General features: G+C 42.0%; 3 protein-coding genes and 2 long non-coding RNA genes across 26 annotated transcripts; 3 read left to right on the forward strand and 2 right to left on the reverse strand.

Annotated features, from left to right (window-relative positions):
* The first annotated feature begins 7,595 nt into the window (after nucleotides 1-7,595).
* On the forward strand, nucleotides 7,596-11,698 carry LOC120663044. 4 transcript variants are annotated; one of them, XR_005670279.1, is made up of 5 exons: nucleotides 7,602-8,238; nucleotides 9,821-9,906; nucleotides 9,982-10,051; nucleotides 10,137-10,484; nucleotides 11,669-11,698. XR_005670279.1 is itself a non-coding variant. In XM_039942077.1 (3 exons), the coding sequence occupies exons 1-3, from the start codon at nucleotides 7,930-7,932 to the stop codon at nucleotides 10,022-10,024; spliced, it is 438 nt and encodes a 145-aa protein (XP_039798011.1). In that variant the 5' UTR covers nucleotides 7,596-7,929; the 3' UTR covers nucleotides 10,025-10,776. The 4 variants fall into 4 exon arrangements, 1 of the variants encoding a protein (XP_039798011.1); XR_005670278.1 differs by lacking the exon at nucleotides 11,669-11,698 and adding an exon at nucleotides 10,855-11,392; XR_005670277.1 differs by lacking the exon at nucleotides 11,669-11,698 and having other exon boundaries at nucleotides 7,605-8,238; nucleotides 10,137-10,776.
* Nucleotides 11,699-11,867: 169 nt separating this feature from the next.
* Nucleotides 11,868-14,759, reverse strand: LOC120663043 (60S ribosomal protein L5, mitochondrial-like). 10 transcript variants are annotated; one of them, XR_005670273.1, is made up of 5 exons: nucleotides 14,578-14,759; nucleotides 14,398-14,502; nucleotides 12,231-12,904; nucleotides 12,057-12,134; nucleotides 11,868-12,019 (listed from the first exon to the last, which is right to left on the reverse strand). XR_005670273.1 is itself a non-coding variant. In XM_039942070.1 (4 exons), exons 1-4 carry the CDS (start codon nucleotides 14,689-14,691, stop codon nucleotides 12,128-12,130), a joined length of 900 nt encoding a protein of 299 aa, XP_039798004.1. In that variant the 5' UTR covers nucleotides 14,692-14,759; the 3' UTR covers nucleotides 11,910-12,127. The 10 variants fall into 10 exon arrangements, 6 of the variants coding, with proteins under 6 accessions (XP_039798004.1, XP_039798007.1, XP_039798006.1 ...); XR_005670276.1 differs by having other exon boundaries at nucleotides 12,057-12,149; XR_005670275.1 differs by having other exon boundaries at nucleotides 12,057-12,149; nucleotides 12,226-12,904; nucleotides 14,578-14,758.
* A 7,834-nt stretch (nucleotides 14,760-22,593) lies between these two features.
* Nucleotides 22,594-23,398, forward strand: LOC120659128. The gene is made up of 3 exons (XM_039937183.1): nucleotides 22,594-22,709; nucleotides 22,800-22,902; nucleotides 22,982-23,398. Exons 1-3 carry the CDS (start codon nucleotides 22,594-22,596, stop codon nucleotides 23,297-23,299), a joined length of 537 nt encoding a protein of 178 aa, XP_039793117.1. The 3' UTR covers nucleotides 23,300-23,398.
* Nucleotides 23,399-43,991: 20,593 nt separating this feature from the next.
* LOC120663045 lies at nucleotides 43,992-49,707 on the forward strand. Of its 10 annotated transcripts, none has more exons than XR_005670281.1 (4): nucleotides 43,992-44,739; nucleotides 45,528-45,694; nucleotides 45,807-49,121; nucleotides 49,276-49,707. It is a non-coding gene; the product is annotated as an uncharacterized LOC120663045 (long non-coding RNA). The 10 variants fall into 10 exon arrangements; XR_005670283.1 differs by having other exon boundaries at nucleotides 49,311-49,707; XR_005670284.1 differs by having other exon boundaries at nucleotides 49,321-49,707.
* Nucleotides 49,708-66,481: 16,774 nt separating this feature from the next.
* Nucleotides 66,482-67,360, reverse strand: LOC120663047. Its single transcript, XR_005670290.1, has 2 exons — nucleotides 66,973-67,360; nucleotides 66,482-66,671 (listed from the first exon to the last, which is right to left on the reverse strand). It is a non-coding gene; the product is annotated as an uncharacterized LOC120663047 (long non-coding RNA).
* Between the last annotated feature and the right edge of the window lie 4,136 nt (nucleotides 67,361-71,496).

Genomic DNA, 71,496 nt, shown 5'->3' on the forward strand with positions numbered 1-71,496 from the left:
TGCTGTCCTTTACAATGATCTTTATTTATTATCTATGCGTGATAAAGTGCATTCTGTATGTAATGTGAATGTGAATGAATCCTTGTCAGAGAAAGAAACAAAGAAAAGAAAGAGAACTCAAGATACTTAATCGAAATTATGGCACTGTCGTTTAGGCCATATTTCGAGGGGGAGAATTGAAAGATTAGTGAAAAGTGAAATTCTTCCACAGCTAGAGTTCTCTGATTTCGAACAATGCGTTGAATGCATTAAAGGAAAATTTGTAAAGCAAATTAAAAAGGGTGCCAAACAAAGTGCAGGAACGTTAGAAATAATTCACACTGATATATGTGGACCGTTTCCTGTGAAAAGTGTGGATGGCTATGATTCGTTCATAACATTCACAGACGATTACTCCCGCTATGGTTACATTTATCCAATTAAAGAAAGATCTGAAGCATTGGATAAATTTAAAATATTCAAAGCTGAGGTTGAAAATCAGCTTGACAAAAGGATTAAAATAGTAAGATCAGACCGTGGAGGGGAGTACTACGGTTGACATACCCCTTATGGACAAGTTCCTGGACCTTTTGCGAGGTTTTTACAGGAAAATGGTATAGTTGCCCAATACTCTACACCGGGGGAGCCTCAGCAAAATGGAGTAGCTGAAAGGCGCAACCGTACACTAATGGATATGGTGCGCAGTATGATGAGTTATTCCTCATTGCCATTGAGTCTGTGGATGGAGGCGTTGAAAACCGCCATCCATATTCTCAACAGAGTGCCAAGCAAATCAGTGCCCAAAACACCGTATGAGCTATGGACAGGAAGAGAACCCTCACTGACTCACCTACGGGTCTGGGGGAGCCCAGCTGAGGCTAAAGTGTTTAATCCAAATATTGGAAAACTGGATTCCAAAACTGTAAGCTGCTATTTTATAGGCTATCCTGAAAAGTCGAAAGGTTTTCGTTTCTACTGCCCAGACAGACATACAAAGTTTGTAGAAACGAGACATGCTGTCTTTCTAGAAAGTGAAATGATGAGGGGGAGCATGGTACCTAGAGAAATTGACCTTGAGGAGAAGCGGGTGTATGTGCCTACTCCTATGATTCAAGAGCCATTTTTCTCACTACCTGTTGATGCTGCACCAAAAGTTCCTGAAATAGTGACGTCAGTACCTTCTTCGGTTGTTGCTGAGCCAACTATTCCAGTTATTACGGTGTCAACACCTGTCGCAACTCCACCCATACCAACAGTGAGCGAAGGTTTGGAATCTGTCATCCAGGAACCGCCTGAACCCGCGGTTGAACATGAGGAGGAGGTGCTACAGCCCCCTATGGAAAATGTGCCAGAAGTTGAGGCACAAAATGTGCCACAAGCAGTGGCCCTTAGAAGGTCACAAAGAGAAAGAAGGTCGGCTATTTCTAGCGACTATGAAGTTTATAATACAGAAGAGGTTCATATGGAGGGTGATCCCACTTCATATGAAGAAGCCATGAGAAGTATTCACTCATCTAAATGGCTGGAAGCTATGAAGGATGAGATGAAATCAATGAGTTCCAATGGTGTTTGGGACTTAGAGGAAATTCCTAAAGGAGCCAAAACAGTAGGCTGTAAATGAGTTTACAAGATAAAGCATGACTCCAAAGGGAATGTAGAAAGGTTCAAAGCACGACTCGTGGCAAAAGGCTTCACGCAAAGAGAAGGGATAGACTATAACGAAACTTTTTCTCCGGTTTCGTGTAAAGATTCCTTCAGAATTATAATGGCATTGGTGGCACATTATGACTTAGAGTTACATCAGATGGATGTAAAGACGGCATTCCTTAACGGGGATTTGTATGAAAATGTTTATATGGCACAACCAAAAGGTTTTATCATGAAAGGAAAAGAACATATGGGGTGTCGCTTAAAGAAATCCATTTATGGATTAAAGCAAGCCTCTAGACAGTGGTATTTAAAGTTTGATGAAACCATAAGAAAATTTGGTTTTAAAGAAAATGAGGAGGACAATTGCATTTATGCAAAGTTCAGAAGTGGAAAATTTATTTTTCTGATCCTATATGTGGATGACATTCTACTTGCTAGTAGTGATGTTGGTCTGCTACTGGAGACAAAGAAATTCTTGTCCTCAAATTTTGATATGAAAGATCTCGGTGAAGCTTCATTTGTTTTGGGAATTGAAATTCACCGAGATAGAACAAAGGGGGTATTAGGTCTGTCACAAAAGGCATACTTAGAAAAAGTTCTAAAGAAATACAGTATGCATATGTGCAAGCCTTCACCTGCTCCAATAGACAAGGGCGATAGATTTGGAAAATTTCAATGTCCCAGGAACCAGTATGAGATCGATCAAATGAAAGCGGTTCCATATGCTTCAGCTGTAGGAAGCATACAGTATGCTCAAGTTTGTACACGCCCTGACTTAGCTTTTGTTACCGGGATACTTGGCAGATATCAGAGTAATCCAGGACAGGCACACTGGATTATGGTAAAGAAAGCATTACGTTATGTGCAAGGCACAAAAGGCCTCATGCTAACATACAGAAAATCCGATTCCCTAGAGATAGAAGGGTACTCAGATGCGGATTTTGCGGGGGACATCGATGACCGAAAGTCCACGTCCGGTTATGTGTTCACACTCGCAGGGGGAGCTATATCGTGGAAAAGCTCCAAACAAAGCGTCACTGCGTCATCGACGATGTACGCTGAATTTGTGGCATGTTATGAGGCCTCGGGGCAGGTTGAATGGTTAAAGAAATTTATACCCGGTTTAAGAGTGGTAGACAGCATTCAAAGACCACTCAGAATGTACTGCGACAATGAACCAGCAGTGTTTTATGCTCACAACAATAAGTCAAATGGCGCTGCCAAACACATTGACATAAAGTTTTATGTTGTGAAGGAGAAAATCCAGAATCACTCTATTACACTCGAGCATATAAGTACAAAGAAAATGCTTGCGGATCCACTCACTAAAGGCTTACCACCCAATGTGTTCATGGAACACATAGCCGGCATGGGTTTAAGGGAAAGCCTGTGATTTCTGGAGAATAAAAAGGGCCCAAAAGATAAAGAATTTGTTTCAAAACAGTGATGTGTGTGGTAGCTGTTGAGTCTATCGGCCTTGGACCGTGATGATAAAGCATGCTCTATTCATTAATCTGTGATGGAACAATTAAAGGAAAAGTTTCAAGTAAAAGTATAAAGTTAAAAGAACAAAGTGAGATCAAGGGGGAGAATGTTGGAATGATCTCTTTCCTAATAGACCCAACGGTCTATTAGGCCCCTAATCCGCGCCCTGATCGGGGGCGCCCAACCCTTAATGGTTGGTGGGCCCCCGCTGCACAGCGCTAGAATAAAAGGGGTGAAGGGGCCGGGGCACGCACAACGAAGTTCGTCGCGCCGCCAGTACCTTTTCCCACATCCTAAACCCTAGCCGATCTAGGGAGAGTGCTGGAGCAGCGGGAAGCCCCACCTCCGCCGCTTTCACCGCCGCCAGCTCTGTCACGTCGTCGCCGCCATCGTTCACGACGCCGTCGCTCCGGCATCGACTACACTGCTCCAATCGTCGCCGCCTTTGAGCGGATCTGCATCAACGAACCCGTGATGGCCGGATCTAACTCTACTGCAGGCTCTGAAGGTCCTCTACCCCGCTCCTCTATCTCTTTTCTCTATGCTATTGTTGTAGTTCTAGGTTTATCTTGGACTCAGATCAAGAAAAGCAAAGGAAGTCCCTCTTGATCGTGCACTGTGTGATCCTAGCAATCTTAACAAGATGCAGTAAGTTATGCTCAGGAGTGAGATACTGACACTCACGATGGGCAGCCAATGCTTCGAATAGGAGACCGGAAGCGATGAGAAGTAGTAATCTTGGATGAACGAAAGTTCATCTGCAATCACCCCAAATACCCTTGCATGATGGTTGCCTTCTCTACTCTGCAGCAGAAAGTGCTTCCAAAAAAAGTTGGGGGTCCACGCAGACGTAGACGCTGTAACATTGGCGTTCTTGTACCCTGCAAATCGGCATCTCAACAATTTGAACAATGCAAATGACAAGCAAAGATCAGCGCGCTCGTTATCCAGGTTCCAAACCTTGTCAAAGGTCACTAAGCCACTGTCATTATTAACAAATCCTGCATACCCATGAGGGTGATTCTCCACATGTATGCCATCTTCTCCCATAACCAAGAGTGGAGGTGGAGGCACGTTGTCACCTACCCATGGTTCAGCTTCAGCAGCAGGTTGTCTCCTTACTTGTTCTTGCTCCATGTACCCAGAAACAAGACGAGGATTACGCCCAAATGCCAAGGATCGCCGGGCCTTCTCAAATGCATAGTATTTCAGCACAATCTTGGCACAAATGATAGCAAAAAGCATGAGTTCAAGGTAAAAGGGCCAGATATTGGCTGTAATCGGGCCCATGGCGCTGACACCTAGGTAAAGGGTCCTGAAAGTGATCGGGTGCTCTAGCCTAAGAGGGGGAGGGGGTGAATTAGGCACTAATAAAAAACTTAGACCTATGGCTCCCACTAGTTTGCACAAAACTTAAACTAAAACAAGCTATCTAGATGTGCAACTAGGTTGTTCTATTGTGAAACACCTATCCCAAAAGAGTTATGCACCCTATAACCTTTCCTAACAAGAAACTACTCTATGAAAGTAAAGGCACAAAGGTTGCAAGTAATAAATGCGGAAGCTTAAAAAGCGGGATATGAGATAGCAAACTCTTGACGCGGGTGTTTATCCCGTGGTTCGGTTAGCCACAAAGGCACACCTACATCCACGTTGTTGTAGCACTCACTAAGAGTATTGCTACTCGGCCACCAAGTCTCTTCCGTGAACACAATCACGGTCACCTTGGCCCCGGGTTCCACTAAGGAGCTTCTCCACAAAGGATGGGGGTCTCCACGTCCCCCGCACAAAGTGTCGTCGCCGCTCCACACCAAGTCGGAGGGTCGATGACGTTGCCGGTGAGCTTCACGCTCCAAGGTGCCGGCGCACCAAGCTCTTGTTTTAGTTCACTAGAGAACCACAGCACAAAGGCTCAAGGCCTTGCAATCACACTCACTAAGAGCTAATCTAGCACTCATACTTTACAAAACTAGTGCTATAAGCTAAGGATATGATCTATGAGCTCTTGTATGGATTGGAGATGTTCTTGGATGTGTATAAGGTGTCTTGGGACTCCAGCAAACTTCAAATGGCCGGGGTGAGGCGTATATATAGGCCACCAAGTCTTGTAGCCGTTGCTCCAACGGTCAGCTGAAAATCTGCGTATCACCGGAAGAACCGATGCCTCTGGCAGGGGTAGCGTCGGCTCTTCCGGTCACTCATAAACCGAAGTAGCCGTTGAAGTCCTGACAGCTGACGCAGTGACCACTAGTTGAACCGATGCTTTGTTCCGATGCATCACCGATGGTATACTCCGATGCTCCGTCGGTTGAACCGGTGCTGAAGAAACTTCTCCTGGGCTCTTGACATAGTCTCTGGAACATAGGACGCCCAATGCACCGATGCCCCTTTTTGACCCGACGGTTCAACTGGTGTCTATAGGCTGACTTGGCTTCGATTCCCTTCTGCACCAAACTTCATAGCACCGGTTCTTCCGACAAGCGTCGGATGCACCGATGCCCGTAGGGGCGGCCCTTCGGGCCTCACTTTGCCTATCTTTTCTTTCTCTTTGTCATCACTTGAACCTAAAAGCCTGAGAATGATCATCTTAATAATCATATTAGTCCAAGTGTTGTGTTGTCATTCGATCACCAAAATCACTCGAAATGGCATAAATGGTGCCATGTTCATTACAGGTCCAGAGACCTTGTACAAGCAGCTGAACTGGAGGCCCCCTGTTCCGACCTTCTCTTTCGTCGACAGCCACTATCACGCTGGTGTTGATCATTGTGATCTGAACAAGGAACGCCCATGATACGGCTGTGAAATAGTGAAAGCCTCCACGGCATGAGGCTGCCATGGTTGCAGACTCATAGCTGCTGGTGTAATGGTTGCTGTTGGTGCTAATGGTAGACACGACGTACGATGTGATCGGCAGGAGCAAGGTGCTGGCTCCAAGGTAGATGAACCGCGTGAAGGGCTGGTGGCGGTAGCGCTGGGCATAGGCACCGATGCTGACTATGACTCCAGCCAAGATAGCGTTGACGAGCACAAGCATGTTCACCCGCCACAAGGCCCCTCCCATGGTCTTGCGGAAGGCTGCCATGGATTCATGAGAGCAGATGATGCTCGAGGAGCACTGCTGCAGTGAAGCATCATAGCCGATTGTGGTGGAATTTGCCCCAGCCATGAGCTGCCTCACTGCCAAATAATCTCAACAACAGAACAAGTTGCAAAAATCAAAAGCTTGAAGTAAGTGTAGCAAGTTGCTTTCTGATTCTATTGTTATTAGTAGTAGTAAGCGAGATTTCAACTTACAGTGATGCACTCTATTCCTTTGTCCCGATGTGCTTTGTATCTTGGAGTGGAGTTGCCTATATCTGCATGCTTTTGCTGGAGCTATTGTGTGTGTGTGTGTGTGTGGAGTTCGTCATTAATTAACTGCCTTTGGTTGGGTTTGCCGGCCAGCTTAGAATATATTGTCTGCCAATCACTCAATGTAAACCAATTTGACTTTCTGGAATCATTTCATGACACTCAAGCGCGTAGGAAGATAAAGTAGACACTACAAATTATGTGTGCTTATAAAGTAATTAGCACACGCTAATCTGACAAACACTACAAATTAAAACCAATGTCTTGAACACCTTAATAAAGTAAACAAAGTCAACCTTATCAGCCATGCCAATAATTCTTCTGCAAATTAATGAAAAAAGAACTCCAATCATCAAAGCACAAAGGTTTTCACCCATCTCAATTACGTGCACTGTTGGGGTGCGCCTTACATTCCCTAAGGCTAAGGACCCCATTTATGTACAAAAGAGGCCCGAAATGAAGTCTAAGGGCTTGTTCGTAAGATATTGGTACTTAGTTGCAGTATCCAATAATCTATTTGTAAGTTCCAGGAACTCCTTTGTACCATCCATGATTATATATTTGGACTTGCTATGGCAGGTTACGATACCTTTACCCTTATAAAAAAAGGTTGCTAGTTGGTGACACTCAAAGTGAAAAACCTCACCAATGAAGCACCAAATGAACAATCATTCCGCTCAGAAAATTTCACCCGTGCTCGTCTGCTGAGACCATGGCCTTCAGACGATCAGAAGTGAAACACTGCGACCTAGGGAAAATTGTGAGGCATGTTCAGAAGCCCAAGGTCTATACTGTCAAGGTAGAGCACCTGAAGGCATAGACGCGAAACAATCAGGTCCATATCATGTAAAGCATATCATCCTCGGACGGTGGCCGCGCACTTGCCATTGCGACAGATGGCACCGGCGATGCAGACGGCAGCGGTAACGATAGATGGCGGCGGCGGCGACATGGCAGGAGAAGCAGACGGAAAGATTTGTGGGGGCAGAGGAGGCGACCCAAGCGAAAGAAGTGGAGGGGATGCCACGCAAGTCTTTTGCCGGCGCCTGGATCGCCTCCAGGAAATCGAAATATCTCGACTCGTCCGTCGGTCTGCCTCGCGCCTCCCCTTTCGTCAGTCTGCCTCTCGCGAACAGCAGCCATCCGATTGACGTTTCGTCGCTGCGAGCGGTAGTCCGCAAACAACGCGATCCACCCGAGAGCGATCGGCATCCATCCGATCGACGGGTTCGTCGATTCAGCGGTTGTCCGCAACACTCGCGAATTCCCAGTCGTCCCGCAACACCGCCGCCCTCGCAATCCCCAACCATCCCACGGCGCCTTCCCACCGCGCCGCCGCCGTAGCACCGCCCCAGTACTCCGCGCCGTCCAGCCGTCCCCGCCCCATCACGCCACCATCCCACCGTCCCGCCGCCGCGAGGTTCCCCATTTGCCTCCGCAAGGGGTCCTGGCGGATCCTCAATGGCGATTGGCGACAACGTCGAGCAAGAGGACGGGCACACCTCCAACCTAAGGAAGGAGCCCCTGCAGCCGTCTACCAGCGCCAACGATGTTCACCCGTCCGCCGCCGTCGCCGCCCTCCACCGTGAGGGGTGCCCCTGTTCGCCGCCGCGAGGGGGTCTCCGTCCGCCCGCGCGAGGAAGCAGGTCCCCAGCGGTGGCCGCGGCTTGTAGTCCTGTAGAGGACGGGCACACCTCTATCTCGAGCAAGGAGGCCCTGCCGCCATCCACCTACACCAAAGGTCGCCGCGTTTCAAGCCGAGTTTTGCAGGTAGATTGTTTCCTTGGCCGCTGCTTACCCACACATTGTATCTCACGAATGAGCGAGTGATACTTTTGCACCTGCGCAGCATCACTCTCTCGCAATTTTTCTATTTGAGCATGTAAGGTCTCAATTTCGAGCATTAGTGATGTGTCTTCTCCATAGCTTCATCTCGCTGCTGCTCAACCAACACAAGATTGTTGCGAGCATTGATCTATAACTCATTATTTAAAGAATTTAGTTCCATCTCTTCGTGGCTTATACGAGTGTCTGATGTAGAGGCATCGTTAGATGTCTTCATATCTTCCAATAAACATCTCTCATCAAAATTGTCTTCAGTGGAATTGGACAAAAGAGTAAGTTTCCTAAAAAAATTATCCAAGCACAAAACAGCAGAACTGACACCGGATAAAATTTCAGAATTTCTGCCATTCTGCAACGTGTTTTCCACCAAGTTCAGCAGCTTGTGTATCACTCTGTCCTTTTCATGACATTGCCTGCTAGATTTAGGACTTGACGGATCTAATAAATTCAGTTCTAAAAAAAAACACTTTTTCATTGCTTGCTCTCCTGCTTTCGAGAACCAGGTGCTCTATTATCTGTTGGTTAGTATACACTGCTATACCAGTCGTTTGATGCAAAAACAAAAGGAGCTATACAGCTAGGGTGGGATTTTAACTGTTGATATAGGTTATATTCTTCCATATGCTGCATAGCTGATGACATTAGCTTTCTGGGCAAGTGGTCTTGTGCTAAAATAGACTCATTTAAAACAGCCATCTCTTCAGAGATAATAGATGTGTATGGGGGTAGTTCACTTAAAACAGTGGGCTTAGCAATAAATGAGTTTTAGTTCCTAATTTTATTATTACTTCTGCTATCTTGTGGCTTATCTGTCAGAATGCTTTATGGAAAAATAAATTTTTTAAGATTCCTTTATTGAATGTGATATGTTAAGGAACATCTAATATTGTTGAATTCTACTACCTATCATGATTTATAACTTAAAATTTCCTTCACCTATATGCGCAGTTCAGGCTTCTACTTGATAACCACACACAGCCACCTTTTCAATTAGTTTACGGCTAAAAAATAGGAATCAATTGAGGAAATTGTAATGTTTTGGGTCGTCACGATTTTAGAAAGAAATAACCAAGATTGCACAATGTGAACGTCCTCTTCAACACTCTTTAATATTATGATGTTGACATAATTGGACTTGCTTGATTTTCTGCACTAACAGACATGCTGAATAGGTTGTCTCTCATTCATCTTGTTGGTCAAGGTCTGCTGATCATCTTAGCTGTCTCAATAACTATGCATCCACCTAGAATGAACCTTTGTTCAAGTTAGTGATTTAATTTTTGAATTAAAAGAGTCTACATATAACCGATCTACCTGCATTTTGCGACAATTTGCTGGTTCATAGTGAGTGCGATGATTCTTTGGAATAACACTGTTTCCCGTATCTTTTTAGCTGACATTGAATTACTTTGATATCATTTAAAAAAAACTTTAGTTACAATAAATAATTCTCATGAAAAGGCTGTTGCCATCTCACCCATTGCTGCCATCTCATTGGTTTCTAAAGGCTGTTTGTCTCGCCATCCCCTGCCATCCTGATCACCCGCCATTGCCATCTCATCGGTTTCTAAAGGCTGTTTGTCTCGGATCAAGGTATGTGGCTGCTGCCGTTCTCATTGCCCCTTTCATCGATGCTGGTCCATCTTATAAGTTTTTGGTTTGCGTCAGAACATGCAGCCTGCTGGCAGGAAGCAATTTAGGGCACCTCTAGGCGATGTTTCAAACAGCAATGCCTTAGGTTTCTCCCTGAATCATCAGGTTACACTAAAGTTGATGCACCTAACATTTGCATGTTCTTACTGCAAGCTTGCTATGTTTCGCAGACTCTCAAAATGTAGGCTCTATAGAATTGAAAATGCAGAGGGAGAAAATTCGGAACGCCTCCATGACTAACGACCAGAGAAATGAACGGAACAAGAAAAGGCATGAGGCTTATAAGAGGAAGAAAGCAGACACATCCAACAAATAAAACACGACATGTGGATATGTTTTATGTGCACTTCACTGGATTTACCATCTTTTTATAAATATCACTTATTGTTCCTTCATGTTCATTGCGCCGGCAGGAGCTGTAGTTGAGCATCCTCTGTCAGACGACATGTGTATCAATGTGGCATGCATGGAGCAAACTCAAATTACCACCAGCTCTGTCCAGACGAGCTTTGCATCAGGTTAGTGTGGAATGTATAACTTTTTGTGCTCTGGAATTTATGTACATCCTTTATGCCTTCGTGGACCACGTGGTGGGGCTTGATGTGAAAAAAACATCTAATCTGTTTCACCTGAGCAGTCAGCTTTTCGCATTGCTTGTTTAGGTACCGAGCATTTGGAGCTATGAGATAACTTTGTAATTTAAGCACACTTTTCAATCCAACCTATAAAGTATAAACTGCAGTAGTGCACTGCATGTTTGTGAATGGTAATTGCCTCATCGGTGCATGATTAATATTACCATGTTTCATATCCAATGTCATTTGAAAACATTGTGGTTGTGAATTGTTGGGGGCCTGGTGTGATTATATATCTAATATGTTTCACCAGAGTAGTTACCTTTGATTGCTGAGGTATTGAGCTCTCGGAGCTAGCAGTTGAAGGCCGCTCAAATTTTGTTGCTAGGTATGATGACATTAATGAACTTTTATGATTTCTGGCAATAGATACTTTTAGTCATGCTATTTTTGGGGAGTAAAAAATTAAAGTTGTAGTTAGTTGTCTGGTTCATGTCATGGTGATAAGAGATTGTAGTTGCTGTACTGTCTGATGATTTCAGTGAGTCACGACAAATTTGGTCTTTTTACTGATTCTAATTGTAAAAAAAAAATGATGTGTAAAACCCTGCTGCATTGAACTTGGAATGTATGTTCTAATAGTTTTGAAGTTGACATTGGCTAGGACATGTTGCAACGCAAATTTGGAGAGCATGTATTATTTGGTCGCTTGTAGGGTGGGCAATATGCTATGCTCATACTCACAAGTCCAAATTAGTTAGATCTAAACTGATGTATAATATGAATATTTTGTTGGACACAATGTTTTTGAATGTGAGATTTGGACCCAATCCTAGATTCTCTTATCTGCAGTTATGTCGATCGGTTTATGTACCTAACAAAACTACTGGTGTTGCCATTAAACTAAGTTTGCACGGACATATAAACATCAAAATAATTAATGCTCATTGATTAGTAAATAAACCATGCTGCGCAATGAGACACGTTAGTATTTTATAAAGGAACCATGCTGAGCAATTCGGGAACTACGTCTTTGAATCAAGCATTCTAGATTGTTAGTATTCGGATTGGAATCTTTTTGCACTATATGAGTGCTATTTGTAATGCATTATGAATTTTTTTTGCAGCCCGTAGCAACGCACGGGCACGAACCTAGTGGTAATAATAAATCTGTCCTGTTAAAAAATAACAAACTATTTTTTGGTTTTTTTTTTGTTTTTGATCGAGCAACACGTCCGGCGCTCCAGATGAAGATCCTTCCTTCCGCCATGCCGGCGTCGACAACGAAGGCTCCGGCTCCGGATTTGTTGCCCTCTTTTGCAATGGTTTTGGCAAAGAGAAACGAGCATTCCATGTTACTACAGCAGGAACCACAGAAATAATCAAAACGATGCTTATTAGAGCCTAGATTATTGTGTTCATATATAGTACTAGATGTAGTGATCAAACATGAGCTCCACACATCGCTACGAAAAAAACAGTCATGTAATCTCATTTTCAGTCTACAAAACAGAAGGATGCTGCATTGCTCACCATGAGCATGAACCTCCCGAACTCCAATATCATTTTGACAGCATCAACAGCCCTCATCCCCTGCCAGACAGTCAACTGAAGGTTCAGTTCAAGCAGGGCAGCAAGTACAATATCAGGGAGATAAAGCAAAAACAAAGATCAGCAGTATTACTTTACTTAGTCTCTCCCTCATCATTTAGCGTGAAGCCACTCCACAGTAGTGAGGTCTCATCCTTTGTATCGGCTGAAGTAGCGATAGTCACATTGAAACCTCGGATGTGCTCAAAGATCTCGAAATGGTCTTCCAATTCCGGAGAGAACTCGCAGAACTCTGTTTCCATGAAGAATTTTATAGTGTTTTCCCGAATTTCAGCCCGAGAATCTAACATGGGCATCACTGTTAACATCCTCACTAAGAAGTTGTACATTGCATGTCCTCGGAGAACAGTTGGTTGTGCAAAGGCAGTGCTACTGTCCTTGTCAGCCCCGATAAATGGATTGGTTCGAGACGACTTTCTTGCTTTAGCAAAAGGATCACTTTTTGCCTCTTTGAATCTCTGACCACTCAAAACTTCCATAGCCATTTTTCCAATTGGGATCTTGAGATCGGAGCCTGCTTTTGGTGCTAGTTTGATCTCAAACAACCCTGGAACTTGCATGATATTGGCATGATTCTGTTTGAGCAACAGATCCTGACGTAGCACATCTTCGTAATGGAAATGGAGTGGAAGAATCATGGCTGTTCCATTTTTCTTTGGGATATTTGACCGACGGTTTGCCTTGGGTGCATGCAATTCCAAGTTTCCCACTGCTTCCTCCACACTGGATGGGGCTGCGTAATGACGAAGGCCCTGTGTGCAAACTCTGTAATTAGTTCAGAGAAAGCAGTTCCACCTTATATGAGCAGAAAAAAAACTAATGAAAAAAAATTGAATTATATGTATGGTGCTAGAACCAAAAGGAAATAGGAAAATGCAGATTTGTCCAATCTGAGCTGTTTGGAGCAAGCATACATCTCAATCTCAATATGTGTTTCCAATCTGATATGATTGGATTATGAAAAGGTTGGCTAGATCATTGGGGCGCTCCTCCCCAGGGGTTCATACAGTTAATAAGTGTGCAGTGAAAGACGTTGTTTTACCATTGTTCAATTAGTGATATTTGCAATGCAAGAAGACTCTATTCTAAATTGGTGTGTTTGTGAGGCCATTTGGTGTTCCTCATTCAACCAGCCACGCATAAAACTGGGTTTGTGCTAACTGAGAGATGTAGGCTGTCTGATTTGATCCATCTGAGGCTTTCAGAAACCTGTAATCATGTGTACTATAAACTTGTTTCAAAGAGATGCACGAAAGGATCAAGCATTAATTCTCCAGCACCCTGAGTCACCTATACATATGGCAATACTGCATTTTCCATAAATAAGGATGCACGGGCAAGTATTTACAAAATGAATGTAGTTATGGTAGATAATGAGATGGATAAATAAAACCGTGCGCTTAATTTGTCAACCCTAACTGGCAGCAGATTTTTAAAATCTCAGCTTCACCCTTCGACCTTTGGGAAGTGTTCAACTAGGACCAGATAACCATGCCTCTCTGCTAGTTGCAACAGCGAGGGTGCAATGCAGCCTGGTGTTCAAGCTCAGAACCAGATAGAATCAAACTACTCAGGATAACTACATTTATAGGGTGTTTGGTTTGAGGAACCATTCTATCCTAGATGAGGTGATGTATCATGGATTCATTCCTCAAATTTGGTGGAATGACTCCATTCCTCATACTAGTATTAATTATTGACTTGTGAGGAATGAGGTGATGATGCATCAACCTATTCCATTCCACAAACCAAAACAAATAAGTGGGGAACAAGTAGATGATGGACTAACACATTCTACAAACCAAACACCATATTAATTTCCCCTTCACACACATTCAGCTAGCAGAGTACAGTAAAATCATGCCGACAAAACAAAAAAAAAAAGGAGCCTAAGAAAACAGTACTAGTAATTACTTGGTATAAGTGGGCAACCTGTTCATGTCCAGTTGTTAACAATGTTCATTTCACCATCTCAGCTTCTGATTTGTTGCAACAAAACAATCGAATTCCATTTGTTCCATCAGCCTAGCCTAGGTGGGCACATCCATGAACAAACAATGGCAATCGCCGATTCTCGGGACTAAACTAATGCCACTGCATCACTACAAACCCAATTAATTTTAAATCGTCACATTACATCACTACAGAGTACAAACCAAATTACTCCAAAATTCGGTAGGTTTCGGGTCTCAGAAAGAAGGGAGCAAAATATTTCGGGAAAAGGAGTGAGGCGGATCGGGAGTACCGATGCCGCGGAGACCCCCCGCCGCAGTAGCGCCGGCGTGAGGGGTTCTGGGGCGGTGAAGGGAGGAGATGGGAACCCAGTGGAGAAGAGCGACGGCGGGGGAGGCTGGCAGGGCTTGCTTGATTCGCGTTAGCACAGGAAGCCGAGCGGTAGGGGTTTGGAGGAGGGGAATGGACAGACCTGAGCGGCGGCGCCGATGCTCCGGCTTGCAGAACCAACAAGGGCGCCTGTGGCGACGGGGACAGGGAAGCGGTGGCCGCCCACCGCACGCCTCAGGAGGTTTCGCGCCGCCATGCCTCCGCCGCCGCCGCTGCTGCGCTTCTCCCCCGTGGGCGGCCTCTATGTTGTGAGCCAACTTTTGGGCTATACTGGGCCGCCATCTGTGTTACAAGGCCCATCTACATTAGTGTTACAGGTTACATTTATTTTTTTTTCTCGCGATGGCAGCCATCTGTGCGCGTTCTGCGGCCCAACTGTATTTGTTTTTTTCTTCGTTTTATTAAAAATCTATAGGAAGACATACTGAAAACAAAGCTCAAAATTCACTCAAAGTATTCAAAGCATGCTCTTTATGCACAATTTTCCATTTGTCATGTGGGAACACGGATGAACGCATCAGACAGAATCAAGAATGCCGCCCTTCTTGTAAAAGAATCAAGAACCGAGAGGAATGTCCCGCTCCCGCTACACTACACAACAACGGCGTCCTGGCTCTGCACCAGGTGGTTGTTGTTCGGTTGTTCTCCTGGAATACGGACTGCCGCGAGCTCCGGGACGACGTACTAGCTCCGCAGCTGCTGCCGCGCGGAGCTGGACCGGGACGAGCCCTGGCGCACCACGCGCAGCGGGCTCTCCAGGGCACGCAGCACGTAGCGCGCCGTGGGGCGGCGCGACGACTTGGCACTCGGGCACGTCTCGGCGATCACGGTCACCACTCACACCTCCACGGTCCCCCTCTCTATATAAGTCCCCTACCCCCATTTCCTCCAGGTCATCCTTCCACGAAGCCGCCGCCACACGCGGACCTACAGCCTCCCCAACGATAGGGAGGCCGAGGAGGTAGGTCACGTCCTGCAGCGTAGGAGTCATCTCCCCACATGGGAGGGTGGAACGTGTGTGTCTCCGACCTCCATCTGTCAACGAGCGCCGTCAGGAGGGATCGGTTGAGCTGAACAAGCCCACCCTCGACAAGATGGCCCAGAGTCAGTAGACCGGACTCACGTAACCTGCAATAAACAAAATTGTCGATAATCGTTCCCTCTGTACTCCCACTCCTGATTTCGTACGTCTTCTACGACATGATTGCCAAAACCATGCTCCTTCCACTCTTTTGGCAATGAGTACTACTCGTCATCAGATGAGCCCTCATATTCTTCCATCTCCATTGCGGCTTGGTCTTCTGCCTCCATCTCGTCCACGATGCTATGTATCCTCTCTCCCACATCAGCAAGGCTCTGTGGTTCGATGTTTTGGTTCTCTATCTCTTCTGACTCATCTTGCTCAACATAGTTGGTCTCTCTTCGAATACTCGGAGTTGCTTGATCTGCACCATGTCGGATTTCATTTTGTGTCTTCTCCCGAGTTTGAACAAGAATGGCCAGAGACCACCCACGCTCTAGAGCTGCTTGCATGTACTTCTGCCAGTCATCAGTGTTGTGTATCATCATCAATTCCCATAAATCACTTTCTACTTCCCAATTAACAAGAGAATGGACGGTCATCACATGTGTTTCCGGATCAACACGGAACCCACGCTGCAGCCACTTATATATGGAACCAAAACTCCTCTCCAGAGGTTTATCTATGACGCTGGATGTGCACTTAAAGACAGAAATGTCTACTCCATTTGGCCCATACAAAATATTGTAGTCACCAAAAAATACTTGAAACTGCATCTTGCTCGACATATCTGTATATCACAGAATACTTATCGAGTTATACTCTTTACTTCACTATCTTATTCAATAATCCGTAAAAACTAAGTATGGATTTCAACTACAACATTTAAGTATTCATAACTACGTGATGACACTCAAATTCTATAATGCATATGCGAAATTCTATTCTAAATCGTAATTAATTTATAAACACATCTCTAATAGTACTGCAATTGTAATAATAAACGCGTAGTCTTAATTTCCTAAACTAATAATAAACGTGTATCCTTAGGATCCTACTTAAATTGGTTCTACTATAGCACTAATTAAATTTAATTACTCTACAATATCAATGGAAAAATACATAAGTTAAATATAATTACCTGCATATCACAAGTGTGCAATCCGGCAGGGCTTCGCCGCTTCCCTTCTCCTCACCCCTCTTTTTTTCTGAATTTTTGGTGGAATTTTTGGACTCAAATGAGGAGGGAATGGGGGTGGGGGGCTTATATAGAGGGGGGACCATGTCGCCCGAAGAAGGCGACAGCCCCCCCTCGCCCGTTGGGGGGTGGGGCGACCGGCCCCCGCCGCCGCCGAGCCCCCACGCCGCGCGGACCGAGGCCCTGTCGCCCGAGGGGGGGACAGGCCCCCTGTCGCCTGTTGGGGGCGACCCCCCCCTGCCGAGCCCTGCGCCGCGCTGACCGAGGACCGATTTGCAAATATTTTTTTTACAAAAAAGGCATGTCGCCCTCCCCATGGGCGACAGGGGCCTATTTTTGAAATTTATTGGAACGCCCATATATTTTTGAGATTTTATTTTTTAAAATATAAAAATGAAAAAAAAAGGCAACATTCACGTGTGTCCGCGAAGCGAAATCCTACCATTTCGAGCCCGGCTCGTGAAGTATTATAACTGGGTCGGATGACTTTCTATATGGCGGTTTTTTCTTTTTTATATTTAAAAGAAATTAAAATTTCAAAAATATATGTCGGTTTTGGAAAATTTCAAAAATATACCCCGGTCGCCCTATGGGGGCGACAGGGCTCAAATGTATTTTTTTTCTTCAAATTTGCAACGAAGTCCTTGGAGAAAAAAAAAAGAGGGGGGCCTGTCGCCCGTTGGGGGGGCGACAGGCCCCTGTCGCCCACCCCTGGGGCGACAGGCCAGTGGGCCCGCCAGGGGGGCCTGTCGCCCCCCCCCCCCCCCCCCCCCCACGGGCGACCGGGTCAGCCTCCCATATAAGGCCCCCTCATTCCCTCCTCTCATTTGACCTCAAAAAATCAAAAAAAATCCAGAAAAAAGAGAGGGGTGAGAAGAAGGGAAGCGGCGAAGCTCTGCCGAATTCCGCACTTGTGATCTACCGGTAACTTTCGTATAAATTCGTTGATATTGTATAACAATTTAATTTAATTAGCAGATTAGCTGAATTAGATTTGGTGCTTTAGAACACTGGTTTAGTATTACAATTTGAGTACTATTACAGACTTTTTCAAATAAAATAATTATACATTAGAATAGAATTATGATAGTACCTTATTGATATTGCAGTATAAGACAATAGAATTATAACAGTACCTATATTTTCACGCATCGATTTGGTATACGATATGTGCATTGCTTAAATTATGGTTTGTTATTTGGCGCACCACACTATAGCGCCAATGTCTTCGTCAGGATCAACCTACATTCCATGGAGCAAGTGTAAAGCCACCGTACCCAAAGGAATTAATGTGCCAATGTGCTTCTGCGGTTCGTTATGCAAGTTCATGCAATCTGAGGTTTTAGGAGATGACTACGGCATGAGGTTCTTTATGTGTGAGAACTACGAATATGATCCACCTAAGCGATATGGCAAAGACCGGGCCAAGGTAGCAGGATAACATACGCTATTTTTTTATATGACCTAACATTGAATTATGATTCTAACTTGTGTTGGACAACGTCTCCTCCTCCTCTTTGTGATTTTATGCAGTGGTTCGACACCGTGCAGTCGCAGCAGGCAAAGGACATTGTGGAACAAAAAGCAAGATGGGCTGCAGAACGTTGGCGCCGAATGAAGCACGAGGAGCAGCAAGAGGAGAAGTGCAACAAAGAGCAAGAAGAGATCCGCAAGAGGATGGAGGAGGTGGATCGTAAGGCGGCGGCCGAACGTGAAGCTGACAGGGATAGAAAGCGAGAGAGGGCACGCCGTGCGAAGGAAGCCGGGCCCGAAGCAATTAGGAAGGGCAAATATCCTAGGTGCACTCAGTAGAGTAGTACCATGTAATCCCGGCATTTTACATTCCATAAGGCATGGTAGGTTTAGATGCAACAAGAAATTATCTTGTCGCGTGCACATGCCACTGCAATTAGTTGTTTATGTTTTAAGTTAAGAGCTTAACTCTGTGTGTTGTAGCCTTTACCATTAATTTGCAGTTGTAGCCGGGAGTCTATGAAATCTTTGAACTTTTCCTTAATATTTTCGGAGCTTTTCATGTCACTAGAATACTAAAAAACACACATTAATATAACAATAAGAATTAAGAACTAAGAAATACATCAGGGTCTGCTGCTAAAAAGCTCAGCACGGCGATCACAGGTTTCCCAAATGTCGCATTGTTTGCCTAAACATACGTGACAAAAGACGACAACCTAATAGCAGTGCTCTTTCAACATTTCAAAAAGATGTGACAACACGGCAACCACACCAGCTCACCTTCAAAGCATTCTCTCTGGCGAGGACGACGGACCTGTCATTCTACAGCGAAGGTCTGTGGCGTGTAGTGGGGAAGGCGGCATCTAGGCGCGATCGACCGAGCGGCAGTAATGCAGTGCTGTGAGTCTGCATGCACAGAGATGCATCGAGTAGTGAAATTATGACGATTAGGCCGGTGCCCTGCAGTGTTCCGGGCGATGGGATATGTCGGGGCAGTGCAATAATCACGAGTGAGCGTTGTAGAGCGTGCAAGTGCTGAAGTCATGAGCAGTGAGACGTCGTGTCGTTGTTTAAAGTGGGAGGAGTGAGCGGTGTTGAGCGTGCGAGGGTACAAATCAAGAGCAACGAGAGGTCGTGTCCGTGTTTAAAGTGGTACGAGTGAGCGCTGTGGAGCGTGCGAATATTATAGCCTTTTCATGTTCATTTACACTCCACACTCCGGTTATCAGACCTTTGTGTGCCTATAAATACTCACCAGTTTGTGAACTCCCAGCACCACTCAAACACCAAAGCTTATTGTATACACAATGTCTGGAGGTGGGTCTAGCGGGAAGAATTACTATGGTTTTGGGAAAGGAAAAGGGGGAAGAAAGGGAGACCCCATAATATGGGTGAGGCATCTTGGACCTGATTCCTTTCCGGAACCAGTGTTTGAGTTTCCGCCACAGCACAAGAGTGAATTTACCAATGAAACTCCTCTTCGACAATACGATAACCGTAGAGAACCGTGGCCAAAATGCAGACATGGTGAGGACTACTTAGTGCAGATGTGCACCGACGGGATGGATGGCGGTCGGCGTTTCTTTAAATGTCCACACACATGTGTAATACTTGGTTGTTTCATTTCTTTATCTTCAAGGAGACACCTTACCTGGAATTTGTTTTGCAGTCTTCCGATGCTCCAGAAAACTGTGGTTTTACTAGGTGGGTATATCCTGCACCAATTGATTCTGTTCAGGAGTTCATCGAGTACCTCCAGATAAAGATCTTTGATCTGGAATGTAAGGTGAACCATTATGAGGAAGTGAGCGAGGCTAACAAAGATGACGAAGTTGATGATACCAGCAATGCAGCCGGTTCACAGGATGAACCATGCACTATTCCTTACTGCAACTGCCCTTGTCACAAGAAGAAGGGCCATACGCCTCCGGCACCACCGCCTGCACCACCTGCAATGGGTGGATACTGCGGAGAAGGCTCAACACAGTTTGCTACGTGGGGGTACGGCTACTAGGACTACCCTAGTGCTAGTGACATGCTGCATCATTGTGTTTATTCTGTTTTTTTAAATTACCTAAGGCATGTTAGGTTAGTCCGGAATCTGTTTACCGTAGTTTGCAACGGGTTCTGACATGCCACTGCATGTGTGATGTGTGTTTCATTATCGTTGTATTATGATGTAAAATTTGGTGGTTCACATTATTACTTCTCGTCACCCCTCTCTTTTTTTCTGAATTTTTAGTCTCAAATGACAAAGGGAATGGCGGCGAATGGTGGCCAGGGTTTAAGCAATAACGGAAGCAGCAACAATTAGTGGATTCATGTTGAGTTTCTCGTGTCAAAAAAAAAAGAAATGGTTAAGGATAAAATCAACCAAGAAATTATTACTTCGAACTTCTAAGCTCTATTGGTAGAAGTAACTAATAAGTACAAATAAATGATAATCGAAATCGTCCGAATTGCTTCGAGATCTCGTTTTTAGTTTCTAATCATTATAGGTTTGTGAAATCTGCATCTACCAGACATCCGCGCTGACAAAAAAATTTATAGTTCGAAATCACATGAAAAGTAGTTTCTCTAGTGTCATCCTTTAGAGGCCGCATCGCCCACCGAAATTGACATCCGACACCTTCCGTAAATTTCATAATAATTCGAACTCGATTTCCAAATCCTTCTGCAAATATATCACAATAAATCTTCGGACGCTGGAGGAATTTTATGAAATTCAATAGGCTTTGGTGGCCACACAGGACCCTGTCGCCCCCCCAACGGGCGACAGGCCCCCCTCTTTTTTTTCTCCAGGGACTTCGTTGCAAATTTGAAGAAAAAAAATTACATTTGAGCCCTGTCGCCCCCCCATAGGGCGACCGGGGTATATTTTTGAAATTTTCCAAAACCGACATATATTTTTGAAATTTTAATTTTTTTTAAATATAAAAAAGAAAAAACCGCTTCTATATGCAGAGGGTCCCAACTTTAGCATGTGCACACCAGGATAGCTATACATCACGAGTGTGACAAAAAAAAATTTCATCGCCTGAAGTCTCCGAGTGAGTGCGGCGCAATAGCTATACATCACGTTGTGCATGTTGAAGATTTGCATCTGTGAATGCGGTAGCACTATCAGCCGCATGATTTTTGTTCCAGTTAACGGGACGACAATACACCCCTGTACACAATGTTTTTATTTTCTTACTCTTTTGCATGTGCATGCATGCAGGCGATGATTGGGTCATATTGGAGTAGTTTTTTCTTCTTTTTTCTTTTCCTATTCTTTTATTTCTTTCCTTCATTATTTTCTTTTTCTTTTCATATTTTTTATTGTATGCATGCGTATACAAAGTATTTTTCCTTTCACCTTTTATTTTCACTTGTTTTCCTTTTTATTTGTATCTTAATTCTTTTTTATCTTTTTGAAACTTTTTTCTACTTCTTTTCATCATTCTACGATTGATACTATAAAATATATATTTGATTGGATTATCTGCTATACAAACTATGTATCCACAATGAAAATTATGCTTATAAAATGTTATTTTTACAATATAGATGCATTTGATCTGATGTAAAACTATTTATCATTGTATAACTAATGTGTTTGCAACACGAAATTATTTGTTCGCTTTGTAGATTCAATCGGTCCGTGATGTTAACTTATTTGTTCGTGATAACCATCTTTCATTATTATCCAATACAATCAAATGTTCGGATGTGTAATATTTTGGTCGTTGTACATTATTATTTGTTCGTTATGTTTAACCTTTCTGTTCATATGAAATAATCAGTTGTTTGTGTTGTTAAAATATTTGTTTCCAGTAGCCAAAATTCATTATTGAGTATTAAAAAATATTTTTTTTAAATATCGTGCAAACGTAGGCAAGTGTGATCTTGTTTTAAAAATCTTGTTACAAGAAAGATAATGGTGCAACCCAAATTTAATTTTGATACTCGATTTAAAACTTATAACTTTTTTAGTAACGAATATGCATGCATGTGGGTGACATCATCATCTCTATCCTCTTTTGCATGGACAGAATCTTTCTCTAGATGGAAGCGATTTTTCTAGATGGAAGCGTGGCACGTACAGTTAATGGACTTAATTGTGACCCAAATTGTTATCTAGAGATATGCTTACAGTGATGGTTTAAGCAAACATCGCCTGCAGCAATGTATAATCGCACCTTGTGCACCCACACTACTACAATTCTAGATTTTGCAAGGCACTTAAAAATAGCCTCTGAGGCGTTTATACTGGCCGAACGCCTCTGTTAATGGTGTCAGGGGCGCCCCCTGTGGAAACGCCTCTGTTAATATTCAAACGATACTTGCAATAGCTATTGGGTTCTGTTTACTTGTTTCAAGATTTGAGATCCATCTTGTTTCATTTGTATAGCATGGGTGTCATGGGCCACTGGATTGTATTCATGATCTATCCTCAGGATGGAAAGGCTGTCATATTCGACTCCTTGCGCGAAACGAACAAAGAGGGGTACAAGGATTTCGAATACTGTCTGCGATAGTAAGTGACGACAAATTCTTTTATGCACTTTCTTTTATGCACTCAATGTACATATCAAAATTGTTGCTAACACCATTGGTTTGTATACAGCGCTTATAGGAAATACGTGGAGGACCCCGAATCCTATGATCGGAGGTCCGAGAAAAAGAAGCAGAAGTATGGCACAAAATTGCGCATTAGGCGACAATTCCCGGTATGTATGAAGAATCGTATGTGGTACTTTATCGTGTTTGATATAAGTGTACTAATGACTATGTGTTACATGCATGCAGTGCGCCAAGCAACCTGAAGGGTCAGTTCTGTGTGGATACTATGCTTGTGACTACCTCAGACGTTGCGGAGAGTACAGCCGCAGCTGGCGACAACTCAAAAAATCTACGGGATATTGGAGAAGGCAAAAGGTGGACAAGACAATCATCAAATATACAATATCTGACATTTGTAAGTTTGTTACCGACGAATGTTGTTCTGTTGACGAGAAAGTCTTTAATCACGAGAGCGAGCTCGCAACGGAGCCGAAGTACAAGAGTCTATGCAACTGGAGAACCGAGCTCAAAATGAAAGACTACAAGTTACCGGATCTCTTTTGATTTTTGTAAACTTGTGTTATGAGTGAACTATGAACTCTGTGAATGTAATATGAACTTTGTGGCATGCATGCATCGATCGTGGATATTCATATGAATGGATGTAATATGAACTGTGTTATTATTTCATATGAATGGATGTTTTCATCCTTTGTACGCATGTCTACTGATTTGATTTTTGTATGTGTTTAAAATTCAAATTCTGTATTTCTTTCTGATTCAAATCACAAATGAAATAATGTTTTTTTTATTTGTGAAAACATTAACAGAGGCGGTCATCATAAACAGAACGCCTCTGTAAATGCGCATTAACAGAGGCGATCATCATAACGCGAACGCCTCTGTAAATGATCATTAATTGATGCATTTTCTGTAACCCAACCGCCTCTGTTAATCGGCATTAACTGAGGTGTTTGTGTAACCGCCTCAGTAAATGATTGATTAACACTGACGGTAGGTCTGAGGCGTTTGCTTTGCATGCCTCAGAAAATAGATTTTACACGCCTCAGTTAAGTTTATTGTAGTAGTGCTAGCTTTGTGAATCGATCTAGTATTCTATTGGCCCTTTTTATATATGATGGGGTAAAATAGGAATACACAATCTATTACGAGTAAGTATTATATCAGGCTACAAGTAAACTAAATGTTGAGGTGGAGAAGAGAGGAGAGAGAGAGGAGTAGCGGAATGTAACCTTACAGCCGGCTTTGACATCCAAATTTGCGGAATCACTCATGTTATGATCTTCTACATTCTAGGTCTATGTGTTTCGTCATCTGGCTTACCCAAATTCAATAACTTTACCTTCGCTATTCCTATCATGATTTCGTACCCTCGGGGAGAAAGTAAAGATCCTTCCCCCTTTGGAAGCTTGTGGGCGAGGAGGGAATCGAACCCCTCCCCCACCCCACACACACAGTGGTTCGTAGGCATGTGCTCTAATCTTCTGAGCTACAGACCAACCCCATCTCCACTGGATATCTTTCTTGAGTACCTAAAAGGAACCTTCTTCTCCTCAGCCATTTCATTTCGGGTTAAAGAAGATGAGAATAAGAACAAAAAAAATAGTATGAGAGAGACAAATGGACCATATATTAATGATGAAGGACTAACTACTATACGAATAGGCTGAGAGGTAGACTGCAATGATCCCTGCAGCTAGCAGCCGACTGAATTATTAAATTTGGTATATGGCTAGAAGACAGGTCCACCTTGTGGCCTCGTGATCTAGCACAAGAATACTGTTGGACAACATCGGCGTGCGGGAGGAGCTGAAGATGTGCAACTTTTTCAAGACTTTTAATGGCCTGCAACGATACAGGGCTCCTACTGGATTATTAAGTTTGCTATATGGCCAGAATACAGGTCCACCTCGTGGCCTCGTGATCTTGCACAAGAATATTGTTGGACAACATTGGCGTGCGGGAGGAGCTGAAGATGTGCAACTTTTTCAAGACTTTTAGTGGCCTGCAACGATACAGTGCTCCTAGATTCCCTTTTCTTTGGCACACAACTGTTCCATGGCTATAGCATACCCATTTGGCATAGCTTCAGCTTTCCTGAAAATAGTTGGTGAAGCAAGTTCTCTAGTGAAATTGAAGTTGTCTTGAAAAACTTTGGCAAAAAAACTTATTTCTGATGAAATCACAAAAATGTGGCTTCACCCTGCTAGTGGAAGCACATGGACGACTTCAAGTTTGAAACTAGTCCAAAAAAAGCCATTTGGTATAGTTCCATATGAAGCTATGCACCAAAAGGGACGACGTCATCTTTCGCTTAACTATGCCAAAGGGCACGAGATCATCTTTCAATTCTTCAAACGTGCTCTCTCGTTATTCTCTCTACAAATGATGCCTCAAAACGAAGGAAAAAAGCTTAGCACATCATGTAGTGTGCTTGAATCTCAATAATTCCGTTTAATGAGTATGACTTTGAAAGATTGCTAGCCACATGTTCCACGTGGCTTGTCGACGTTGTTGCACATGGAAATTTAAAAGTTGCTATCCCTCCCTCCACGGTCAATGTGGTATTTAATTTAATAAGGTACAAACCATTGTTGTATGGGCCCAGAGCATCAGGAAGGGATGATACGTCGTACCCAGCCCATGACTGAGCGACAAATTCAGCCCACTGAAGCGAAGCACCCCTAGCTTCCTTGTCTTTTATGATTTCATCACCGGCATATGTTGCACTTGCATTGATATGCATGCAGTGGTCCTAATGGTCTCTTCACAGCCCAATAAATCTCTTAAATTTTTTAGTTTAAAATTATATAAAATTAGAGCCCGACTCTTAAATTTTCTAGTTCAAAATGTTAGGCCCTTTACCACTCCTATAGGCATGACGAGCATGGAGCGTCAATCAGTTGGTTATATTTCTTATGGCGAAGCGTTTCACTTGATCTTCAAGTCCTACACGTTATCATAGGCAAGGTACTCGATTGTTCTCTAAATTTATTATAGGAACTAACGACATACACTCTCTTATAGCATAGACATCGCGTCACCGATAACAATTTGTGTGTGTGGTGACTTCTTCAATCATTCTGTTCGGCTGGCTTGTCAGCCAGGCAGCCAGCCATCGGTGTTTTTTCGCATATTAAATCAGCATCAGTTATCAGCCAGCAACCGATCAACAGTATTTTTCTCTTACAACACATCAGCACCAGCTACCAGCCACAGCCAGCCGAACAGAGAATATCAAAATCAACCGGATCAATTCTTTATGATGCTCATATGATAAGGTGTGATGTGTGCATACATGCGCGTCACCGGAATAAGTATGTGTGCACGGCGTATTTGAGCCATGTTTTGATGCGGTGACGTGATGAATCAAAACAAAAAACAAAGTTAGGATAAGAAAAGCTTAGGGATATATCACAACAGCCCGATTCGATGAGGGCGAAGCCCCGAGAAAGGAATGACAACCACTGAAGCAACACAAAAATTAACACACTGGTGTAACTGTTTTATATTCAAAATCTCCCATCACATAGTTATAGGGGGTATTTATAGTCCAACGGCTCACCTACTCATTGACCTAGAAACCTCTAAATGCCCCTTAACTGCCACATCTAAGAATATTCCAGAGATAATCTAGTAAGGTTACAAAACCGACATGAATAGTGAATTACAGCTGAACTCAACATTCCATACAATTTTTTGACAGTGGCCCCGCTTCGCTTTGCGCCCCTTCATCGGCTACCTCTTTGACTCCCTTTCCGAGGGTGGTCCGTGGGACCGCTTCGCTTCGCGCCTCTTCATCTGAACACTCCGCCTCTTCGCCGGCTTTCGGTGGGACTCGTTTGTGTTCTTCTCTCCTCCGCTCTTGGGTCTTCGGACGAGCCCCCTTCGCTCTTGGATCGCTTCATCTCGCGAGTGGTCGAGTCCCTTCGGCGATGGGGGAAGATAGCGTCTCCAACAAGCACATCGTGTAGTGTGCTTGAATCTCAATAGTCCATAGGAGAATAGAAGAAGCCGCCCAGCACAGCCTAGCAAGACCCGGCATGGGCCCACCAAAGCACGGCGTGTAGGCGCAGTTATTAAATGGGTCGCGCCATGCCAGCCTATGAGCTAAGCTTCCGACGCAAACACGACACGATGATGTTTTTTTCGTGCCAGGCCAATCCATTTGGCCCGATAGCCCGACGGCGCCGCCGCGCCTTGCCATCCCTCCTCTCAGTCGTGCCGGTGCGGCATGATGCTGCTTGCTCGATGGCTCACACGCGCCGTCGCTCGCCGCGCCATGCATCACTCGCACGCCATCGAGGGGAGAGGGAGAGGGGAGCGGCAGCCAATGTGAGAGAGGGATGTGGTGGATTTTATACCTAACGTTTGGTAGGGATGGGCTGGTAAGAAGTGATGGGCTGTATTATTAATGGGGCTTTGTTTAGTGGAGCTAAAATCAGTGAGGTCGGGCTAGCTCACGTGCTGAGGCGTCAGTTCAGGCACGGCACGAGGCCCGCGCCGAGCTAGCCCGAGCCCAATTAACCTCGTACCGGCTCATGTCGGGCCAAAAAACCGCGTCACAGGCTGGCCCATGGGCCTCAGGCTGGGTGGCTATCTATATATATAGAGGGCTCCTAACTTTAGTTGTACTTGCTACTCCCTCCTTCTCAAAAAAGATGTAATCCTAACGTTCAAATTTTATCCAAAAAACATATGATTCTAGACTTGAGATATACCTTTCTAGTGAGATCCACCTATTAAAAATAATTGCATGCCTAAAGTATTGTTCTCTATTCATCCATACTTGATCCGTTCAAAATAAATGCAATTATAGAACCAAACACGCAAACTAATATTAGATGTAAAATTATCAAAATATCATTTGTCTTTTGTGATAGTGAATGGGGTGTTAGTTGTTTTTTTGTAAGAATCTTCCGAAAATTGTCTTGTCTTTTGTGGTAGATAGGTCAAAGTTAGCAAATTTTGTGTAACAAATTTTAAATTCTATAGTTGCAATTATTTTGGAAGGAGGAAGTAGGTACAAATTAGTATATTACTAAAGCTATAAGATTTGGAGCAATGGTGTGAGCCGTGGCCCCACGTGGGACCCACAAACTATTAATATGGGACCCACATGGAACCCACGTACTATTTATGTAGGACCCACATACTATTTACGTGGGACCTACATACTATTCAAGCGGGATCCGCGCACAATGGTTGGTGGGACCCATAATTCCATTGAGTGGGTCACTTTATCTTTTTAAAAATATTTTGTTTCTTCCATTATTTGAAAATACAAAATATATTTAACTATTCTCTATATATAAAAATAATAACTAAATTTTGTATAGCATGTTCACATGTGCTAGCCCTACTATTTTTATACTTTGTTTTCACTTCGCAAACTCACAAAATATAATTAAATTTTTCATTCATTGCTAATTTTATCTTTCTTTTTCTGCTAAATCAATAACCAATGTAAGTCAATTCATAAACTATACCTACTAACACTAAAAAAATAGTGAATTTCTAATAAAAAATATATGTACCTCTGTACCAAAAGCTTGGGATTGGCGTGCTCCCAAACTCTAAATTACTATGCCTATTTACTGTAACTTTTAGATTTGATTCACTGCATCGATGCGATGTTGCTTCGAAAGAATAGCAGTTTTCTATTATTATTTTAGATCAATTTTTCGGTATAGGCGCAAATTCTCTGGACTTTTGAAGAATTCGTAATTTAGAGCCAAAGGGCAAATTCGTAATTTTACATCTAAACTAATCTAACCTCGAAAAACAAGTTTTACATATTTTCTAAGACGGAGGGAGTATACATCTACTCTTTCCTTGCATTCTCTGGATGTTTCTACAACATCAACTTTCGCATTTCTAACCTGCTCTCTCGCTCTCTCGTGTGCACACACACTGAGCTCTACGGAGTATGCATTAGATTAGTGTTGGTGTCTAGACCTTGCGGCCCAACACCAACTAGTAATAATATTGCGTGTCCCTATCTCTAGATGGTTGATGCAAGATGAAACACAATGGCACGTGATTTATCCTGGTTTCGGCCGATGGGGCCGTACGTCCAGCAAAGGGAGTGAGCACTGTATTATCTTGCACCGGAGTGCTTGTTGTTGGGGGTACAAGTTCGGGCGAGAGAGGGAGAGAAGCTCCCAAGTCTAAGTGTATGTGAGAGATGATTGAGGCAAGTGCCAATATGGGGAAGAACGCGCTTGAGTGGTGTGTCTCAGAGAGTTTTTACTCCCGTGGGAAGAGGTCCGCCTCCTCCTTTTATAGGCTCAAGGAGGGGCGGGTTACATGCACGGGATGTCTCTGGTTTTGTCATCCTCTCCCCAAATCGGGGGGAGCAGTTGGCAGTTCCTGTCGCCGAACACTGTGAGGCATGGCCACGGGCATGGTCGTCGTCCTTGGAAACTTTTAACCTTTCTTGGAACGTGTCCTCGTCCTGTGGCGTCCGTGGACGGCGTGGCGACAACTGCAGGGCGCGCTGTCCTCTGCGTTTGACCGGGCGGAGCACCGAAGGTGTTGCTGATGGCGGTCTTGTCCTGGTTAATTGCCGCATCGTGCTCGAGGGTCGTTGCCCATGCCTGCCGAGGGTCCTGCAGAGGGGGGAGTACAAAGGTTTGGTAGCACAGTTGCGGGCGCAGGGTCGGTCATGTCCGCGCAGCGCTTGGCGAGTCCGCACAGCGCCGGGAGTGGTGGCATAGTGACCGGAGTGGGTGGATGGGATTCCGGTCACGTCCGCTGTGCGGCGTGACTGCTGACGCCGTCTGACACCCGCACCATGCCGCGGAGTGGCTCGCAATAAATGTGTTGGTCCCATTGAGTGGGAGGGTGTAAGCATCTAGGCCCTCAAGGTATGTTTCGGTGATTAATGACAACCATTATTGTGACTAATGAGTTTGTGCAGCTTAATAGATCATTATCGCTCATTTGGTCATATGTCAAAAGAGGCCCCTCAATTTCATTATTCAAAAAGGCGATCTCGGTATTCAACTCAATTATATGTCAAGACTAAGGATCTTTCTAGTTCTGAGTGTCATAAGGTTGAGAAGGACACTTAGGTTACTATAGGTTTTATAGTTTTGTAGTGATCGCACTATTAAGAGGGGTTAAGGCCAAGTAACTTGAGCATGGACATGATCAATCAAAAATGGATGCACACTATGGTCACTCAGGTTTTCGGAAGTTCAAATAAGTGGTTCTCAACTTATATCTCAAGAATATTTGGATTTCATTCAAGACTCAAATCAGAAAAATCAAAATCAGAAAAAAGTCTATACACCGGTTTAACCGGCGACTCCAATTTTCTATACGTCGGTTAAACGAAGTCAGCAGAGTCTGGACAAGTCAATACACCGGTTAAAACGTCGGTGCATTAGTCCAGAGTTGGTTTTTCCAGGGTGTTTCAAGGTTCTATACACCGGTTAAACCGACGATGTTTGAATTGAGACGTCGGTGCAATTGTCCAGTGAGATGGTTTTTCCAGAAATTTCTGAAGTTGTACTCACCGGTTAAACCGACGATTGTTTTGAGTTAACGTCGGTGCAGTTGTCCAGAGACTTAGTTTTTCAGTTGATCAGTGGACAACTACACTCACCGCTTAAACCGGTGATACGTCGGTTAATCTGCCCAAGTTGTAATGGCTAGTTTTCAGAAGGGGCAGTTTACATTCATCGGTTAAACCGACGCTGACTATTGGAGGTACGTCAGATTAACCGGCGCTACGCAGTTTTCTGGCAGCTTTTCTCCAACGGTTCTATTCGTGTGAGCTGCCTATATATACCCCTCCAATGGGTCATTTTGCCACTCTTGACACCAGGCAACATCCAAACACTCATACTATAGTCAAGAGCCACCTTGAGCTTCATCTTTCACATACTTGTTCATTCAATCAATCAAGAAGCAAGATTAAGGACTTGAGTAGAGAGAAGCTTGTGTGCATCCGTTCTTGGTGATCGGTTCTTGCTCAAGTGAAGGCCTTAGCTTGTTACTCTTGGTGATTGGCATCACCTAGGCGATCTTGGTGATCGAGGTGTTTCTCGCGAAGCTTGCCAAGGATTGTGGGAGCCCGGAGAAGAAGATTGTACGTGGCTTGATCTCCACCATGCCGGGATGGTGAACGGAGACTCTTAGTGAGCGCCCTCGTCTCGGTGACTTGGGAGGTGACAAGACTCTTTGTGAGTGTCACAACGTGAATTAGGGGTGTGTGCCAACACATCGATACCACGGGAAAAAAATCCGGTCATCTCTTGTCCACTCTCTTTATTCAAGCATTTTCTTTCATGCAATTTATTCATGTGCTTGACTTAGAGATCATAACTTAGCTCTACCTTGCTAGGCTTTTCTTCTCGTTACCTCTTTCTTAGCTTGTGTAGGTAGTTTAGTTATCCGGTTGGTGAATTGGTGCCTTACTAGCATTGCATAGGTTAAGGTTGCTTTATTGTGTTTTAGAATTTGAAAAAGGCCCAATTCACCCCCCTCTTGGTCCATCGATCCTTACAATTGGTATTAGAGCCTCGTTGCTCATTTGGATCATTAGGCTTCACCGCCTAGAGCTATGGCCAAGATGGGTGGTTCGCTGCCTCACTTCGAGGGCAAAAACTTTGCCTATTGGAAAGTTCGCATGGCCGCATACCTTGATGCGATTGCCCCCGAAGTGTGGTTGGCAACTAAGACCGGGTTCACCGGAACTCCCACCACCGAACAATTAAAATGGAATGCAAAGGCTAGAAATGCAATTTTCGAAGCCATTAGTGAGGAAGTCTTTGCTAGAGTAAATGGCATGAACTTAGCAAGTGATATATGGAAAGAGCTAATTGAAATCCATGAAGGTTCCACAAAAGTCCGCGAACAAAAATATCACTTGTTTAGAGCTAAGTATGATTCCTTTAAAATGTTAGCTCATGAAAATTGCAATGATATGTACTCTCGCTTGAATGTCATTGTCAAGGACATTAATGCACTTGAAATATCCAAAATTGACAGTGCCTCCATCAATCGCAAGATTCTCATGCTCCTCCCGAAGCCCAAGTATAACATCATCAATGCTATGCTTCAAAAGGAGAATCTTGACACAATGGAAGTGGGAGAACTTGTGGGCGAAATTCACGCTCATGAAATGAGTATCCTTGGTATGTCCGAAGAGCCAACTTCAAGCAAATCAATTGCTCTAAAGATCAAGGCAAACAAATCCCGCAAGCTCAAGATGATCAAGCAAGATTCAAGCTCAAGCAATGAAGAAGATGATTATCATGAAAGCTCATCCGATGTTGAAGATGATGGAGAACTTGCTCTCATGATGAGAAAGTTCACACGCTTGAATGACAAGATCAACAAGAAGGGTTTCAACTTTGACTCTAAAAAGGGAATGTTCCGGCCAATGGATGTCAAGAACAAAATTTGCTACAATTGTGGAGAAAAAGGCCACATCCGTCCAAATTGCCCCAAGCCGAATAAAAGAAACAAGGATAACAAGAGCAAGCATCGCCATGATTCTAGCGATGATGAAGAAGAAGAAAGGAAGAACAAAAACAAGAGACTTGGGAAGAAGAAGAGCCATGACAAGAAGACCAAACTCTTCCCAAAGAAGAAAGGGCACACCAAGAGAAGCTTCTTGGGAAGAATGGGTGACCGATGTCTCATCAAGCGAAGAGTCAAGCGATGAGGAAGAAGATATCGTCACCATCGCCCTCACAAATGAAGAACCATCAATACCTCCACCTCCAATGTGCCTCATGGCCAAAGGTAACTCTAAGGTATGTGAGAGTGAAGATGATGGTGATGATGAGCTTGACCCTAATGAGTTTGCTAACCTCATTAATGAGTATACATCCGTCATCAAGAGGGAAAAGGGCAAAGTCAAAGTTCTTGAGAGCACTCATGCCAAGTTAGAGCTTGCCCACTCCGATTTGCTTGGAAAGTACAATGATTTGCTCAAAAAGCACAATGAGTCACTTGTACTTGCTAAGCAAGTTGAAGAGAGCCACAAAAAGCTTAAACAAGAGCATATGGAGTTGGCTCACAAGTATCAAGAACTTGAATTTGCCTATGAAGCAATTGACCCAAGTCTTGAGAACTTTGCTCATGAAACTATTGAGAAGGTCAATGCTTCTACTTCATGTGATGACCTACTCATTAATGCAAATGCTACTAATGCTTTGCCCGAGCTTGCACCTTCTAGGGAGAAGGAATTGATGGATCAAGTGGCAAGCCTCAAGAGTAGTGTGGAGAAGCTCTCAAGAGGAGAATACATCCACAAGGAGATTCTCTTCAACAATGCCCGTGACTATGGCAATAGAGGTCTTGGTTCATTTCCGGAGCCAAACATAGCTACTACTCCTTCTCCGGAGATCAAGATTAGCTTCATCAAGGAAGTTGGTTCATATTGCCAACATTGCCAAGTCACCGGGCACCACACTAGGGAGTGCACTTTACCATCACGTCCTCTTCCTAATTTACCCAAGAATTACTCATCAATGTTTCAAAATAACCATTTTCTCTTGAGTAAAGTGAAGGGCAAAGTGAAGGCCAAATTCATTGGCAAACTCACTAAGGAGTCAAAGAAGAAGCTCCCCAAGCAACTTTGGGTCCCAAAAGCTCTTGTCACACATGTGCAAGGCCCAAAACTTGTTTGGGTTCCTAAAACTCAAAAGTGATTCTCATGTGTGTAGGTGAACTACAAAGCCGGTGGAAAACATTGGGTACTTGATAGCAGTTGCTCTAACACATGACTGGCAATGATAGCATGTTCACCACTCTTGAAGACCCCGGAGATCATGAACATGTCACCTATGGTGATAATTCAAGGGGAAAAGTTTTAGGTTTGGGTAGAATAACAATTTCTAAAGATTTATCTATTTCTAATGTTTTGTTTGTAGAAGCACTTAGTTTTAATCTTATTTCAATTGCTCAATTGTGTGATCTTGGACTAACGTGTGCCTTTGACAAGAATGGTGTTGTAGTAACTCATGAAAAAGACAAGTCATTGGTATTCACGGGGTTTAGGCATGGCAACATTTACTTGGTGGATTTCTCTTCAAAGCAAACAAGCACCATGACATGCCTCTTCACCAAGTCTTCTCTTGGGTGGCTTTGGCATAGAAGAATTGCTCAAATCGGCATGAGCAACCTCAAGAAAGCCCACAAGAGAGGGATGATCACCGGCTTGAAGGACGTTACCTTTGACAAGAACAAATTATGCAAAGCATGTCAAGCCGGGAAGCAAGTTGCAACACATCATCCCATCAAGACGATGTTGTCTACCTCCAAGCCGCTCGAGCTACTACACATGGATCTCTTTGGTCCAACTACATACAAGAGCATTGGTGGTAACCTCTATTGCCTAGTAATTGTTGATGATTTTTCACGTTACACTTGGGTTATGTTTCTAGGCGATAAAGGTGAAACTCCGGAACTCTTCAAGACTTTTGCAAGAAGAGCTCAAAGGGAGTACAACTCCCCAATTGTGAAGATCCGGAGTGACAACGGCACCGAGTTCAAAAATATGAAGATTGAAGAATGGTGCGATGAAGAGGGCATTAAGCATGAGTTTTCCGCCACCTACACGCCTCAACAAAATGGAGTGGTGGAAAGAAAGAACAAGACACTCATCACCCTAGCAAGACCAATGTTGGATGATTATGGCATGTCCGAGAAGTTTTGGGCGGAAGCAATCAACACGGCGTGTCATGCATCCAACCGAGTGTATCCTCACCGACTCCTCAAGAAAACTCCATATGAGCTCATCACCGGGAGGAAACCAAATATATCATACTTTCGAGTCTTTGGTTGCAAATGCTTCATCTATAGGAAGAAAAGGCTCGGTAAGTTTGAGAGTAGATGTGATGAAGGTTTCTTTCTTGGTTATGCATCAAACTCCAAAGCATATAGAGTATTCAATCAAACCTCCGGGTTAGTTGAAGAAACATGTGATGTGGAGTTTGATGAATCTAATGGCTCCCAAGAGGAGGTTGTTGGCTATGAAAATGTAGGTGATGAAGAGATTGATGAAGCTTTGAAGAATATGTCCATTGGGGATATCAAGCCGGAAGAGGAGCATGAAGGCAATAATCAAGGGGGAGGACCTTCCTCATCTACACCAAGCACCTCCACGGCACCCCAAGCGGATAAAGATCAAGAAAAAGATGATCCACTACCTCAAGAAGATGTGCCAACGCCAACACCCCAAGTCCAAGAACAAGAAGAGCAAAGTGTTCCACCAGAAGCACAAGTCACCCATGATCCACCGCAACAAGCATCCACGCAAGTACCGCTAGTGAAGCATGGTCGCATCTCCAAGGATCATCCAATTGGTCAAATCATTGATAGTCCTTCAAAGGGAGTAAGAACTCGCTCTAAGCATGCTTCATTTTGCGAATATCACTCGTTTGTTTCTTATATTGAACCCACTAGCATAGAGGAAGCGCTTGAGGACTCGGATTGGGTGATGGCCATGGAAGAAGAATTGAACAACTTCACCCGCAATGAAGTTTGGGTCCTCGAAGCTCCTCCGAAAGACAAGAATATCATTGGCACTAAGTTGGTCTTTCGAAACAAGCAAGATGGACATGGGGTGGTGATACGCAACAAAGCAAGACTTGTGGCAAAAGGGTTTTCTCAAGTCGAAGGTTTGGATTTTGGTGAAACTTTTGCTCCGGTCGCAAGACTTGAAGCTATCCGCATCCTTCTTGCTTACTCTTCACATCATAACATTAAGTTGTACCAAATGGATGTGAAAAGTGCATTCTTAAATGGCGTTATTAACGAACTTGTTTATGTTGAGCAACCTCCCGGGTTTGAAGATCCGAGGAATCCTAATCATGTTTATAGGTTGCACAAGGCACTCTATGGACTCAAACAAGCTCCAAGGGCTTGGTATGAGAGGCTTCGTGACTTCCTAATCATGCAAGGCTTCAAGATCGGGAGGGTGGACACCACTTTGTTCACAAAAGACGTCAACGGGGATCTTTTCATTTGTCAAATTTATGTTGACGATATTATCTTTGGCTCAACTAATGATTTGCTAAGCCATGAGTTTGCTACCATGATGTCTAGAGAATTCGAGATGTCCATGATTGGCGAATTGACCTTCTTCCTTGGTTTTCAAGTCAAACAAATGAAGGAAGGGACATTCATCCATCAAGAAAAGTATACTAAAGATATCTTGAAGAAGTTCAAGATGGATGAGTGCAAGCCAATCAAGACACCCATGGCTACCAATGGGCATCTCGACTTGGATGTGGACGGTAAACCAGTTGATCAATCTCTCTATCGTTCTATGATAGGGTCTTTGCTTTACCTTACCGCATCTAGGCCCGATATAATGTTTAGTGTGTGCTTGTGTGCCCGCTTTCAAGCTAACCCAAAGGAATCACACCTTTCGGCTGTGAATAGGATCCTTCGGTATCTCAAGCACACCCCTAGCATAGGCTTGTGGTACCCCAAAGGCGCTAGCTTAGATCTCTTGGGATACTCGGATTCGGATTTTGCCGGAAACCGTGTGGATCGCAAGAGTACCTCCGGGGGTTGCCACTTGCTTGGGCGTTCTCTAGTTTCTTGGTCGAGTAAGAAGCAAAATTCCGTGGCTTTGTCCACCGCGGAAGCAGAATATATAGCGGCCGGTGCATGTTGTGCCCAAATCCTATATATGAAGCAAACCCTTTTGGACTTTGGTGTGAAACTAGATAGGATACCACTCCTTTGTGACAATGAAAGTGCCGTAAAAATTGCCAAGAATCCGGTTCAACACTCTCGCACAAAGCATATTGATATTCGCCATCACTTCTTGCGTGATCACGAAGCCAAGGGGGACATTTCCCTTCAAGGTGTGAGATCCGAGGAGCAATTGGCGGATATATTCACAAAACCTTTAGACGAGAGTACCTTTGTTAGGCTAAGGAATGAGCTTAATGTGTTAGATACGGCAAACGTCATGTAAGTTGCCATGTTATATAGAAAAATACATACATATAGGACACTTGTCTAACCATGGTAAGATAGTGATGAGCAAGGGTTTAGCTAGAGGTGGTGGTCCACTTGTTTTCCTCTAGGCATGTAGAAAGGCTCATCATGAAGAAGCTTCCCGTGGGTTCAAACTTAACAAGTAGAATTTAAATTCTTGCTATGCATTACTTGTCATATAGATGTGCACTTCATGTTTACCTTACTTTCGCATGTGGTTGTAGCTTGCATTATCATTGCATGCGTAAGGGTCACAAAGGAGATCACTTGATGAAAATGAGACTTGTTTCATTTACAAGATCTTAATTCATGAAAAGTGAAAAGAGCAAAGTGTTAGGTGCGTTATTGCCTAGTGAGCAATGTCATGATGAGTTTGAAGCTTTCTATCTTCAATATTCCTATGACATGGCTCATACATTTTATTTGGCGCTTTGTCTCTCTTGCGGCTTTTCCTTGTGTTTGAAAAGAAAATTATTTAAGCTAGTGTGCTATCCTATTTATTTTGAGGGGTAAAGTCGCCAATGCAAGTCCATTAACTTGAGTTTATTTGAATCTTATAAGTTATTGGACTTAGCATAGAAGTGTGAGCTGAGTGGGGGTTTTGGCTTCACCGGTTAAACCGACGCTCAATGGATCTATACCTATCGGTTTAACCGGCGTTCAACCGGCATATACAAAAGTGACAGCATCGGATCAACCAGTGAACGTAACACAGTTTTGACATATCAATCAACCGGTGTTAGCATCAATCAACCGGCGAGTTCAAATTACGTATCATCGGTTTAACCGGTGTTCCGATGGATTTCTGCAGGAGTCTCGGGTCAACTAAACCGACGCAATCAACCGGCGTTCAAACCCTATGCATCGGATCGACCGGCGTTAAGAAAATCCGCGGGGTCCACCTGTCATATATCTCTCTTGCCCCCGCGCCGCCGGCTTCACTTCTCTTGCTTTTCCCGACTCCGCGCCGCCGCCGCTCGACCCGCCTCTCCAGCGCCGCCGCTACACACTGCCGCCACCCGTTCCAAGTCGCCGCCACCCGCACCACGCGCCGCTTGCCAGAGCCATCGCCACCGCACGCCATTCTCGCCGCCGCGCGCCCACACCGAGCGCATCCAGCGCCGCCCGCTTACGCCGCTCACCTGCGCCGCCCGCGCGCATCTCCGCCGCCACGCGCCGCCTCCATCGCCAAGCGCCGCCGAGCTACTCGCCTCCACGCCGCAGCCGCAGCCTCCACGACTCCAAGCCTCCACACAGTTCACGCCACTGCCGCAACCGCTCCACGCTCACCAGGTGTTCGAGTTTTTGCCTGATAGAGATGGGTTGCGAGAAGAGGAAGGGAAAGGAGGTCGTGGTCGAGAAGCCCGCTTGGAAGCGGACTCGTGCAGAGAGAGAGGCCGAGAGGGCTGAGATGGTGGCCAAGGCCGCCGAGGAGCAGGCGTCAAGCCGTGCTCGCCCGTTCGCGATCAGGGATCCGCCAGCCAGGGGCAGAGCCAGAGGCCGAGGTATGGGCCGTGTCAGAGGTGCTAGGGCCACCAGAGCCACGACAGAGGCAGCAGCAGCAGAGTCAGATCAGTCAGATATAGCTGCAGATCCAGATTCAGAGGCAGAGCAGTCTGAGCAGTCTCAGGGGCAGAGCACACACGAGTCACCGACTCTACGACGGTCAGGCCGCACACGGCAGACGTCCCCAGCAGCAGAGTCTTCGCCAGCGACCGAGCGTCGCACTGGACCGAGGATGCGAGGAGGTCACCAGCCACAGGAGCCTCGCAGGTCCGCAGCAGCAGCTCGTAGAGCCGAGGCCCTAGAGGCCGAGCGTGCAGTGTTCCGTATGGACACTGTTGTGCGTCTGGAGCCAGGTGTGCTGCTCCAGAACTTGACCAAGGCCAATGCGGCGAAGGTCAAGAGGCTCAGGTGGAGTGTTCAGGAGGAGGATTGGTTCCCCGTGACCCGTGACAGCCGGGTCGACCGTAGGTTCTGGACGCTTCTTCAGGCCAGTTTCTACGAGACCTACCAGAGGCGGGGTCACAGGATCTTCCCGCACAGAGTGCTTGACTGGGTGTCACTGAGGACAGCCGCAGGGGGAGCAGACGTCAGAGATCACTTCGCTCACTTCAGGGGCCTGCCCAGGTTACTCCAGATTGAGCAGAATAGATATATCGAGGACTAGGTCAGAGTCTTCTATGCCACGGCCTGGATTGCTCCTGAGCGTCGAGCAGTACACTTTGTTTTTGGAGGCCAGGTCTTTGGTTTGTCGAGAGCGACGATAGCAGGGCTACTTGGAGTTGACTTGGTTGATGTATCGTTGCACGAGATGGTTTACGGAGATGCAGATCCACCGCGCAGAGCCATGATTGGCGGGATTGCACCTTCTCACGAGGCGATCTCTCAATGTTTCCGCCAGCCGTTCCCTGCCTCCTACGCCAGAGTTCCCAGCCTGCTGACCCCAGAGGCATACGCAGTACACATGGCCCTCCGGAGGACTTTGCTACCGAGGAGTGGCTACCCAGAGGGGTTTACAGGTTTGCAGCAGCTGCTACTACTTCACATTCTCACTCACGAGCTGTTCGATATTGTTGACTTTATTCTGGCTGAGATCGAGGATGTGATCACTGATGGGATGGGGGTCGTGAGGCAGTTCCCCTATGCACACTGGATTAGCTATATCTGCTCGATGATTGTACCAGCAGAGTCACCCGTCAGCAGTGTGTACCGTCAGGACGAGGCTCCCCGGTTCCCAGTTTACCGTCCGACAGCACCACAGGACCGGAGGAGGGGCAGACAGGTAGAGAGAGCTGCCATGGCACAGTTGTCACCAGAGGCACAGGCCCGAGTGGCACAGGAGGATGAGGCACTGCTAGCCGCCGAGGCACAGCTTCCCGGAGGAGAGGATGAGATACACTGGTCTGAGCTTGAGTTAGACTCCTCCGAGGACGTGGAGTACTTCCCTGCAGCAGCCCCAGCTAGTCACGACCACGAGGCAGGGGGGTCTAGAGAGCCAGCTCCAGAGTCACCAGCACCTACTACAGTCTCTAAGTCCCAGGTGTCTCAGCCGTCCGAGCTCACCGCACTTCTACAGCAGCTCGTGACTCAGCAGAGAGAGGACCGGCTCGCACAGGAGGAGGCCAGGAGAGCCCATGAGGCTCAGCTTGCTGCTATACAGAGGGAGGCCGCCCGAGAGCGGGCTGCGACCGAGGAGCGTTTTGTCGGGCTTATTGACAGAGTCTCTCAGAGGACAGATGCTCAGTTCCAGCAGATGCAGCAGGGGATGATGGCGATGTTCGGGATGATCTCACAGCTTTACTCTCACACCGGACTCGCCCCGCAGCAGCCAAGACAGCCAGGCCTTCAGGGTGTTGGAGCACCTCAGCTTGCCGTTACACCAGCTCCAGCCCCTACTGCAGCTCCAGCTACCTCAGCGACACCGGAGACCACGTTCTCGATGTCCGCACTACTTGGGTCTGCCGGTCGTCCACTGTTCTCACCATTGCCAGCGACTTAACTCTTCCAGGAGTCTCCTTCAGCAGTCCAGTCAGTCGCCCTCCCCGTCGTACCACAGACACTACCTTCAGGGGGAGGAGGAGAGGGTTCTTTGCTTCAGCAGTCGACACAGCCGGCAGCTTCAGCACTCACTACTTCAGATGTTGACACATCTTCTGCTGAGCCGGTTACTACTTCTACGGACCCTCTTCTAGGCAGTGCCAGCACGCGAGCTTCGACGACAGCTACACCCCCAGTCAGTTCAGATCCAGTAGGCAGTACTGACCAGCAGCTCCCGTCTGTTACCGAGGGTACACCGTCCGACGATGATGACCCGGACCGCTTCCTCGCAGTGCCACGACAGCCGGACCAGTAGCTTGCCTTTTTGGTGCTTTGACGCCAAAGGGGGAGAGAGTCAGGGGGAGTTGGAGTCAGGGGAAGGGTAGAGTTAGAGAGAGCTCGTAGTTATCAGGACCTTGATGTTTTATTATCTCATTTGGTGTTAGTTCATGGATATGTACATTTGTCGTTTGAGTGTGCTGTGGTTTGAGACATATCTATGGATTTTGTTTGAGCCGTTGAGCTCTTTGGTCCTTTTTGAGTTTGCTTGTGTTTATCTTGCTTTATCTTTCTCGCTCTCTCGTTATTTATGTTTGTGTTGTCATCAATCACAAAAAGGGGGAGATTGTAAGCATCTAGGCCCTCAAGGTATGTTTCGGTGATTAATGACAACAATTATTGTGACTAATGAGTTTGTGCAGTTTAATAGATCATTATCGCTCATTTGGTCATATGTCAAAAGAGGCCCCTCAATTTCATTATTCAAAAAGGTGATCTCGGTATTCAACTCAATTATATGTCAAGACTAAGGATCTTTCTAGTCCTAAGTGTCATAAGGTTGAGAAGGACACTTAGGTTAGTATAGGTTTTATAGTTTTGTAGTGATCGCACTATTAAGAGGGGTTAAGGCCAAGTAACTTGAGCATGGACATGATCAATCAAAAATGGATGCACACTATGGTCACTCAGGTTTTCGGAAGTTCAAATAAGTGGTTCTCAACTTATATCTCAAGAATATTTAGATTTCATTCAAGACTCAAATCAGAAAAGGCAAAATCAGGAAAAAGTCTATACACCGGTTTAACCGACGACTCCAATTTTCTATACGTCGGTTAAAAGAAGTCAGCAGAGTCTGGACAAGTCAATACACCGGTTAAACCGACGCATTTGAATTGAACATCGGTGCATTAGTCCAGAGTTGGTTTTTCCAGGGTGTTTCAAGGTTCTATACACCGGTTAAACCGACGATGTTTGAATTGAGACGACGGTGCAATTGTCCAGTGAGATGGTTTTTCCAGGAATTTCTGAAGTTGTACTCACCGGTTAAACCGACGATTGTTTTGAGTTAACGTCGGTGCAGTTGTCCAGAGACTTGGTTTTTTAGTTGATCAGTGGACAACTACACTCACCGGTTAAACCGATGATACGTCGGTTAATCTGCCCAAGTTGTAACGGCTAGTTTTCAGAAGGGGCAGTTTACATTCATCGGTTAAACCGACGCTGACTATTGGAGGTACGTCGGATTAACCGGCGCTACGCAGTTTTCTGGCAGCTTTTCTCCAACGGCTCTATTCGTGTGAGCTACCTATATATACCCCTCCAATGGGTCATTTTGCCACTCTTGACACCAGGCAACATCCAAACACTCATACTATAGTCAAGAGCCACCTTGAGCTTCATCTTTCACATATTTGTTCATTCAATCAATCAAGAAGCAAGATTAAGGACTTGAGTAGAGAGAAGCTTGTGTGCATCCGTTCTTGGTGATCGGTTCTTGCTCAAGTGAAGGCCTTAGCTTGTTACTCTTGATGATTGGCATCACCTAGGCGATCTTGGTGATCGAGGTGTTTCTTGCGGAGCTTGCCAAGGATTGTGGGAGCCCGGAGAAGAAGATTGTACGTGGCTTGATCTCCACCACGCCGGGATGGTAAACGGAGACTCTTAGTGAGCGCCCTCGTCTCGGTGACTTGGGAGGTGACAAGGCTCTTTGTGAGTGTCACAACGTGGATTAGGGGTGTGTGTGCCAACACATCGATACCACGGGAAAAAATCCGGTCGTCTCTTGTCCACTCTCTTTATTCAAGCATTTTCTTTCATGCAATTTATTCATGTGCTTGACTTAGAGATCATAACTTAGCTCTACCTTGCTAGGCTTTTCTTCTCGTTACCTCTTTCTTAGCTTGTGTAGGTAGTTTAGTTATCCGGTTGGTGAATTGGTGCCTTACTAGCATTGCATAGGTTAAGGTTGCTTTATTGTGTTTTAGAATTTGAAAAAGGCCCAATTCACCCCCCCTCTTGGTCCATCGATCCTTACAGAGGGTTACAGTCCCATACTGCCGAGGGGGGCCTCGAACGAGGCGGAGATTCCCCCGTACAGAGGCCCTGTGGAGGGTTTGGCGGAGGGGGGGAGTTCTCATGCTCTCCGAGGGTAAGCCTCTTACCCTCGAGCGAGGCGGAGATGCGGCGCGCTGCCAGGGGCCTCGGCGGGGAGGCCTCGGGCGAGACGGAGATCGCTCTGCGGCCTGTGAGGCCTCGGATGAGCCACGCTTCGGTGTTGGATGTGGGCCAAGCGCGTCTTTGGGACTTTGTCACTTGGAGAGAATTTGGACGTCCAAGCATAGATGATGACAAAGCACCCGGTGGGCCTTTGGACTGGTTGCCTAATTATGTTTTGCGTTTTTAGAGGTGTTTTAATCCCTAGGTTAGGGTGCCCCATACTATGGTACCCGACAATTAAAGTGCCGAGAAAATTAAACAATATGACGAACAAGCAAATTATGTGTCCAACTAAACTATATAATGCATAATGTGCATATATTTTCGTAAAGATAAGTAAATACAATCATTTCATTATGGATAACATGAGTATTTATGCAAAAATTAATTTACTACGGCCAACATGTCTTAAAGCAACTCCAAAAGAACATGTATACTACCCCTATTCCCCCTAATACCTTGTTTGGGAAGAAAAATAGAAAAAAAGCACTCCAACCAATCCCCAAAACCTCCCCCAATCTATTCGGGATGCCAAAAACAACCTGGTGACCATGTAAATCTTAGCACTCTGGTTCCTCCCCCAATGCGGCCCTCCTCTCTCTGTTCCCAGTTGCACGAGCAGCCGGACCCTTCCGGCGCGTGCGGCGGCAGGGTGAGGGGTGGTGCCGGCGTGTCAAAGGGACGCCGGCGGGTCGAGGGGTGCCGGTGGGGCTTCCGGCGGCAGCGCCGGCAGGTCGAGGGGTGGCAGCAGCGGCGTTGGACGATGGACGTCATCGGCCGTCGGGGCACCATCGTGCTTGCCAACGCCTTCTTCATGGCCGTCGTGCGGGTCATGTCGATGTGTGGTAGCTATTGGGTGTCCTTGGCCGCGTGCTTTGTCACCAGTGTCGACGTCGGGTTTGGGCTCGCCGGCTTACCGCTGTGCCTCGGCTGGCGCGTCATGTTCGCCCTTTTGGGGGACAACATTTTAGCAACTTTTGGAGTTGCTCTAAATCAATTGATTATCTATCTATCTATACTATAAGAATCCAAAAAAATTGAAATTATTATGTAATTAGAAAAAACACATCCCCTCTCACAGTGTCCCCACCTATGGGGAAGGTTGACAAGCAAATCTGGTGATGAGGGAAAAAACAGCGATTCTAAAATGTTTCCCGTGATTTCACCTGTTTTTTTCACCATAGAGTTATCTACCCGCCCGCCTTACCCACCCCGAAATTGACGGATCGCTCCCGCCCGGTTCACTTCGCCCTCGCAAATGACGGTGAAATTAAGCGCTAGAATTGCGGGGATAGGACGGAGGATCTCCATCGGCTTGGAGCCTTCGAGGTTGTCGACCCCGCCGCCCTGCGCCCACAGCCTCGTCGGGTTCCTGCCGCAGCGGGTGCGGGAGGGCGCGCTGCCGCAGCAGCCACCGGACGCGGAAGGAGGAACAGATGCCCAGCCGCGTGCCGCCAGCTTCCCCAGTCCGGCCTTCCCGGCAGCGCCTCCCTCCACGGCATCTTCCCCGTCGCGCGCCGTCCGGCCTGTCCCCGCGCAGCCGAGCAAGATCTGGCGGGTTCGTGAGATCCCCTCCCTCGCACCATCCCTTGAAATCATGGGGAAGCACCAGTCTCGCTGCAACATCGTCTTCCTCCTCCAGCAACACCGTCTTCTCCCCGTTCTCCCTCCACGTTGCGCTCAGCCTCCTCGCCACCGGCGCGGGCGGCGCCACGCGCGACCAGATGCTCGCCGCACTCGGCGGAGGGGACGAGCAGGGGCACGAGCACTCGCGCTCCTTTAGCCAGCCGGTGGGGCCGCTGTCGCCGCAGTACGGAGTCTACTACGGCCAGGACCCGAGCGCGGGCTAGCAGGGAGGAGGGTACGCTGAACCATAACCAGCCCCGGCATACCAGGCCCCGCCGGCCGTGAAGCCGCGGTAGCTGGATCGCCGGTACTCGCGGATTGCCGACGGTTACCACTCGATGGATCAGGTAAGCCTGCAATTATTTGTCCTTGATGAATCATAGCATCAGCTGCGTGTCTATGCCTTCCGTTTGGATGTTGGTTGGATCTTACTTAGTGGCAGCACGGTGAATCGGATCGATTTGAACTCAACGCTGGCTCACTGAGGTCTTGTCTAGATCTCGGAAGTCCCCAGTATTTTCTCATCTTACTACCAAGTTTGTAGACCATGACTGATTTCTCCTCCTCCGTAGTTCCTCAATCTACGGTGAATTGAAATGTCAATGGAGATTAAAGAGCTCCCTCCTAGGTCAGGCGATTTGATGTAGCGCAAATTCAGATTGGGATGGCGGGTTAAATGGGTGTTCAACGATAGATTACTGTTGTTGAAGAATTCGTGCACACGAAAGTAGATAGACTACTTTATGGCCACGGTTCATTGGAAAAATACAAAATATTTCTCTTCAAGATTGGCAACTCGGCATTATCGGGAGCTCTCCAGCCTTTGACTTGCTGTTGTGTTTGGTTAGAGTTGCTGAGTTGTCTGATTGCCTGGTTTTCTTCTCGCCAAAGTAGTAGCTGGGCTCATGGAAGCAACCTCATGGCACATTACATATGTTTCATAATTTTCTACTCTCGAATTAACTCTTTACATCCGCCCGCCATATCTAATTATTGTAATGTGGACTACACCTTATTGAAAGTCACTGTTGTAATTGATCGTTTATTGATGAAAAGATTTATTATGTTCCATTAGTGCAAGTTTGAGGCACATACTAAATTCAGTTACTGATGATCAAAACTTTCCCTTTTGCAGGTTACTGATGCCCTAGCTTAAGCTGGTCTTGAATCATCAAATCTTATTGTCGGTATTGATTTCACAAAGAGCAACGAGAGACCTTGCAATGTTTTCTTTTTTTTAAAAAAGACATTGCAATGGTTTCTCAGAAGCTGCATTGATATAGGGAAGCTGCATCGATATAGGTAAATTGTACCACATTTGCGCTTGGCTGGAAAGTTGCTATTGCTCTGTTCAGCCATTTGACTGGATTGGACATGTGTGCTAATTCATCCTTTTGCAAATGATTCTGAACAGAAGGCAAGGGCGACACAGGCTGCGGCATCTTTGTTCCCTCCCATTCCTGTGTGCTCCCTGGTGCCGGCCGCCATCCAAATTCCTGCAAGGTATATGGCTATGCCATTGTGTGCTTGAATTGCTCAGTACTTTTATACATTGACTTGCCGATGATATATATACGTCAGTGCTTAAGCTGTTCCGATCTTGAATGACAAACACAAGAGAGCACCCATCTGGCTGTAGGTCTAGCATTGTTTAGAAGAATGTTACAAACATTGGATGTCAAGGAGCTTGGGATTTATTTTGCTGGTAGTCCGCAAATAGAAAATATATAATGTGGAAGTTTTATTTCAAAATCTTTGGAGGCTTTCAACCGTCATCTCAACTACTTACACAAAGAAGTTCGAGATAAGCATTGGCAAGTTTCTAGAAATGTTCAATGCTCCTGTCATTTCGTACAGTCAAAAGAAAGATACAGATTTTTACCTTTCCCTACAATTTGCACTTTTTTGCGGCTTAGTGCACAAATTTGAAGAAAAAAAGAGACATGTTCATTAATGTGGATTTATTATGTATAATCCATCCATGTGACTACACTGTATTCATTTTTCATGATTTTGAATCAGCTTCAAGATTCTAGCAATGCTTAGTGCAATCCTTTATACCTTGTCATTCTTCATTATTAGGATTCAGTGCTGCTATTTATTTACTTAAACCCTCGATTTTCATAAAGTGCTTTAAAACATTGATGCATGGTATTTTTTTACATTTTCAGCCATTGTGTCACTAGAGATCAAGCTGGTGAGGATATATTTTCCATGTTCCTGGCCTGGTTTATGATTATGTACCTAAATTTAAGAAGTGTTCCATATTTAAGTGAACCAGATTTAAAATGCCATTTAACTCAATAAGAAGTGCTCCAGATTTAAGTGTTGCATATTATGCTTTTTGCTTTCTACTCCAATGTAGATCTATTTGGACTTTTCCTTTCTACCTTGCTGGGTACCTCGAAATATAATTGTGCATACCGTTTAACCTTTGATGTAATGTCAATCAATGGTAACCTAACCATCCAAATTGATTAATGAAGTGAATAAAACTGAGCTAAAGTTGTCATGCACTTAGATTGATATTGGAGTTGGGATACGATTTTTATAGCTGAAACATGAGTTGTCACAGTGATAATTCGATTACATGGTGGATGGTTCGTTTTGCTCTGTGTTACAGTACTATTTAGCAGAATTTAGAATAGCTCTGGGTCCAATATTTCCATTGCCAGTGTCGCCAGATCTTGTCCTGCTCATGGCTTCGATCGGCCGTACTCTACTCTTGGTTTCCAAACAGCGAGGAGCGGATCTTGTACCGTTCACGGCTAGCAATGTTCCTGTAGTGGTTCTGATTCTGCACAGGTAGCTTTTTTCAATGTACACTGTTGTTCTGAACTGATTACACACTCATCAAATCATTTGTGAATTTGGACAGCCATATCAACACGATTAACAAGATCTTTGCTAGATCTTATGATGGACAGATAATATGCGGCAAAATTATCTGTAATCAGTAGACATTGCATAGCAGTTTCTGTCATTTTACAAACAAAACTGGTTTTGCTTACTGCCTTTTATAGCAAATCTATACTATAAGGATCCTAAACTAATAAAAACACCATGCACCTGAAAATTTTCCCCTTACCCCTCACAGTGTCCCACCTGTCGGGTGTCGGGTAGGTGGACATTGAAATCAGGGTGCGTGCAGCGTATTCAACACTGGTGGACTCAAACTATTGTAGTATTGTCCAATCTGGACTTTCATCTTCTTTTTAATATAATTGGCAGCTCTTCTGCCATGGCCGGCCAGCTATACGCCTGGTGATGGGCCTACACACTCACGCATATGTGCCTTGCTAACAACATACACCATGGTACTTGGGCAGAATGAGAATACCAGCTATGAGAGGCTAAATGCTATGCGACATAGGACAAGAGGATTACTCATGGGCAGGTACAGGTTCCTTCAGCTCGTGTAGGGACCAAAAGTGAATTTGGTGAATTTGCTATGAATGTGAAAGCTTAGCCTTAGCATAAGAAAGCTTTGCGATTCAGTAGGTGATTTGTCTAGGTGAGGAAAGTGTGGTGTGATTGGCCTCTAAATTCTTGGCATGCTTGATCAAATCTGATCATTATCATAGAACAAACAGGTTCATTTTATTATCTTCCCAGCTAGCTTTTTTCAATAACAATTCTGCATTTAATAAAAATATGTAAATCTTTTTTAGATAAAAATACCTATAAATACTTATAATGTCTTCAATGAACATTTAGGAAATTCTTGATCTTGGTGATATGCCTTCGGTACCTTGAAGCACGAAAATGTTTATGTAAGTGCCTTATTTGGTGTACATTCTATGCTCCTTATTTGACCTTATTTAATTCATGTACTGTGGATTTTGAGTTGAGCTATGTATTGATCAAAAGTTTGTTATACTGGTTTTTCTATGCAAATGCCTTTTGAATTATTTTATTATTAATATAGAAGAGTCGAGTGACTTTGTCTACTATTTTTTTCTCTACCAAAATATAGCTATGGTCTTGGAAAAGTTTGGTAGTAACATCACTTTGCCTTTTATCTGATTTGAGCCATCCTGTTGCCTCAAGAACTTATATAAGTGTGATTGCTATTGAGTTCCAGTAGCTACAAATGCTGCAGGACATTGGAGCAGTGAGCTTTATCTCCAAAGTAGAAACCAGAGCTTGGCCTGGCTTTCACATGTATTGGGATAAAAGGGATGCCGTACGTACCTACCTGTTCCTACAGAGACCCTAACTAACCATTTTTCCTTTAATTTCTTGAGAGATTAACTAAATTCCTTTTCTCGTGTAGATACTTTAGAAGTGTAAATATTTTTCTTTATGACCATCAGACCCTAACATTACCTGACTATGTACCTTCGTGGGGTTTAGTCGAGGGTATTGTGTCATAAGAAAATTACACAAGTGTTTGGGTCTACAGATGCATTCAAGGTGACTCCAGGTGAAATAAGTCTACGTGTGCACACTTGGGTATGCACTGTGTTCTATCGGTCACAGTGGCATAAAGCATGGTGGTTTTTTGTTTTTTTTAGTGAAAGATGTGTTGTAATTGTTCCCGAGGAGCTGAACAATTCTTCCATCTAATTTTCAACAGAAATATGTGAGTTCCAGGTGAAAGATGTGAGTTTTAGCTTTTAGCAACTTACTTGGAGCATATAAATTGCAATCGTGGATGATGATGTGATTCTTTTGGAGCAACTTTATCGAACTTGAAGCAGCACTTATTAATATAGTACTCTTGCCGGTAAGTATTAGCAACTTGCTGCACTGCTATCTAATTTCTTTGTAGTAATATTTTTGAAATTATGTTCTAAATTCTTCCTTCGGTCATGAACTTCCTTCAATCCTGCACAAAGTTGAGTGCCATAATTATAGCAATATAATTTTTTACTGTTCAGCCCATTCTGTTGATTTGCTAACACATCAGATCAAGCCATCTCCAGTTCCAACTCCGATGGATAAACAACACATCAAGTTGACTCCAGTTCCAACTCCAATGTATAAACAGAAGATCAGGGCGATTCCAGCTCCAACTCCAACAGATAAACAACAGATAATAAGCACTCCAGATCCTCCTCTGAGGCATACACAATGTTCAAGGAGAGGAGAGTGCATAATGTCTGATTTTGGATTTAGGATACTTTTTAAAAAACTTGGTGACAAGTTAGGGGGCAAAATGAACCTCTCTCTCTCTCTCTTTTTTAACACGTGCATCTCTGCTAGTATCTTTTTATATACGGTGGAATCTACCATCTAATTTCAAAACCAGACTGTACAAATAATGCATCAAAACAAAGAAAATGAGAGAAAAAGGCTTAGCACTTCATGTAGTGTGCTTGAATCTCAATAACCATTTAATGAGTATGAATTTGAAAGATTGCTAGCCACATGTTCCAGGTGGCTTGTCCAGGTGATTGCACATGGATATTTAAAAGTTGATATCCGTCCATCCACGGTCAATGTGGTATTTAACCTTAAGGTATAAACCAGTGAGTATGGGCCCAGGGCATCCAGGAGGGATGATACGTCGTACCCAGCCCATGACTGAGCGACAAATCCAGCCCACTGAAGCGAAGCACCCCTAGCTTCCCTGTCTTGCATTGATACATAGGCATGACCAGCACGGAGTCACAAACGGAGCGTAAATCAGCACCAGCACGGAGTCAAAAACTCCAGGTCCAGCCCGCTTAAGCTCTGCCCGTCCTCGAGTAGAGCACAACAGGACAGCACGTAGCTGCAGCCGCCAGTACTTTGCCTGGTCCAGTAGTAGGATAAGGATTAGGGTCTAGTTTAGATGCAAAGTTCAAAATTTCAAAAATATAATGTATGCGATATATACATGGAGTATTAAGTTCAGACAAAATAAAAAAACTAATTGCATAATTCACTTATAAATTACGAGACGCATCTAATGAGTCTAATTAGACCATGATTAGATACTAAATTGCTACAGTAAACATATGCTAATAATAAATTAATTAGTCTTAATAAATTCATCTCGTAGTTTACAAACAAGTTCTGTAATTAGTTTTGTGGTTAGTCTATGTTTAATACTTCAAATATGAAAAGATCTTTCAAAAAATTTACACGTGCATCTAAACAAGATCTAGAAGGAGATCCATGCATGGCGCCAACCACGAGGCACGACAACGACCGCCAACCAGATTCATTGGAGGATGAGGAGGTCGTGGTCGTGGTCCTCTGCACGGGACCGGGGAGCCGGCCTTGGAGAGGCGTAGCGTAGCATAGACGACGGGTGGCATACATACGGGTGGCATATCGAACAAATAATGATGTTTAACAAATAAAATATCGAACTTTGCGAACATTTAATTGTTATGAGTAAATATGGTCGAACAATTTAATATACAGAGTGAACAAATAATTTGGCATTATTTTAGTCTAAATGAACCCTCCAACTCTCTTTTATACTACTTTTACATTGTATTTGTAATTTTTTGTATGCACGCTCTTTTTGTTTAACTTCAAATCCCCGCAAACTATACTAAATGAACGAATTTTTGAGAAAATTTGACACCATTAGATTCGTCGCACCTTGAAGTATTTTTAGAAATTTTTTAAGAATTTTTCATTTTTTTGAATTTAAATTTAAATTTTGAATTTAGGCCGGTTTGGTACCCTGACTGGAGGTGTCCGCGAGTGGGCCGCCGTGCGGTGCAGGTGCAGCAGAGAGCCAATGGGTCCGTCTGCGCCGCTGCCGCTGCACCACCCACTTTTTACAGCGGGGCGGAGCTCCGGCCAGATGTTTGCGGCTGTTGGTTGCCCAGGCGCTGTCTGCCAGCCTGAGCCAGCACACTGGAATGGCGAGGAGGCCCAGCTAGCGTATGGCAGCAGGCCCAGCTAGCAGCGACCAAGGCATGCGATACGAATGGCCGCCCGTCGTCTACGCTACGCCTCTCCATGGCCCGGCTCCCCGAACCACGACCACGGCCTCTAGTCCTCCAATGAGACCCTGTTTGGAACGCGATTCAGCGAAATAAGTAAAAAAAATACAGATCCCGCCAAACAGCCTGCGGCGGACGCGCGTTCAACAGCTACGCTCAACGTGATAAGCAAGAAAATAAACTAGGAGCGACTAAAACGCGAGAAGTGAGAGGAGAGCCACCCTCCGCTTATTTGCAACTGGCTTCTGTATAGCACGGTCCCAAACAGACTCTGAGAATCTATTTGGAAGGACTCCGGCTCCTTGTAAAAAGAGTGGAACTAAAGCTGGAGCAAGTGAAGCTGGTTTTTGGGGCTGTTGTCGTACCTGTGGCCATGCATCTCCTCGTCCTGCTGGGCCAGGCACACTACTGCCGGCTGCAGCTGCTGTGGCCTGTGCGTAGACTCGAGGACCGGGCGGCCTGCGGTCTTGGGCCGGGTAAGATGTGTATCTAACACCATCCTCCAGCGCGTCGTGGGCTCGTAAAACCACACTGCTTATACGTTTTGGTTAGAACCTCCACAGCGTGTGTCCAGAGTGGTGCTTGTAAAGGAGAGAGAACATTTAAGCGTTACTTCTCACGCTGTGACCAGCGATGCCAACTCCCAGTGATGCCTAGAAAATTTGGAGCGAGGCAAGTACAAGCTCCGATGACCAATCAATAAAGAAGTATTTTGTTACTCCCTTGCTCATCTCATCCTACGCATGCTGCTGCTGCTAGTGCAAAGGGTAACAATATTTTATTCTTCCTAGGAGCCCAGAGTTTAGATAGCTTCGATGCCTGAAATTTGCACAATGTAGCTCTTCTAGCTTCGGTGCTTATTTGCTCACTGTAGGGCCCATTTTTTTCTGAGCATCACTAGCACATTGGGGAGGGCCTTAATACCACATTGACCACGGAGGTCTGGTTAGCAACTTCTAAATATCCGTGTGCGATAACCTCCGCAAGCCACGTGGAACATGTGGCGAGCAATCTCTCAAACTCAAATAGATGGACTATTGAGATTTCAAGCATACTACACGATGTGCTAAGCCTTTGTTTAGCCTAACTTTGTTTGTTTTTGTTTTGACTCGTCGCTTCACCGCATCAAGACATGGCACAAACATACACCCACATGCACGTGCGCGTAGTCGCGTACATTAATAGTGCATCCACGTCAGCATCTCTGTTTGTCATTTGTGGCTTCACCGCATCAAGACATGGCACAAACATACACCCACATGCACGTGCGCGTACATTAATAGTGCATCCACGTCAGCATCTCTGTTTGTCATTTGGGCGCGTACATTAATAGTGCATACACGTCAGCATCTCTGTTTGTCATTTCTAGATTGACTCGGTCCACTCTTGTTCGAGGAGACCAGAGACAGCCTTGTTATCTGCCTTTCCTGTTATCGGTCCACTCTTGTTCGGGGAGACCAGAGATAGCCTTGTTATCTGCCGTTCCTGTCAAACGAGCTTGAAAGCCACGCAGGGGCGGCTGATGCCGCCACCCGCCCCTAAAGATCGGATTTCGAGGGGCGGGTGGAGGCATCAGTCGCCTCTGAAAATGAGCTCTATTTTCAGGGGCGGCTAATAAGGCCACCCGCCCCTGAAAACCCCTCATAAATATCTGGGCACACCTTCTTCCTCCTCCCGACAGAAAAGTGCTCTCTCGGGGAAGGTGTTGTCCGAAAATATCATAAATCATAAATAGAGGAGGGAATGTTTTAAACTCGAATTCCTTGGAGTTGGGGGCTCTAGGAGGTAAGTAACCTGAACACAAGATTTGGAACAACCAGTAAAATTTTGAGAACCAATACTTACATGGTTAGTTCTGTATAAATAAATCTTTGTTCTAGCAGTGGCAGAGTAATTCATTTATCATATTTAATTGACTACGCCTGATATCCACGGTTATTATACGATGCAGTTTATGGATTGGCAAAACCTGAATGATCAAAGCCCATACCCTTTTCGAATTTAGAATATTAGACCAGCTTCTCGACTCAGAAACAAATTTTCTGATCCAAATAACCTCTTTTTAACTGTATATCATTATGAAAATTCGTGGTTACATATATATATAGGCACTATTCAAAATATCAGGTACTATTCAAATTCGGAATATGAATAGCGCACGAGCACTTCAACTGAGTGGCTCAGGCACCCAAATTTACTTACTATTCGATGCACTATGCAGAGCACTTCTTGTGATTATGCAAATTATGTGGCACTTGATTATGGTGAGTGGATGCAGTATGGGTGTGCGATGCTATTCAAGGATAGCGACCTTCGTGGATGGTGGATGAGTATGTGATTCTTATGCAGGTGATTAGCAAATATTCAAGGCTACTAGCTATTGGGTGATAGCGACCTCTTGTGAGTGCGTGATTATTTGAGCGTGATTATTGAATATGCAGAGTATGGGTAATGCGTGCTTCTCAGGATCTTGGCAGGTTGGCGAAACCAAAATTTCAGCCGGTGGAGTGTCTTATGCTTGTGTAAATCCTACTCGGTACTCACCGCATGCATCGCTAGCTTGCTTCAGAACCAGGCCTACCCGGTCTTCTCCTGAACTAACCCCGGCCACGCGTACACAGGACTCAGGCCCTACAGTCTCCCCAGGCAGTTCCACCCGAAGCGAACACTTCTCTGCGGACACAGGCTCTCTCAGACGCCTCTCCATGGGCTAAACGAGAGCAACTCAACGCAGAGGTTTCTCCTCTAGGGTCCCTAGCGTAGAGACATCACCCCGTGTGCACGAGCTCAAAGGAAAGCAGGGAAATTCACAGGAAAGCTTAATCCATTTCCGCAGAGCAAACTTACATACGGCTTTCCCTTTCGGGAAGCCCCAAGCACTTACACAACCGTGGATTACCTTACAGGCGTAGGGCGGCTACAGCAGCTCCCTTATTTCTATATTACAATGGGAGTGAGATGGCTACTAATTAGGTGGAGTGGTGGTGGATGCGCTCTGAGTTCTTCGTCTGGTTCGTTGTCCGTCATCGTGTCGAATGCGTGCGTCTGGCCTCTCCTTTTATAGACGGGAGGAGCCTTCAGGCTTAAGGAAGCGCTGGACACCCGGCGTCTTCAATTATCTTCCTTTACTGTTGCCTGGATAGCTGGACGATAACGCTGGCTTCAATAATTGTCCTGGATATAGTAGAACTCACGGTTGAAATTACTATTTATTCCTTTTGCCTTGTCCACTTCCTTCACGTGATATTCTCTGGATATATTCGAGACTATATTGGTGTGTATAGTCTTCCACGCCCAAATGATTGATGTCGCAGACATCAAGCAAACACTCTGGCATGTTTATCCCACGGCGAAATTGTTGATAACACCTTATCAACACTGGCAGGTATTTAAATATTAACACATATTTAATTTTCATAATATATAATTCTTAATACTCTTGTTGCTGTCCATGACCACGAATATCCATCATATCATCACCAGATATTGGCATATTCATTTTTGATTCATAATCCTTCTTTATATTTTTTTCATAGTCCTTCTTTATGGCATCAAAATTTTCTTTTATTTCATGCTTCACTTCTTGCCATATTTCTTCTTTTATATCTTTCTTTAATTGAGGAATTATTGAATCTAGCCTTTCTTTGATCTTCTTTTCAACATATTCTTCATTTGATGCTTCTTTTTTTACAGCATCCTTATATGTGGGTATTCTTGAAGGTCCATATTCTCTTATATTTATTCCAGGCAAGTTTGTTTTTAGCTCATTTGCCTTTCTGTATTTTTGAATATATTCTTTTGCTGCAGGCTCTAGGAAATAATTTATTCCTAAAATATTTCTTGCATATGATAGGGCTTGATCAATATCTAGGTATTTTTTCCATGATATTCCTTCATCTTTTTCTCTTTCTATTTGCTGGGCTATAACTTCTTCAAATGTTACATATATTCCTGGTGTCTTTCCCCTGTATATGACATATATGGGTTTCTTTTCTATATTGCTCGATAGATCTTTTGGCTGTATCTTCCCATTGATCATATGAAAATATTCAGCTAAACTATTTAATATTGCAAGCATATAACTTCTATCATCTCTCTTATTATTATATTGGAACCAAAAATTATCTAAAACACATTCTTGTATTTCATCTAAGACAATATGGTCTTTAGGCTTAAATTTATAAGTATTTGGTGGAAAGATTCTCAATATGTTTTCAGTTCCAAAGCTGAAACTTTCACCACCAGTAGGACTCATTCCTCTCTTCATTCCTGCAAAATAGATGATCGTGAAAATATATCAGGCAAGGTATTATCTTTACCTTTTATATGCTCGAAGATTACTTTATAACCATTTCCTGTAATGATATCTTCAAATAAAACCCATCTCCTAGTTGAACTTTTCTTACTATTGACTTTATTATGATATTTACATATAGCTTCACAGTCTGTCCTTACTGTGAACTCATTGAATTCTAAATATAATCTAAAAGTATTTATTGCATTATTACAGCTAATATTTCTCTATCAGTGTTATTTATAGCCTTTAACTTATATTTCCCTGAAGCGTACCTACATATTCTTTCTTCTGTTTTTGGAGAGTACTTGTTCGGCTTTTGTTTTAATATAGCTCCCCATCCTATTTCAGATGCATCTGTCTCTATAATAAAAAAAATAGTCATCTAAAGATAATTCTAAAGGTTTTAGTTCTTTGACCTTTTCTTTTATAACTCTTACTAATCTTATATCATCAGAATTAAAATGCTTCTGCCCATTTTTTCTTAACTTTGCATACAGTGGTCCAGCCAACTTGGCTAAGTTTTCAATATAATTTCTAGCATAATTTACTATTCCTAAAAACTGTTGCAATGTCTTCTTGTCATTCATAACATCAGGAAACTGTAAAATTTTCTTTGCAATATGATCTTGTAAATAAATTTTTCCTTCCTAAATTTCATGACCTAAAAAATTTATCTTTTCTTTGTATATTTCCATTTTCTTTTTAGAAAGTATTAACCCATGCTGCTCTACCTTTCTAAAAAATATTTCTAAATGAGCTATATGTTCTTTATAGGATTTTGAAAAGATTAACAAATCATCAATGTAGACCAGTATAAATTCTTGGTTTTCATTAAAGATATTCTGCATCTTTCTTTGAAAAAAGCAGGGGCATTCTTTAATCCTAAAGGCATAACTAACCACTCAAAATGGCCTTGAGGACACGTAAAAGCTGTCCACTCTATTGATTCTTCTGCCATCTTTACTTGCCAAAACCCAGCTTTTAAATCAAACTTTGAGAAATATTTACTTCCTTGTATTCTATTGATCCATTCTTGCTTAATAGGGATGTTATAACCATCATCTATAGTGTTATCATTCAATCTTTTATAATTAATAACCATTCTTGATTTTCCTCTAACTATTTCTGCATGATTTCTTACTATAAATGCAGCTGACCTATGAGGACTTCTACTTTCTCTTATGGCTCCTAATTTTAAAAGCTCTTCAATATGCATCTTGAATTCTTCTATATCCTTAGGTGTAGCTTCAATAGGACTTGTCTTAATTATATAGTTAGGATTTATTATATTGATTTTATACACAATACCATTCTTATCCCAATATTTCATTGGTATTTCTCCAATTATTTGAATATCTTCTAATCTTTGCACAATTTTATCTATATCTTTTTTTAGATTTTATATCTCTATACCAATTGGGTGCAAAGGATTGTAAACTAATACATTCTATACATGAGTTTGCCATATGAAACTCTTCTATATTTTCACCTAACTCCTCGTCTGTATGATCATCAAGGTCATTATCATCAGCTCCTTGGAGTTCTAAATTGGACTTTCCGGTATTGGAACTTATAGTTTTACGTACTTCTGTTATGTATGGGATATTATCTTGATAAGGAATAAATATAATTCCTTGCTCATGTATGATCGTTGTTTGCAAAGAGAATTGTAAAAACCTTAGTCCTAAAATCATATCATCATGTATCATAGATAGTCTCTTATTGTAATCTCATCCATAATATATTTAGTATTATTTATTTGTACCTCAATATTGTAGGCTAACTGATTATGAAGCTTCTTCATTCCAGACATATCAGTGGATATATCTGTCTTTTCTTGATCTATTGTATGAACTATTTCTGGGCATCTCACAAAATATTTATCATGCATAATATTTTTGGTACAGCCAGTATCAACTAATGCTAATATTTTGTAAGTGATAGTAGGTGTTAATTTTATCTTCACAGGTATTCTTATTCCTACAATTTCTTTAAATGGCAATTTGACTATATATTTGCTACCAAAGTTTATTATAGCATCCTTTAACTGTATGGTACTATTATCTTTGTTGTTTGATTGTATTGCACTATTATCCTTGTTGCTTATTATCGTCTGATCCTTTAACTCAATATTCTTACCAGCCTTTTCTTCAGCCTTTTGTACCTCACTGAGATCTAACTTACTTTTTAGTTCTTCTAGTTCCACTTCTAAACTATTTATTCTATTTTCTAAATTTCTAACTCTTCTGGTTAATAATTTATCTTCTTCTTCTAATTCTACTTCCTGTCTCCATCTTTGATTTCCAGCTTTTAAGCATGAAGCACATGCTTGCTTTAAGCATATACTACAAGTAAACCTATTTTCTTGACTAGGATAATAAATGCAGAAAGCACATTTAATATTATAGTCACCTCTTCCTTGAATCCAATCATGATCGCAATTTCTTTGATCCATTAATTCAGTTTTAACCTCCTCTAAGGTATTAATTCTTTCACTATTTATTTCTAATGTATCCATAGTATTATCCAGATTATATAAACTTTCATCATCTAGAGAATCTATAAAGTCTCTGTATTGTTGGGCATTATGTTCTTCGTCTTCATAACTTTCTAAAAGCTTATTCATAGACTCTGGTTGTTTGTCCTCTTTTAACACATTATCTATCATAATATTACCTTTATGAGTGTCTGGATCCCTTTTAGCTTTATATCTCTGCGTATCTTTTAGGTTTGATTCATCTTCCACTTCTTTATCACAACTGACGCTTTATATTTCTTATCATTTAGCTCTCTTTCTTTAGATATCTTTTTTAAATAAGCTATCTTTCTAATGAAATAAATTTCTTTTTCTCTAATAGCAGACCACTCACATAACATAGAAGTATTATATTCATCAGGAATTTTACTTAGTTTAAATTCGTACTGCTTAATTTCATTTTCTAAAGCTTCCATTTTAAACTCAACTGAGATATTCTACTGATTCTTGTACTCTAAAATATATCACAAATTCCCTAAAATTCAAATATTAATAACCACGGCTCGGATACCAGTACGGGGGAAACAAACGGGAACCGCGCAGGAAAACGAATTTTTCGAAATTCAAATTCAAAATCACGAGCTACTATTCACGACACTATTCAAATTCAGCAGTTACTATTCAAATTCGTGGCACTATTCAAAATATCAGGTACTATTCAAATTCGGAATATGAATAGCGCACGAGCACTTCAACTGAGTGGCTCTGGCACCCAAATTCACTTACTATTCGATCCACTATGCAGAGCACTTCTTGTGATTATGCAAATTATGTGGCACTTGATTATGATGAGTGGATGCAGTATGGGTGTGCGATGCTATTCAACGATAGCGACCTTCGTGGATGGTGGATGAGTGCGTGATTCTTATGCAGGTGATTAGCAAATATTCAAGGCTACTAGCTATTGGGTGATAGCGACCTCTTGTGAGTGCGTGATTATTGAATATGCAGAGTATGGGTAATGCGTGCTTCTCAGGATCTTGGCAGGTTGGCGAAACCAAAATTTCAGCCGGTGGAGTGTCTTATGCTTGTGTAAATCCTACTCGGTACTCACCGCATGCATCGCTAGCTTGCTTCAGAACCAGGCCTACCCGGTCTTCTCCCGAACTAACCCCGGCCACGCGTACACAGGACTCAGGCCCTACCGTCTCCCCAGGCAGTTCCACCCGAAGGGAACACTTCTCTGCGGACACAGGCTCTCTCAGACGCCTCTCCATGGGCTAAACGAGAGCAACTCAACGCAGAGGTTTCTCCTCTAGGGTCCCTAGTGTAGAGACATCACCCCGTGTGCACGAGCTCAAAGGAAAGCAGGGAAATTCACAGGAAAGCTTAATCCATTTCCACAGAGCAAACTTACATACGGCTTTCCCTTTCGGGAAGCCCCAAGCACTTACACAACCGTGGATTACCTTACAGGCGAAGGGCGGCTACAGCAGCTCCCTTATTTCTATATTACAATGGGAGTGAGATGGCTATTAATTAGGTGGAGTGGTGGTGGATGCGCTCTGAGTTCTTCGTCTGGTTCGTTGTCCGTCGTCGTGTCGAATGTGTGCGTCTGGCCTCTCCTTTTATAGACGGGAGGAGCCTTCAGGCTTAAGGAAGTGCTGGACACCCAGCGTCTTTAATTATCTTTCTTTACTGTTGCCTGGACAGCTGGACGATAACGCTGGCTTCAATAATTATCCTGGATACAGTAGAACTCACTGTTGAAATTACTGTTTATTCCTTTTGCCTTGTCCACTTCACGTGATATTCTCTGGATATATTCGAGAATATATTCGGTGTATAGTCTTCCACGCCCGAATGATTGATGTCGCAGACATCAAGCAAACGCTCTGGCATGTTTATCCCACGGCGGAATTGTTGATAACACCTTATCAACTTTCTAGAAACATTAATATTAATCTTGCTGATATTCTTCTTGTAATATTTCTTCCACTTCAGTATCAACATCTTCTGGCTGCCATATTTCATACCATGCCAACAATTCTCGTTATTCTTTTCTTAGTTCACATTCTGTACCATAATTAGGCTTTATCAGTCTTCCCACTTCTCTTTGTATAATACTATTTTTGCCATAATATTCTCGTAGGAATATTTTTATTATCTTATTTTGATACATCATATAATATTCAGTATCAAATTTTGTATTTCCTTCTATTTCTCTTGCTTCAGTAAATATCCTCCACTTGTCATGATTTGCATTATTGGCGAATAACTCTTCATAATTCTGCCATATATCAGAAGACCAAGTAGTAGGAAATTTATATGATCCTTTTGTAATATAAATATCATGGCTTGATGGTCTTATAGGTTGTGTAAATTTTGGTGGATTAGAGTAGAATCTAATTCTATATCTTCCTTGGACACAAGCTAATTTTTTAGCTGCTTCTTTAATAGCCATTCCAAGGTCTGATTGACATATTTCTCCAAGAGTTCCATATATATCATGAGCTAACCCATGGTCTATAATAGTTTGTAAAGAGATATCATTACCAGTATTTCTTTGTATACTTCTGAAGTATTTTAAATTTATATCAGCCTTGAATATTATAAATTTATGACGAGGCTTGACAATTAATTTATCATCAATATGGAGTAAAGGAAAGATATTTGCTTTGGCAATTATTCCTATTTGCCTTTCTTTTCCTTGATATAATTTTATAAAATAATTTTGTATATCAAGAAAGGTTTTGTATTATCTTTCAGCATATTTGCTCCATATTAGATCTATAATATCCTGCGTGAAACATGACAGGACTTGCTCAGTCTTAAAACTTATTCTAAGAACTAAAAACTCTTGTGGAGTATTGCCTAAATATTTATTCTCCTTCTTTAAACTAACATCTTCTACTAATTCTAACTTATTTTCCACTTTCTCGTTATTTTTCTGTTCTAGACATGCCATACAGGCTTGTCTTAAACAAAGACTACATGTTGCTCTTTCTCCTGGGTCTTGATAATATATGCAATATACACATTTTATGCTAGACTTACCTTCTTTATAATCACATTCATGATTGCAAATTACTTGATCCATAATTTCTATTTTTAGACCAGCTAATTCATCAATTAAATCTAATTCTTCCTCACTTGATTCATTTTCTTCATCATATTCTACTTCGTTTGTTTCTATTATAGAATATATTGACTCATCGTCCATTATATCATCATCACAAACTAAGATATTCTCATTCACACTATCTATTATTAACACCTTTTCTTATTCTTCTTGCTTACTAGAATACATTTTCTTATCTTTATTAGGGCAAGTTTTACTTAAATGATCTGGTGAGTTGCATATAAAACACCTACATGTGCTATCATAATTCTTTCTAGGATTATATCTTCGTACATTTCTTTTATGAAGGAAAGGAGCTCTATTATCTGATCTCCTCAGAAAATATCTCTTCTTTGTTTTTACATTTCCCTTCTTGTAATTCCTTGGATATCTTTTATTTCTAGATCTCTCTTCTCCATATGTCAATAGTATTTGAACTATCTTGTTGCAAAAATTATAATCTGATTGTTTCATTGACCTTTGGGCTTGTATATTTGTGCATATCTTTCTAAGCTGCTTAAAAACAAATGTTATAGCTTGAGAAATATTATATTCTTTGTATTCCTTTTTATATTCTTCAAATATCATGGACCCTAAAGGGTCTGGCAACTTATTAAAGTATCTTTCTACGATTCCTTTATTATATCCTTGCTTAGCAGTTGTAGCATTATACAAATAATGCTAAGAGAACTCTTTTATTCCTTTCCAGTTTGCAAGGTAGCTTTTCTATTTCTTTTAATCTTTCATTTTGCAAGGTAGTATATCCTAATTCAGGATCTTCTCCTATAACAATGCTTCAAATAATATTTGCAAAATTATATGGATTACTACCGGCTCTTTTTAACTCTTCATAGTAATTAGGAAAGGCTTCTACCCATTGTTCCCATAAAACCTTAGCTGATTCTCCTAAAAATGTTTCTAAATATGTAAGCATATCTTCTACTCTATTTCCAATATTAGGCTAATTTTGTATGTATTTTTGCACTATCAATCCTTTCCATATACTGATTATATTCTGCCAATCTATAGGGTCATGTGCTGCTAAGTTTAATATAGCACCATCACTTCTATAATTTTGAAATTGAACTGTCTTTTCAAATTGTCTTCCTTTTGAACCCATATATTTATTTTGTCCAGGTATATAGCTATATGAAGGTTCTTCCTTTTCTGGTGGCCAAGTTCCTGACATTCTAGAAGGTCTTTCTTTTTCTTCTTCAGTTTTTATTTCTGGACCTCGTCTTCTTTTAGATGAACTTCAGTTTTTATTTCTAGACCTCGTCTTCTTTTAGATGAACTAGAGTCAAGATCCATTGCTTCTATAGCATTATCTTTGTCTTGTAAAGACATATGTATTTCTAAATCATTGCTATATGACTCATTTATATCTTCATCCTTTTCCTCATAACTTTCTAATAAATACTTATTATTAATTTCCCACTGTTCCTCTTCACTAATAATATCTTCTTCTGTATTCTCTATCTTTACTTCATTTTCCTTTTGCAACTTTAATTCTTTATTATCTAAATTATCTTGTAGTTTCAACTCATTTTTATTTTGTTTTACTGGTGTATAAACCTTTCTACTATTTAACTCTCTTTCCTTTTTAATTTTGTTAAGCCTATAAATTTCTCGTCTAAAGTAAATTTCCTTTTCTCTTATAGCAGACCATTCACAAGCATTGAAGTATTATATTCATCAGGAATCTTACTTAGCTTTTGCTCATAATGTTTTATTTCATTATCAATGTCTAATTTTTCCATAAATTCACATACACTATGTCTTCTATTTTCTTCTACATTTGATTCAGAACTAGATGCTTCTAAATCATCCAGACTTTTTTCTTTATAATCTACAAACCTAATACAAGTTTGCCCCTTTCTATTTTCATAGCTTATGTAATCTTCAGGCTATTTTAAAATATTTGGTTCTATTAAAGCAGCAATATTCCATTCTTCTCCTGCTCTTTCTTCCGAGCTGACTTTAAGAGGACTCCTAAAATTTATTCCTTTAGATTGCATACTTTCTATTACATTATTCACATTTACTTTATATCGAGTTCCACTTCTATTGGTTAATCTTCCAATGAATTCTATGCTTACTAATAAATTGGTACCTTTAAAGTCTTCATAACTTTTGGTCTGGAAAGCAAATACCATTTTGTCTATAAATTCTTTTATTGTCATTATTAAATCTGGAGCTATATATGTTATTAGTATATTTTCATTCATGTCCGCTTCTAAGAAACCTAATGATGCTTTGTGTACTGATTCCCATCTTTTATCTAATAGAGTGATTAAAACTTTTGTTCCTAATTTCTTCCTTGTCATTCCTTTAATTCCTGTAATATACATTCCTTGATGTATGTATTTATATCTAGTATATTTCAGTCTTTTCTCAATTTGCTTACTAACAATTCTTAGCTGAACAGGTTCTGTTAAAACACTTAATTCAACTTCTCTAGATATTCTGTATAGTCCACTTTTATACTCAAACCAACCCATTTGATATAATTGTTGCGGTCTTATTTTTCTTAAAGTGTCCTTCTGGTATCTTTTAAGGTCACTTTCTACATCTATCATATCTTCTAAAGTTTCAACTTCATCACATCCTCCTTTAAATTTATCCATTAGGCTTAAAGGCCTAGTATCTTTTTGCACTACCAGGAGACACTGGTCTCTTCTAGTGAGGCTGTCAGATACTTCCATTTATCCGAATTTAATGATCTAGTAACCTCTAGTATTCCGGATAATGACAACACAATTTCTTTACTATGCTCAGCAATATTAGTACTTTCTAGTTTATTGAATAAATAAGATATATCCCTTTTAATATAATCACTATTTTGACTAATCTTTCCCAGAAATATTTTACTTTCTTCCAAAGCTTGCAAAGCTAATTCTAATTTATTATTTGCTACTAAATATTGCTCTTCTAGATGCTTATGTTCTTTCTGTAATCTTTCAAATTTTAATTCTAAATCGTCTTGTCTTTTACCCCAAGTTATATAAAAGTTATGAATTAAATCTACTATTAAATTTATCTGACCGTGAGAGGTATGCCAAGTATGTTCTTCAGAACTATTTATTCTGCACCTAATATTTATATTTTCTTTAGTACTAACAGTCTTTCCGGTATTGACTTCTAAATTTAAATAATGTAGCTTTTCAATTTTGACAGAGTATTGCAATTCCCTAAAATTCAAATATTAATAACCACGGCTCGGATACCAGTACGGGGGAAACAAACGGGAACCGCGCAGGAAAACGAATTTTTCGAAATTCAAATTCAAAATCACGGGTTACTATTCACGACACTATTCAAATTCAGCAGTTACTATTCAAATTCGTGGCACTATTCAAAATATCAGGTACTATTCAAATTCGGAATATGAATAGCGCTCGAGCACTTCAACTGAGTGGCTCTGGCACCCAAATTCACTTACTATTCGATCCACTATGCAGAGCACTTCTTGTGATTATGCAAATTATGTGGCACTTGATTATGATGAGTGGATGCAGTATGGGTGTGCGATGCTATTCAACGATAGCGACCTTCGGGGATGGTGGATGAGTGCGTGATTCTTATGCAGGTGATTAGCAAATATTCAAGGCTACTAGCTATTGGGTGATAGCGACCTCTTGTGAGTGCGTGATTATTGAATATGCAGAGTATGGGTAATGCGTGCTTCTCAGGATCTTGGCAGGTTGGCGAAACCAAAATTTCAGCCGGTGGAGTGTCTTATGCTTGTGTAAATCCTACTCGGTACTCACCGCATGCATCGCTAGCTTGCTTCAGAACCAGGCCTACCCGGTCTTCTCCCGAACTAACCCCGGCCACGCGTACACAGGACTCAGGCCCTACCGTCTCCCCAGGCAGTTCCACCCGAAGGGAACACTTCTCTGCGGACACAGGCTCTCTCAGACGCCTCTCCATGGGCTAAACGAGAGCAACTCAACGCAGAGGTTTCTCCTCTAGGGTCCCTAGCGTAGAGACATCACCCCGTGTGCACGAGCTCAAAGGAAAGCAGGGAAATTCACAGGAAAGCTTAATCCATTTCCGCAGAGCAAACTTACATACGGCTTTCTCTTTCGGGAAGCCCCAAGCACTTACACAACCGTGGATTACCTTACAGGCGAAGGGCGGCTACAGCAGCTCCCTTATTTCTATATTACAATGGGAGTGAGATGGCTATTAATTAGGTGGAGTGGTGGTGGATGCGCTCTGAGTTCTTCGTCTGGTTCGTTGTCCGTCGTCGTGTCGAATGCGTGCGTCTGGCCTCTCCTTTTATAGACGGGAGGAGCCTTCAGGCTTAAGGAAGCGCTGGACACCCGGCGTCTTTAATTATCTTCCTTTACTGTTGCCTGGACAGCTGGACGATAACGCTGGCTTCAATAATTGTCCTGGATACAGTAGAACTCACTGTTGAAATTACTGTTTATTCCTTTTGCCTTGTCCACTTCCTTCACGTGATATTCTCTGGATATATTCGAGAATATATTCGGTGTATAGTCTTCCACGCCCGAATGATTGATGTCGCAGACATCAAGCAAATGCTCTGGCATGTTTATCCCACGGCGGAATTGTTGATAACACCTTATCAACACTGGCAGGTATTTAAATATTAACACATATTTAATTTTCATAATATATAATTCTTAATACTCTTGTTGCTGTCCATGACCACGAATATCCATCATATCATCATCAGATATTGGCATATTCATTTTTGATTCATAATCCTTCTTTATATTCTCTTCATAGTCCTTCTTTATGGCATCAAAATTTTCTTTTATTTCATGCTTCACTTCTTGCCATATTTCTTCTTTTATATCTTTCTTTAATTGAGGAATTATTGAATCTAGCCTTTCTTTGATCTTCTTTTCAACATATTCTTCATTTGATGCTTCTTTTTTTTACAGCATCCTTATATGTGGGTATTCTTGAAGGTCCATATTCTCTTATATTTATTCCAGGCAAGTTTGTCTTTAGCTCATTTGCCTTTCTGTATTTTTGAATATATTCTTTTGCTGCAGGCTCTAGGAAATAATTTATTCCTAAAATATTTCTTGCATATGATAGGGCTTGATCAATATCTAGGTATTTTTTCCATGATATTCCTTCATCTTTTTCTCTTTCTATTTGCTGGGCTATAACTTCTTCAAATGTTACATATATTCCTGGTGTCTTTCCCCTGTATATGACATATATGGGTTTCTTTTCTATATTGCTCGATAGATCTTTTGGCTTTATCTTCCCATTGATCATATGAAAATATTCAGCTAAACTATTTAATATTGCAAGCATATAACCTCTATCATCTCTCTTATTATTATATTGGAACCAAAAATTATCTAAAACACATTCTTGTATTTCATCTAAGACAATATGGTCTTTAGGCTTAAATTTATAAGTATTTGGTGGAAAGATTCTCAATCTGTTTTCAGTTCCAAAGCCGAAACTTTCACCACCAGTAGGACTCATTCCTCTCTTCATTCCTGCAAAATAGATGATCGTGAAAATATATCAGGCAAGATATTATCTTTACCTTTTATATGCTCGAAGATTACTTTATAACCATTTCCTGTAATGATATCTTCAAATAAAACCCATCTCCTAGTTGAACTTTTCTTACTATTGACTTTATTATGATATTTACATATAGCTTCACAGTCTGTCCTTACTGTGAACTCTTTGAATCCTAAATATAATCTGAAAGCATTTATTGCATTTATTACAGCTAATATTTCTCTATCAGTGTTATTTATAGCCTTTAACTTATATTTCCCTGAAGCGTACCTACATATTCTTTCTTCTGTTTTTGGAGAGTACTTGTTCGGCTTTTGTTTTAATATAGCTCCCCATCCCATTTCAGATGCATCTGTCTCTATAATAAAATAATAGTCATCTAAAGGTAATTCTAAAGGTTTTAGTTCTTTGACCTTTTCTTTTATAACTCTTACTAATCTTATATCTTCAGAATTAAAATGCTTCTGCCCATTTTTTCTTAACTTTGCATACAATGGTCCAGCCAACTTGGCTAAGTTTTCAATATAATTTCTAGCATAATTTACTATTCCTAAAAACTGTTGCAATGTCTTCTTGTCATTCATAACATCAGGAAACTGTAAAATTTTCTTTGCAATATGATCTTGTAAATAAATTTTTCCTTCCCCAATTTCATGACCTAAAAAATTTATTTTTCTTTGCATATTTCCATTTTCTTTTTAGAAAGTATTAATCCATGCTGCTCTACCTTTCTAAAAAATATTTCTAAATGAGCTATATGTTCTTTATAGGATTTTGAAAAGATTAACAAATCATCAATGTAGACCAGTATAAATTCTTGGTTTTCATTAAAGATATTCTGCATCTTTCTTTGAAAAAAAGCAGGGGCATTCTTTAATCCTAAAGGCATAACTAACCACTCAAAATGGCCTTGAGGACACGTAAAAGTTGTCCACTCTATTGATTCTTCTGCCATCTTTACTTGCCAAAACCCAGCTTTTAAATCAAACTTTGAGAAATATTTACTTCCTTGTATTCTATTGATCCATTCTTGCTTAATAGGGATGTTATAACCATCATCTATAGTGTTATCATTCAATCTTTTATAATTAATAACCATTCTTGATTTTCCTCTAACTATTTCTGCATGATTTCTTACTATAAATGCAGCTGACCTATGAGGACTTCTACTTTCTCTTATGGCTCCTAATTTTAAAAGCTCTTCAATATGCATCTTGAATTCTTCTATATCCTTAGGTGTAGCTTCAATAGGACTTGTCTTAATTATATAGTTATGATTTATTATATTGATTTTATACACAATACCATTCTTATCCCAATATTTCATTTGTATTTCTCCAATTATTTGAATATCTTCTAATCTTTGCACAATTTTATCTATATCTTTTTTAGATTTTATATCTCTATACCAATTGGGTGCAAAGGATTGTAAACTAATACATTCTATACATGAGTTTGCCATATGAAACTCTTCTATATTTTCACCTAACTCCTCGTCTGTATGATCATCAAGGTCATTATCATCAGCTCCTTGGAGTTCTAAATTGAACTTTCCGGTATTGGAACTTATAGTTTTACGTACTTCTGTTATGTATGGGATATTATCTTGATAAGGAATAAATGTAATTCCTTGCTCATGTATGATCGTTGTTTGCAACGAGAATTGTAAAAACCTTAGTCCTAAAATCATATCATCATGTATCATAGATAGTCTCTTATTGTAATCTCATCCATAATATATTTAGTATTATTTATTTGTACCTCAATATTGTAGGCTAATTGATTATGAAGCTTCTTTATTCCAGACATATCAGTGGATATATCTGTCTTTTCTTGATCTATTGTATGAACTATTTCTGGGCATCTCACAAAATATTTATCATGCATAATATTTTTGGTACAGCCAGTATCAACTAATGCTAATATTTTGTAAGTGATAGTGAGTGTTAATTTTACCTTCACAGGTATTCTTATTCCTACAATTTCTTTAAATGGCAATTTGACTATATATTTGCTACCAAAGTTTATTGTAGCATCCTTTAACTGTATGGTACTATTATCTTTGTTGTTTGATTGTATTGCACTATTATCCTTGTTGCTTATTATCGTCTGATCCTTTAACTCAATATTCTTACCAGCCTTTTCTTCAGCCTTTTGTACCTCACTGAGATCTAACTTACTTTTTAGTTCTTCTAGTTCCACTTCTAAACTATTTATTCTATTTTCTAAATTTCTAACTCTTCTGGTTAATAATTTATCTTCTTCTTCTAATTCTACTTCCTGTCTCCATCTTTGATTTCCAGCTTTTAAGCATGAAGCACATGCTTGCTTTAAGCATATACTACAAGTAAACCTATTTTCTTGACTAGGATAATAAATGCAGAAAGCACATTTAATATTATAGTCACCTCTTCCTTGAATCCAATCATGATCGCAATTTCTTTGATCCATTAATTCAGTTTTAACCTCCTCTAAGGTATTAATTCTTTCACTATTTATTTCTAATGCATCCATAGTATTATCCAGATTATATAAACTTTCATCATCTAGAGAATCTATAAAATCTCTGTATTGTTGGGCATTATGTTCTTCGTCTTCATAACTTTCTAAAAGCTTATTCATAGACTCTGGTTGTTTGTCCTCTTTTAACACATTATTTATCATAATATTACCTTTATGAGTGTCTGGATCCCTTTTAGCTTTATATCTCTGCGTATCTTTTAGGTTTGACTCATCTTCCCACTTCTTTATCACAACTGACGCTTTATATTTCTTATCATTTAGCTCTCTTTCTTTAGATATCTTTTTTAAATAAGCTATCTTTCTAATGAAATAAATTTCTTTTTCTCTAATAGCAGACCACTCACATAACATAGAAGTATTATATTCATCAGGAATTTTACTTAGTTTAAATTCGTACTGCTTAATTTCATTTGTCTGGAGAGTGGCAAATTATACTTCCTCCGTGCCAAATTATCATTCCAAAAATCTTGGAGAGTCAAACCATTTCAAAGTTTGACTAAAATTATAGAGAGAAACACAAAAATTTATGACATCAAATAGGTATACTATAAAAATATATCTAACAAAGAATCTAATGATACTTAATTAGTATCGTAAATATTATTATCTTGTTGTATAAATTTGGTCAAACTTGAAAATTTTTGACTCTCCAAGATTTTTGAAATGACTTATAATTTGAAACGGATGGAGTACTCATTAAATGGATTATTGAGATTCAAGCACACTATATGATGTGCTAAGCTTTTTTTCTCTCCTTTTATTTGTTTCGATGCATCGCGTTAGCACCTCAAGATACCATAGAGATGTACTTAGAACCTGTTTGGTTACCCCGACTTATTTTAAGTCACCACACTTTAAGTCCGTTTAAGTTAGTTGAGATCCAAACATACCTGATTTATAGGAACTAAAATGGATTTAAATGACTTAAATCCATAAGTCACTCAAATCTCAAGGGTAGTTTAAAAGTACTTATTTGCGGCACAACTATACATCGTGCCTGTTGCAATAACGTATCCATCCCCTGAAGCGGTAGGAAATTCATTAGTTGGCTGTTCATTATATTATTTAGCCCATTAGCACTTGGCTGGTGTGCCCCGTTAACAGAACTAATTTATAGGGACTAAAATGAATTGGAGTGACTTAAATCCATAAATCACTCAAGTCTCAAGGGTAGCTTAAAAGAATTTATTTGCATCACGACTATACATCGCGCACGTTGCAATCACGTATTCATCGTCTGAAGCGGTAGGAAATTCTTTGGTTGACTGTTCATTATATTATTTAGCCCATCAGCACTTGGCTGGTGCGGCCCATTGGAACTAGGCATACGAGCAGCGAGCTCAAGGCTGCTGTGCGATGCTAGTCCATTGCATGCTATTCGTGTGTGCTATCTTTTTTCTTTTTCTTTTCAATTTACTTTTGTTTTGTTTCTTTTTTTTCTTTTCCTTTTTCTTAGATGTGCTTGTTCTTCATGTTCAAGTTTTTATTTATTTATGTATGCATGTTTGAAACTTATTCTTCCTCTATATACGTGTACACTTTATATCTATGTGTGCATGCTTAGCGGTGGTGCAGCGCTAACATGTGCACCTTTCTTTTCCTTTTTTCCCATCCTTCCTTCTTCTACTTTCATTCTTCTTTCTTGATTTCAGTTTGTTTAACAATAATATCTTTTCTGCTTGAAAACTATATCGTTCTTTTCATTTTATTTCTAATTATTTATTTATAATTCTTCTACTTTAAATTTATAGTATTTATATTATTTATTATTATTATTATTATTATTATTATTATTATTTCAATGTTTTAAGTGAGTGAGTGATATCAATACATTAATATTTGGTATTTCTTTCTACTAATATTTTTTATTTTTATTTTATTTAGTTTTCTATTACTATCGATTTGTTCATATTTAAAAGTAGCTCATGCTTAATGCATACCAATTTATTTACATTCTAAACTCATTAGTTGGTGTGTAAAATAAATTAGTTATATACTAATTTGTTCAGCTTATGTTAATGTTCCATTTGCAACATAATTTATTTGTCCACTGGATACGTCATTCTTCATGTAAAATTATATATATGCAAATAACTAATTTGTTCATAATGCCAAATTATTTGTTTACTCTGTATATTAAATTGTTCAACCATATTTACTCATAACAATTAAATGTTTGCAAAGTTCGATATTTTATTTGTTAAACATCATTATTTGTTCGATATGCCACCCGTATGTATGCCACTATGTATGCCACCCGTCGTCTATGCT

Source organism: Panicum virgatum, chromosome 2N (assembly GCF_016808335.1).
Source record: "Panicum virgatum strain AP13 chromosome 2N, P.virgatum_v5, whole genome shotgun sequence".
In the NCBI taxonomy this organism is placed as follows: domain Eukaryota; kingdom Viridiplantae; phylum Streptophyta; class Magnoliopsida; order Poales; family Poaceae; genus Panicum; species Panicum virgatum.

Bases quoted from the DNA above. Each gene is read 5' to 3' on its own strand.
- LOC120663044 (XM_039942077.1), top strand. From the start codon at position 7,930: ATGGCGATTGGCGACAACGTCGAGCAAGAGGACGGGCACACCTCCAAC. The intron at 8,239-9,820 runs GTAGATTGTTTC...TGGTTTCTAAAG, and splicing joins TTTCAAGCCGAGTTTTGCAG to GCTGTTTGTCTCGCCATCCC. The intron at 9,907-9,981 runs GTATGTGGCTGC...GGTTTGCGTCAG, and splicing joins GCTGTTTGTCTCGGATCAAG to AACATGCAGCCTGCTGGCAG.
- LOC120663043 (XM_039942070.1), bottom strand. From the start codon at position 14,691: ATGGCGGCGCGAAACCTCCTGAGGCGTGCGGTGGGCGGCCACCGCTTC. The intron at 14,503-14,577 runs GTCTGTCCATTC...AAGCCCTGCCAG, and splicing joins GCATCGGCGCCGCCGCTCAG to CCTCCCCCGCCGTCGCTCTT. The intron at 12,905-14,397 runs GTACTCCCGATC...GTTTGCACACAG, and splicing joins GGGGGGTCTCCGCGGCATCG to GGCCTTCGTCATTACGCAGC.
- LOC120659128 (XM_039937183.1), top strand. From the start codon at position 22,594: ATGGGCCACTGGATTGTATTCATGATCTATCCTCAGGATGGAAAGGCT. The intron at 22,710-22,799 runs GTAAGTGACGAC...GTTTGTATACAG, and splicing joins TTCGAATACTGTCTGCGATA to CGCTTATAGGAAATACGTGG. The intron at 22,903-22,981 runs GTATGTATGAAG...ACATGCATGCAG, and splicing joins GCATTAGGCGACAATTCCCG to TGCGCCAAGCAACCTGAAGG.